The sequence below is a fragment of the Diabrotica undecimpunctata genome, chromosome 9, assembly GCF_040954645.1.
Source record: "Diabrotica undecimpunctata isolate CICGRU chromosome 9, icDiaUnde3, whole genome shotgun sequence".
Classification (NCBI taxonomy): Eukaryota; Metazoa; Arthropoda; class Insecta; order Coleoptera; family Chrysomelidae; genus Diabrotica; species Diabrotica undecimpunctata.
In genome coordinates, this window is record NC_092811.1 from 93926484 (window position 1) to 93998572 (window position 72089).

At 34.4% G+C, this 72089-nt stretch overlaps 1 protein-coding gene across 1 annotated transcript; it reads right to left on the reverse strand.

Moving 5' to 3' along the window:
• Positions 1–811: 811 nt before the first annotated feature.
• On the reverse strand, positions 812–39566 carry LOC140450303 (probable pyruvate dehydrogenase E1 component subunit alpha, mitochondrial). The gene is made up of 5 exons (XM_072543855.1): positions 39225–39566; positions 20536–20750; positions 18595–18741; positions 6046–6331; positions 812–1276 (listed from the first exon to the last, which is right to left on the reverse strand). Exons 1-5 carry the CDS (start codon positions 39488–39490, stop codon positions 892–894), a joined length of 1299 nt encoding a protein of 432 aa, XP_072399956.1. The 5' UTR covers positions 39491–39566; the 3' UTR covers positions 812–891.
• Between the last annotated feature and the right edge of the window lie 32523 nt (positions 39567–72089).

Below are 72089 nucleotides of genomic sequence, written 5' to 3' on the forward strand. Positions count from 1 at the left end.
CAATAAACTTATTTTAAACTTTAATTGTGCTTTAAATAGTAATTACTTTAAGATGCCACAAGAAAACAGATTCAGAACAATGTACTAAAATTATATCACAAAATACCAAAAAGGGTGAAACTTTAGCTAGGTATCTGGCTAGCTGGATTGACTGTAGGGTTGAAAATGACAAGGACATTTTGACCAGAATAGAAATGAAACAAAAAAACTTTCTTAACTGGAGATCTGCATTGTGCAATAGAAATCTGTTATTGACAGCACGTCTAACAGTATTGGAGTGCTACGTTTGGCCCGCGTTGTTCTATGGATGTTAAATTTAAACAACAAAAATAAAAACTCTTAACAAATTAGAAGCATTCAAGTTGTGGTGTTAACATCGCATGCTTAAAATCCCGTGGACAGCACACACACATTTAACAAATGTGTATTAGAGACCATACCCAAATAGCGAGAATTAACCAACATAATCAAAATGAGAAAGGTCCAATATTTCGGTCATATAATAAGAGGATCTAAATATGGCATACTCCGGTTAATTAATTAGGGAAAAATCAAAGGAAAACGCTGAGTTGGAAGAAAACAACAGTCCTGGTTGCATAACATTAGACAATGGAAAGGCCCAACGGTTAAGGAACTGTTTCATCCAGCTGCCGACCAACAAAAAATTTATCAGCTTGTTAGTAAGACGATAGCCAACGCTTGAAAACAAGCATGGCACACAGAAGAAGAGTTGTTTAGTTTAAGTTGCCAGCAAATCTGACGAATGTGATGTTGTGTTTATCTATTTTGTAAAAAAAAAATCCACTAATATGAAGAATATTTATTTAATTAATATAATATAACAAAGTTAACAAAAATATTAAAAATGAAATCAAATTATTTTAAACCTTATTAAGTCTTATTTTGTTTTAATTTATTAGTTTTATTTTTTAAGTCAACTTTTTCTACTTCTTTCGGAATCAAATGACTAACATTTTTATGTTGTTTATAAACACCCCAAGCTGGCATCTTTACATTCCCTGTATATTCTCTGTAGATATCACAATACATTTCTTCAGTCTGCACGTCAGCCGCCGCCATTGCTTTTTTGAACGCTTCATCTATTTCAAGTTTAACTTCTTTTTCAATCTTCTTTAGTTCTTCTTCGGTTACTGCTTCTGCCGATAATAATTTATCATGGAAGCCTTTGATGCAGTCTTGAGTTTCCCTCACTTGACGAATTTCATCCCTGCTTCTGTAGGTAGTGCCTGGATCTGACATCGAATGGCCGTAGTATCTTAGAAAAGAAAAGAAAATTTTTAATGTTATACTTATTTCTATTAGCTCTATATTATAATATAATAAAATCAATTTAATATAGTAGTCAAGACCGAATACTAAAACCCCTTTCTTGCATCTTTACACATTCTCTTCCTCCAATGGCGCTACAGCCCAAATCGAGCCCTAGACTCCTCCAAACCGTGCCTTGCACCTTGTCGATTCCGCCGATCTTCTACAGGTTCTTACGTCTAGAAAATTTTGCGCGTCCGCTGCTACTTCATCCTCCCACCTTTTTCGTGACTTTCCTTTTGGCCTTGCGCTCTGCATTTTATTATCTAGGGCTCTTTTTGGCAATTTTTCGGTCTCCTTTCTCACTATACGATTAGATCTCAGTTTATGAAATTTAACGAATTCTGAGATTGGTGCCTCTTTGAGCAGTTGGTAGAGTTCATGGTTGTACCTGATCTCCATACTCTGTTTTCGTTAATAGGTCCAAATATCTTCCTTGGGAGTTTTCTGTTGAAGATTTTCAGCTTTCGTTATGTGTATTTTGTCATTACCCATGTCTAGCATCCATAACGTACTAGTGGTCTGATATTAGTTTTGTAAATCCTGATTTTCGATCTCTAGTGTGTGTTTTTGGAGCAGAACACAAGGGCGAGAATAGCTTTGTTTCCCTTTACCATTTTGTTTAACTTTCTGGTTTTTCTGTTCCATCCCTGTTTAATGTAACTTCCGTATATGTGAAACTTTGTAACAGTTTCAATATCGTCCCCTAATTAACTCATCAAAGCCTTGTGTGACCACTTGTTTACGAAAACACGCCATTATTTAATGTTAATTGTAGCTCAAGTAACCGCTAGAAATCTATCTGCAGTTTAACTGTTCGTTCCTAGATGGCAGTGTATTCAATTTGTTACAGTGTTTGAAGCGAAAGAATAGTATAGTTGTGTGAATTCATGCGCAATAACGAATGTGCAAATTATGGAACCTAGATTTGAGTAAGTAGTTTTATTAGTTTACTATTAAGACTTTCCAGCAATTTAAATAATTATTGATATAGTTAAGGAAGTAGTTTATATCATTAAAAATATTGCAGGCAATCTGGCTCATTAACAAAAAATTTACATGAGACTGAATCAAACTGTTACCAAATGATCACACTAGGTTAATAAGAGATCTAATTATTTGTTTATTTACAGGAGAGGTTTGACTCTCCAGGAAGTCCTGGATATGGTTTATAACGATGACAATGATGCAACTGACATATAATATATATAAGTCAACCTGATTCAAATGTTTTGACTGATGAAGATACAGCTGACGAGGATAATGGTGGATTTGTGGATAACCTGTCCCGAAGACAATTATTAGCAGAAGCCGAGCTGGATTATTTTGATGATGCACCAGAAGAGACTAGTGTTTTTAATGAGATTGAAGACGAGCAAACATCACTTATTTCATCACTTCATACAGAATCTAATACTAGTTTTTTGAAATCACTAAAGGGAAAAAAGTATACTAAAAGAATTTGGATCGATGGAGATTTTGTAAAAACATCTGAATTTCCCAAAGCAGACTTCTCACAATTTAAAAATATGAGCCCTACAGATTTATTTGAGTTATTTTTCGATAACGAAATGCTAGGCCATATTATAGACGAAACTAGAAAATAAGCTCTTTTTGTGAATTGTCCTGATCCGAAGATTACCTTGAACGAACTCAAATGTTTTTTGGGTATTTTGATTGTGTCTGGATACAATTGTCTTCCTGGAAAAAGGTTTTATTGAGACAATGGACAGACATTTCCAATAAAATGGTGAAGGATGCAATGCGTCGCGACAGGTTTATCCAAATAATGCGTTTCATGCACTGTGCTGATAATACGCAAATGGATTTAAATGATAAAATGTGGGAATTGAGACCAGTAATCAAAAAATTACAGAGTACTTTTCTCAAATATTATCAACCAACTGAAAATATGAATTAAAATGAGTCGATGGTGAATATTACGGCACTACGGCATTACGGCATTAGGGGAAAACCGATAAGAGTCGGTTATAAAGTATGGTGCCTTAACTCCGAGACTAGTTACCTTGTGAATTTTAAGATTTATCAAGGGAAAAGTACCAATTTCAACGATCTTTACCAACTTGCATCTGGAAAGCCGCTCCCGTTGTCTCGATGTTGGACACTTTGCTACAACAAAAGCTGCCTTACCAAATCTATGTAGTTAACCTTTTTACTGGATTCAATTTAATGGTGTATTTAAAAGAAAAAGGATATGATGTTACAGAAACAATAAGAGAGAACAGAATACCACAAGATGTTCCACTTGTCAATAAAACAGCTATGTCCAAACAAACTCGAGGTTATTTGGTTTCAAAAATTGACATAAAAGATGGTATTTTCTTGACAAGATGGATGGATAACGCCATCGTAACAATGGCATCAACTTCATATTGTGTGCATTCTATTCAACAAGTGAAACGTTATTCACATTCTAAAAAAAAAAGTCGACCAAGTTCCACGCCCACATGTTGTTGGAATGTACAATAAGTTTATGGGAGGCACTGATAGAATGGATGAGGATTTAACAAGATACCGTATAAGTATTCGTAGTAAGAAATGGTATTGGTCTATACTGACATGGTTAATTGATGCTGCGGTGTAAAATGCGTGGATATTTATAAGTGTTCATGAAGACCGACAACTAATTTGATTTTTTGACGTGAAATCGCGACTACTTACCTTACCAAATTAAAAAACCTTCCCATTAGACCTGGTAGACCAACAACAAGTAGAAATAGTTTATCTATTAACAGAATCTCTGACAATATTAGGTACGATGGTGTTAACCATCCCATTATACCTGTTCCTAATAAAAAAAAACAACGAAGGCGGGGCGCAGGAGAAGGGTGTTACTCAGTAGGACGTACGCAGTGTGAGAAATGCGATATTGGACTCTGCATTGAAGGCTTTGCCATATTTCATAAAGAGTAAATCTTATAATATTTTTATAGTATTTTGAGCTAGTGTTACCATATGGTCACAGCTTGTAATGTCATATGTTCGATAAACAAATAAAATTTAATACGTTTTTCTGCTTATTTGTATTTTCCCTAAATTAAAAAAAATGCAAAAAACTACCAGTTTTACAAAAAAAATTAATTCAGGCTTTGATGGGTAAAATTGTGCTTATGTTTCTTCTAGCTCTTGCCTGTGTTAGCTTTTTTGTCTTGTTAATATTTATTTCTAATATGGTTTCTTCTGCTACTGTTTTAAACTGTGAGTAAATTTCCGCCGTCTTTTCTGTTCTGCGAGACATATTGCTAATGTCAACGGATAGGCGGCAATCTGTACTGATTTATTTGTTAGGAGATTATCTCTTCCTATTTTCAGCTGTCTCACTACATATTCGAGAATCAGGTTGAATACCGTCGGTACCAGCCCGTCTCCTTGCTTTAATCTTTTGGCTATTGAAAAGTTTTTACTGACCTCATTTTGTATTCTCACAGTTGCTGTTAATAAGTCCATTGTTGCTTTTAATAGTCGAATGTATTTTTGGGGGATGTTAAAGCTATGCCATATTTGATACAGCTTTTGTATATTAACTGAGTCGTTGGTTTGAATCTATAAATATATTGTGGATGACAAGGAAAAATAGCAGCATCAATAGATGAACTTGAATATATTATGAACAGACTTGATACTGTTAGTCGTAAATATGAAAATAAAATTAAGTCACAGAAGATCAAGGTGACGATCATTGATAGAACTAGAAAAAAACAACTGAAAATAAGAAACGTAACAGGGTATAAAGTGATAAACTGTTTCACATACTTACGTTCTGGTATCACAAACAATGCTTAATGCTAAGCAGATATACTTTCATGCCTTACTATGGCCAGGTCAACAAGGTTCAAATAAAATCTGCAAAGGTACGGTCATAACCAAGAACCCAAAATTATCCGGTATTATCTTTTCTATCGCCACGTATGCTGTAGAAAATTGAAACATCAAAAAGTTTGATTCACGACGTGTAATGGAAGTTAAGGAGACATTATTGGTTAAAGGCACAGTAGATGGTAAAAGAACCTGAGAATGATCGTCACTCCTATGGCCAGACCAATTAAAGAGCGTCATCGGTGACTCTCTGACTGTGGCAGTACACCAAGCTTAGGAGATATATATAGCAACTATACCTCAAATACCATGATGTCACTGCATCCTTACTAAGGATAAAAGATAGAGGAAAAGGATGAAGTCGTAACTCTTTACCGTTTTCGTGAAGAGTTTCCGGTTCTATACACCTGATATTGATACTTCACCTAATGTACCGGACTTTTAACCAATACATTATCGCTAACGTGGATTTTGAGCAATTTTTCTTGAGTGTTAGCTTTATTAGCTGTTACCTTATAAAGCCATTCTTATGAGCATCCATACTTTTCACATTTTTCTCAGTCCTAAGGTGGCCTATAGTATTATACATATTTTTTTGTACCCAAAGTAATTCCCTTCCTTTTAAATATTGGGACTGTGATTAACATGTCTCAAATAAGTTAATTGCCCGTTTCATTTTGTCTTAATTAATCATTAATTTAGCTATATTAGAATAGCTATTGGATACACATTGGCAGATAATATCTATTTTCCTTTTTCACGATTTCTTTCTTTTTGCTTTTGTAAGGTCTTCTTGATCTCTTTACTCTACAAAATTTATTTCGTTTTTTGTTATATGTTATTTGCATTTTTTCAGATATACTTTTTGTAAATACTCACCTGTATGTATCAAGTTGTAAAATAATCGGTCCGAGTCCTTTATTGATATGATCTATAGCAAATTTGCCTGCTTCTCTAACAGCTAATACATCCATGCCTCCAGCTCTGACACCAGGAAGCATATCAGCTCTCGTATAATATTCTATATTAGCCGAGTGTCGTTCCCTTGATGTACCCATACTGTAGTTATTATTTTCAATTATAAATACAACTGGTAGGTCATGAAGTTTTGCGAAATTGTAGGATTCGTACACCTGGCCTTGGTCAGCAGCTCCATCACCGTATACTGCAATATAAATATATAACTGAAAAATCGCATAAAATAACTGCAATATGACAATACCAAACAATACTTTTATATAAATGGTAAAGTACCAAATATTTGCCGCGAACGTCACGTGCATTTTAGTAACAAGTTTTCGATCAATGCGTAAACATTGTCCAGACTAATAAGATAGTGTGCTGCCTATGGAAGATATTGCAATCAATTCAAATCAATGGTTGCCAGTCTATCTGCAATGACGTAAGACAAACCTCTGCTGACAATATTATTAAAAATCTAATATTTATTGATTATTTATCAGTGTATGCATAGTCCTCCTATCAAGAGTCAAGAGTCTTGTTTTAAGAAAATCGAAAGTAGAGTTAAATTCAGATAAAAGAGAATTTTTTTTATAACGTATATTCAGCAATCTATCTATCTATATAAAAGGCTTTGATGAAAAGTTACACCGTTTGTCCAGTCAACTAACGACGCCATGTAGAAAAGAAATCTGAACTGCCATCATTTGACATTTCAATCATATTTTGTTCACGAAACGATGCGTTTAATTTACACCTGCTTGCCGTGTTGCCGTGTGATATATATATTTGCGATGGCATCCACATACTCTCCACTGAGACTTTATATGTACCGTTTAAAGGTACCGTATCATATGCCTTCTCTAAATCTACAAACAATAGGTAGGTACATAGATTCCTTGCCTTCCGTTTTTCGATTACCTGCTGCAGAACGAATATACCATCAGTGCACGATCATCCTGCACGAAATACATTTTGTTCCTCTATGTCTTCGTATTCCGATTCTATTCTTACTTTTATTATTCGACCGTACAACCTCCCTACTGAGCCGATAACAGTTATTCCCCTATTAGAGAATTCGCGTTAATCTTTTTTTTTTTAATATCGAGCTGAAGTAACCAACATTTCAATCATCAGGGATATTTTGTCCTTTTAAGCATTTGTTAAATTTTAAGCATTTGGTCCATACTTTCCCAACTTAATTGGGATGTCTCCAGGTCCTGCTGCTTAACCGTTTTTTGGTTTTTTGAGGGCATAGCCTAACTCTCAACCCTCCGGTTGTTGTCTTAATTACTTGTGTATGTTTGGATATTTCTTCCATTTCGATCTCTTGAAATTTACATCTATCCTCTGTCAGTAAGACCTTATAATGGTGTTTCCACTGTTTCAAATCTATTAACTGTAAGTTAGATTTTTCCTTTCCTTCCCTCCGGAGAGACTTTATCACCTTCCACGCTTGCCCAACTCTTATTCCGTCCATTTACCTATCCATCTCTGCACATCATCGATCCCACATCTCATTTTTACTTTTCACTACTTTATTTTTTTACATCTCGATTTAATTTTTTATATATCTTGTAATCTTCCTCCTTTCTCGTTGGCATCCATTTCTGATAAGCAGTTTTTTTCTTGTTTACTAACGTTTACATATTTTTCGACCACCATTCTTGATTTATTGTTTCATGTTTGTCTTTGTAAACCAAAGCTTCACTTGCAGCCCTATGAATGCATTTTTCAAGTTGCTAGTATAAATCTTTTGTATTATAATAAAATGGGTTTTACTATTACTTTGTATATCAGCAGCTTGTTGTTGGTCGATAAGTGTGACTTTTTTTCCAGCATCCAGTAAAGTTTTCTGTTTAAAATTCCTAGTTGTAGTCTTTTCATCCACATTATGTTTGGTCTATGTTAATCGTTTGTCCAGATGAATGCCTAGATATTTTACGTCATCCTTTTGGAATAAAGGATGTCCATCAAGGTTAACTTGTAGACATTAGTGTTGCCTAAATGCAAGAACAAGACGAGACTTAGACAGTCTTGGTCTTGGTCTTGCGCCAATACACCTGGTCTTGGTCTTGGTCTTGGTATTGCACTCCCGGTCTTGGTCTTGGTCTTGGTCTTGCAGCAAGAGTCTTGCAAGTCTTGCAGTTACCCATTAGCCTATTGCTATTTATTAAACGTTACTAGGGAAGTTTGAAGCCACGATCTAAGCGATCCGTGCCTATGCTCTAACTAACCCAGCTATCTACCATGCCCCATGAAAGTCAATCAAACATGGTTAAAACACAAAAAAATCAAAATAATGACATAAACTTGACTGTATTTTAAAGAACATTTTCTGTCTAGAAAGGTATTGATGGACCTCCACCATATATGAAATGGAAATCTTAAAAAAGATTGGTACGTGGCAAAAATCCAAATACAGGTATCAAGGGCACATATTCTTTAGGTGATAAGATAACAAACTATAATCCACTTAATAAAGCAACATAAATGTTATTAACAATCTTTATATAAAAAACTAACTTGAAAAAATAAAGAATAGGTAAGAAAGCAATGGGAATCAAAAGTTATTTTAAATTAAGGAGATATCTACTTAATAAATACATTAATTTACCAAAATAAAGTAGTAGGAATATTTTTTTAGGAACCAGAATTTTGGTTTTTCAGGAAGAAATATTTGTAATTCTTTTTTGTGGAAAGATATTAGATGCTTCGTTAAACCTGAAGTGTTTCTGTTTTTCATTTTCATTTTAACCTTTCTATGTAGGCACAATTCAAACAAAGCAATTTGGGATGCATAAATTATTTCGAAAAACTCATCAAATTTGCTTTTAGGTCTTTTATATCTATAATTCCAACGCTCACTACACAGACTATTTTAAAACTATTTGAATCTTTGTCCCCCATGTCAAATTGTAAACTTGTCAAATGAAGTTTAGTGATGTCGAAAAAGTACCTACTACTATAAAAATGTCCGTTACTATTCAATACCCTAAGTATCTAATAACAAACCGAGAATTATATATCGTTACTTCGTTATTCTAAATATTTCGGTATTTTGTTTACACGGTAAGCTACATTATCTGTTATTAATAAACTTTTGAATATTATCGCGCTCTTTCAGCAAATTTGGTTTAACCGAATGATCTCATCGCACACTCAGCATAAACAATGTTTAGTCTTAGCCTATTGCTATTTATTAAACGTTACTAGGGAAGTTTGAAGCCACGATCTAAGCGATCCGTGCCTATGCTCTAACTAACCCAGCTATCTACCATGCCCCATGAAAGTCAATCAAACATGGTTAAAACACAAAAAAATCAAAATAATGACATAAACTTGACTGTATTTTAAAGAACATTTTCTGTCTAGAAAGGTATTGATGGACCTCCACCATATATGAAATGGAAATCTTAAAAAAGATTGGTACGTGGCAAAAATCCAAATACAGGTATCAAGGGCACATATTCTTTAGGTGATAAGATAACAAACTATAATCCACTTAATAAAGCAACATAAATGTTATTAACAATCTTTATATAAAAAACTAACTTGAAAAAATAAAGAATAGGTAAGAAAGCAATGGGAATCAAAAGTTATTTTAAATTAAGGAGATATCTACTTAATAAATACATTAATTTACCAAAATAAAGTAGTAGGAATATTTTTTTAGGAACCAGAATTTTGGTTTTTCAGGAAGAAATATTTGTAATTCTTTTTTGTGGAAAGATATTAGATGCTTCGTTAAACCTGAAGTGTTTCTGTTTTTCATTTTCATTTTAACCTTTCTATGTAGGCACAATTCAAACAAAGCAATTTGGGATGCATAAATTATTTCGAAAAACTCATCAAATTTGCTTTTAGGTCTTTTATATCTATAATTCCAACGCTCACTACACAGACTATTTTAAAACTATTTGAATCTTTGTCCCCCATGTCAAATTGTAAACTTGTCAAATGAAGTTTAGTGATGTCGAAAAAGTACCTACTACTATAAAAATGTCCGTTACTATTCAATACCCTAAGTATCTAATAACAAACCGAGAATTATATATCGTTACTTCGTTATTCTAAATATTTCGGTATTTTGTTTACACGGTAAGCTACATTATCTGTTATTAATAAACTTTTGAATATTATCGCGCTCTTTCAGCAAATTTGGTTTAACCAAATGATCTCATCGCACACTCAGCATAAACAATGTTTAGTCTTAGGCCGATAAGATTTGTTTATTTAGATTCCTCCTAACTAAATTATAATGGGAAAAAAATTGAATTATTAAGTGGGTGGGTGGGGGTAAGATATTTAAAAAAAATTTCGATACGGTATTACTGTCGACGTATCAATGCAAGATTATTTTATGATTAGAGGGCGGCTATAAATCTGGACAACTAATTTCAGAGCGAAGAAGTCGTCTGCTGGAAAAGAATGTACAAAATATTTTATTTTTACATATGATCTCTGAGCACGTGTCAAATGTGTTGTTTTTAATGAATATTTTGATTGATGATTTTGATGTATGTTTATGGTATTGTTCGTAATGCGCATAAGTCCAGTTTTTTAAATTTTTATTACATATTTTTTTGCGTCTCATAGAGTATTTAAGCATATACCCGAACTACAATACTCGCTAAAACGACACTCCGTCCTAACTGCAAGACGCAAGAGTCTCGCAGGCTTAGTCTTGTTCTTGCGTAAATCTTGCACGGTCAGTCTTGGTCTTGGTCTTGCTAAAATTAGGCGGTCTTGGTCTTGGTCTTGGTCTTGCAAAAACGCAAGAACAAGACCAAGACTGCAAGACCAAGACCGATTTTGGGCAACACTAGTAGACATATACTTCTTCTTAGATTAAATGTAATATGTGTAGATTTTGAGGAGTTTACTTAAATTCTCCAGAGTTTAATCAATTCACTAGTTTTGTTTAGATGTAATTGCAGTATCTCTGATGCTATTGCTGGATTACTATGAGATGTAAGCAAAGCAGTATCATCTGCAAATGTTACAAGCGTTAGGTTATTGCTTGTTGGTAAGTCAGCCGTATATATCAGTTAAAACATCGATCCGAACATACTACCCTGTCGTACACCAGACATGATGGGGTAGAGTTTTATATAGGCTTTACTAAACGTTACTAGATATCTTATTTCTATAAGGTATAAGTTAAGCAGTTTGAAGTAAGTGTAAGGTAGGTTTTTCTTTAATTTGTACAGAAGTCCTATGCGTCCCACCTTGTCAAAAGCTTGAGAGGCATCTAAAAAGACTGCCGTACAGAATTACTTGTTTTCGAAACTAGTTCTTATTGTTGTGTATAATCTGTGAACTTTTTCTATTGTGGCGTGTTGGTTACGAAATCCGAATTAACGGTCAGGTATAAGACCCTGTTTGTCCAATATTGGTTTGATTTTTCTTAACAAAAGTTTTCCAAAAACCCTAAAAATGACTGGGAGTAGACTAATCGGTCGGTGTGAGTTGACATCTTTTGGATCTTTACCAGGTTTTTGAAGTATGAAAGGAAGTAGTGCGGCCGGTTTTGATTTCGATGTATATGGGAGAAGGTTTTAAAACAAAATTCATACACTTTTTTTCTTAAGTATTTTTGATTTCTTACAAAATTGCCGTTACATATATGTAACGCTAGGAAGATATAGGAGCAAAAATATTTAAAATACTCCGTATTATAAATTTAAAAATAACAAACAAATAATACAAAACTAGATTAGAAAACATAATCAAATTATTTTAGATGAAAGTCTATATTGCACTCGATGCATAATCCCACATTGCACTTGCAACACATGGTACGTACATGCGAACTGCAGACCCTACGTGCACAACGTCTCCTCTTTTCATCGGAAATATAGGTCAGTAGATGATCAATCTTGTCATGTCTTATGCTGGCTACTTTGGAACCTTTTGGTTCGGTACCATATTTCGTAAGATACGATGTTACTAGATAATTTCGAAATTCTAGTTGTAGAATAGGATCATGGGATGTGTTATAAAGGTACCATGTAAATAGACACCACCACTATTTTTTAGAGCAAATTCCTACTTGGTATCTAGCTACATTTTGGTCCATAAGGTCAGTTCCTCCCATTGACAAATTATAATTTAAAATCAAATGTGGACGTGGTACCTGGACAATTTTTTTCTCAGCCTGAGAAAACCGTTTCACATTATGTATGGGAGTGACTCCATAGCAGGTTAAAGCAACTGTAACAATATTGTTGTCAAGCCAACGAACGAAAATGATTCCATTTTGGCGATCTAATATAGAGAAAAACTCGCCTCTTGAATGTTTTTTCAATGCTTTTTTGTCTGGCAATGGAATATTTCGCGGCAAACGAATATCTCTGAAAGTTTCAGTACACCACATACCTTAATCTTTCATATTAGAAAGTAACAATGGACTTGTAAATAAGTTGTCGGTGTACAATTTATAGGAAAGATTTTTTTACCCTCGGAGAGCTCCCTCAATATTGACACTAACGGAGCAGTCGCCTTTCCATACAACACTTCATCATTGACCGTACTATTGGGATTTTTGCCTTGATATAAATCAAAGTTTATAAGGTATCCTGCACTAGTGTTCAATCACCACATTTTGTACCCAAAACGTATAGGTTTTCCTCTTATAGACTGTTTACAACTTACCAAAGTATTTTACCATACTCTCATCATCATTGATTTCTGATTCGGGCACAAAATGTAAAAATTTATTTTTTAGCATATTCATCAAAGGACGGATTTTCCAGGCTTTTGTCGTTTTCAGCTGGTTTACTGTTGTCAGAAAAATGCAAAAACTGCATCACTTGTTCGAACCTATTTTTTCTCTTTGAATTATTTACGAAATCATTGCCCATGTCACGTTTTAAGTCCCAGTAGTTCTTTCTAGTTGGCTTGTGGTTGTATCCACTCAAAATAAGAATAGCAAGAGCACACTTTACCTCTTCTCTATCGATATTTGGATCTTGGGCGTTTTTAAAAAGAGCATATTTTCTAGTCTCTATAATATGGGAAATTGTATTTTCATCCCAGAAGTTTTCAAAAATTTCAACTGGGGAAAAGTTTGAGAAATATGAAAAATTAGCGGAAGGTAAAGCTGCGTTTTGACTTATTAAATCACCATTGGTCCAGGAAAACTTCATCTTTTCTTTCACTTGTTTTTTAACTTTTGCTGATGATCTGGAAGGCGCAGCCTCGTCAATATGATTATATATTTCGAAATCTTTTTCACTATTTCCTAAAAAAAGTTGTTCAACAGTTGGCCTAATAATTCTCCCGGACAACCTATTCAAATCATAATCTTCCTCATTACCAGACTCCTCGTCTGTAAGCACATTAAATTCTGGGGGTTCAGTATATATATGGTCCGTCTAGAAAGTATCCGGAATTTTATATTTTTCCTAATTTTAATATATTTCCTTTTTGTAACATTTTAAGACAAAAGTAATGCATCAAGTATACTATAAATTCAATAGGATTGTCAGGTTATCGCTTAGAAATGATAGATCCTCGAGGGGTCCGAGATGAGAGACGCGTGTAGTTCAATGGTGGCGTGTATATTTTTAAAATAAGGAATATAATAGGAAACTTGCACATAAAAATATTTTTGCGTCAACGGTAAAACAACGGTAAAATTGTTAATTTATATGTTAAATACATTTTGTTAAAATGTTATGTAAAAATATTATATTCAAAATATAACGTCTTAACAATTAATTGTGTAATCCAGATGTACACACAATATTTTCATTCATTTATATTATTTTTAGTTTAAGAAATATGTACATGTTTATTTTACAACATCTCAAATGCCAAATTATACTTACTTACTTAAGCCGTCCTTTTGTACCTTACGGTGTCGAGGGGCTAAATTATATTATATTTTAAATCCAAAACGTTCTCCCTTATAATAATGAAATGTCACGAATATACTTCTGGTTCGAATATACTTCTGGTTCGTAATAATTTGTAAAAAACAAAACCTATCATTTATAAATATCTTAAATTCATAACAAACAAGAAAGAAAATAACTTAAAAATATAAACGAAACTTTTAGTAGTAAACGTAAGAATAACTAATAACTATTGTATCGCCTTGCATTTCCCCAATAGAATATCTTCCACTGCTTTTTATAAAATGTTCCACCGTTAAGACATCAAACTGTAGATGAATTTTCAGATTAACCTTTTGAAAAACCCTCGTTAGTCGTAATATGCGTTTTAAACTAAACACGACGTAGCATTCAAATTGAGCAATTTCCAAGAACACAAATATAATAGCTGGAAATTTCCAATTAAATACGATTAAAATGGAAGTAATAGAATTCCCGAAACAACCTTGTTTTTTCTTTTGAACTTTTATTTACAATCAATTTCTACATGAAAGTTTTAAGTAAATGTGAATGAATTTGTAAATAGGTAATAGTTTCGAAATAACTTAGTCGCTTTGTGATCGACTTTGAGATCGGTAGAATGTACAATATTTTTTTTTTTAATAAAATTCATATTCACATATAAATACCAACTTTTTTACAGAAAATAATAATTCTAGACCCAGCAACCTAATGTAAACTACAATTGTGAAAAACAAACTTACCATAATAATAATAATATAGTTATTAGGTACATACCTACTTAGAAAATTATAACCAGGTAGGACGAAGGATCTCATAGGTAGTCTCCGAATGTAGCAACAAAAAATCTCTAGAACTGTACCTATTAGTTATTATTTTAAAGAAATATTTTTATTCTGAATCACTTCCTGTTGTTAATTCACTATCACTACTGTCTTCTCCTGGAGTAATGATAATGGGCTCGATAAGAACATCAACACGCGTGTCTACGTCCCACATTTTATCTTCTTCTTTCTGTGTATGTTTAATGCATGACTGCCAGTTGGAAGCGGTTATATTTTGTATGGCTTGGTCTAATAATAATTTGACATCTTTTAATTTAAAGGTTGTATTCTTTTGCGCTACCTCATTTTTTATTTGTGTCCATATTAGCTCGATAAGATTCAATTCACAATGATACGGTGGAGTTCTTAATACGGTGATGCCATGCTCGCGTGCCATTTCGTCTACTGCAAATCTGATGTATGAACTCTTATGTTCGCGCACTATATCAAGTAATTGAACCTTTATCATGGATTCATCAAAATCTATATTTTTACTTCTTAACCAATCTATTATATCTGGCTTTCGAGATGCAGAAGTCGGTATTTTTTCCATACGACGGCTGTGATAAGGTGCATTGCCCATTATAATTACCGAACCAGGATCTACAAGAGTCAGTATAGACGAAAACCACTTTTCAAACACATCCGAATTCATATCCTCATGATAATCGCCCGTTTTGATTGAGGTAAACACATTGAAACCATCTTGTAAAAAACCTGAATCACTTCCAATGTGCGTTATAATGAGACGTCTTCCTTTGCCCGAGGGTGCTTTTAAGCCGGTTGAAAGTCCCTTAATGAAAGCCTGTCGCGCACTTTTAATATTCAAGTCTTGCCATACTTTGGATTTTGTATGACCCTCATTCAACCACGTTTCGTCCGTATAATAAATTTTTTTTACCAAGTCGTCTAAAATCACGAATTTTTTGCAAATATTTTCTCCGCCATATCACTAATTCGTCTCTCTCGATCAACAAACTTTTCCGATTTCTCTTCACATACCGAAAGTCCATTTCATGTAAAGTTCTTTGTAATACTCTCATGGATATTTTATTTAAAGTCTCATCTGCGTCTGCATTAACTTCTCGTTGAATAGCCTTTAACGTGGGCAGTTCGTTCCTAAAGTAAAATCCATGAACTTTTCTTCGGATTATACTTTTCGTACTATCGTCCAATACAATTTTTGCACGTCCTTTATGGATTGGTTTTTGGATAGGTTTGTTACCTTGAATTATTCGGAAAACCGTACGAGCCGATACTTTCGTTAAATCTCCAGACAATGTCGCGACGTCCTCTATAAGCATATCTGGATATCTTCTACGCAATCCCTCATAAACCGATTTTATCATTTGCTTTTCTCTCACAGATAACCACCTTTTTTTATTTTGTTTATTAACAGATGTACTGCACGTTGGTTTTGATGCCATGATGCTACCCGACATTACGCTCATGAAATACTACCACCCACCAGATTTAATGGTTATTTGTGGGTGAGTTTTCACAATGTTGCCGTATTGCATTAAGAAAATTACTTTCGAAAAGAAATAACGATGACCGCCTGCCTCTCTATTGGCATTCAGGGTATACCTCAATGGCACGGATAAGCTGCAAGCGGTTATAAATAATAAATATCGCAACAAGGCGAGTGAATCTTCTCTAGTTCGGACTTCCAACAGATGTAACCGTCAAAAATGATAATTGAGAAGTGGTTTTGTGTGCTAATAAAGAAATAAATATATAGCCGCTTACCACCGAGTGTTAACGAACTACAAAATATCTGCCCTGACAATCCTATTGAATTTATAGTATAGGTTGTGCCGATAATAAGTTATGGACAAAATCGCATGACAACACCATCTGTCAAATATTGTTGTTTGTAAACAGACTTAAGTTTTGTGAAATAATGTCGCAAGTAGAAAAAAGAAAAGTGGTGGAATATTTATATAGAAAGGGTGTCCGAAATGTTAAAAAATTAGTGCAATTGGCTGAACTTGTAAAAAGTGCACTGTATGAGACAATAAAGAGAATACAAAATGGCATAGATATGAGACACAGACCAGTTTCGGGTAGACCGCGTAAGATTCGCAGAAACAATTTAAATGCTTTAGTAACTTTAGGACGACAAAATCCGCACCTAGGGTTTCGAAAATTATTGAACAGATTTGGAAATCAACGAAGAAAGTGTGCCCAGAGACTATCCGCATGTCACTGAAAAAGCAAGGCTATATAACAAGGAATCAAAAAAAAATTCCTACAATGACACCTCTGCAAAGGTAACGAAGAATAGATTTTTGTCAACGTTTTTGAGAACATAATTTTAATATTGTCTTTATATCTGATGAAAGTTGTTTAGAGCTTGGTGCAAATCATCTAAAGGTCCTATCAAGAGAAAATGTTACCGTTCAAATTTCCAAATTTCCCACTAATAATGGCTTGGAGAGCAATATCTCAGCGTTGTGCTACACCTGTCTGTATAGTATGGAACTTAATAGTGTGACATCCTAAATGGTTTTTCTTCTTGAAACGGCTCATTTTTTATATCCTGAGGGGTGGCGTTTTCAGCAAGATAATATAAGATGCCATACTTCTGCTTATAGTCAAGCTTGGATGCAAGAACACGAATTGGCAATAATTCCGTGGCCAGCAGCATCTCCAGATCTTAGCCCTATTGAAAACATATGGGGACTGATGAAGATTGAAGTGGAACGAACAGCGCCACGAGATAAAGAAGGTTTGATTCGGTGAGTTTTACAGGCCTGGAACACCATTACCGAAAATTATGGCCTTGACCTAGTTTCGGGTGTACTTGGACGTTTAGTTAAGTGTTTAGATTTAAATGGAGATTGTATAAGTAAATGAGATGAATTATTTGTTGACATTTTATATTTCAAGTGATAGAAATAAATACCGTGAAATTATAATTCTGCTTTCTTTTTTCCGGATACTTTCTAGACGGACTATAGCATCAACGTCTAAAGATTCATCGGCATCAATCATCTCCAGCGCCTCTTGAAGAAAAAACCCTTTTCTGGAACAAAAAACACGTTAAAATTCTAAAAGTTCGTATTTTTGCTCCTATATGTTCCTAGCGTTATATATATATATATATATATATATATATATATATATATATATATATATATATATATATATATATATATATATATAATTATCAATAAGAAAAGACATTAGTTTATGTTCAATTGAAAACACTTTAAACAAAATATAATAATAAAAAAATGGTAAAAATATACTTACTCAAACTTAAGATCCATTTTTACCGAAAATAATAAACACCGTCGCTCCAAACACTCAACTAAATAAACAGGTTAGGTCAAATCCTTAAACCAGACACTTTCCGAATTTCAGGCTGATGATTTTAGCGGTTTCTGCGTATGAGCTTAAGGGTTAATATAGCATTGAAGACCATAGTGATTATTCTGTAGCAATCATGAGTTAGCTCTTGAAAGACCTTATCATTTTTTTATAACAAACACAAAATTAGTATAGCGAATTTTATAGCCAACGCACAATAATCAAGCATGGCACAAGAAGAAGAAGAAGTACATTAAAACATAAATAAACATGACTAGCAAGAAACCCGTTCAATTGCTTATCTGTCCAAATATTAAAAAGAGTAGTGAACATTAATTCAAATAATCATATTAATTTCTTACCTTTGAAAACGATGCCACAATAAGAAGAAAAACAAAAACATATTTATCGTATTAGGTTTGTTAGTGTATATAGCATAAAATATATCTGGTAGTTTTTCACCTTACCGGTAAAAGAAATGGCGCCATTGTTATAATATTTGTGCGCCAATGCTAGACCAGTACCAACAGGAACGTGGGCTCCAACTATACCATTTCCGCCGTAGAATCGCTCTCCATATATATGCATGGAACCACCCTTCCCTCTAGCAGAACCTACAAATATTTATTATTATCATTAAAATCGATTAATTTTTATTACATGCATACAGCTTTAACATGCATAAAAAGATCAAGGAAATAACAGGTAAAAAAGTGAAACAAGCATCCATAGTAAAGGACAAAAAAGGTAAAATAATTACAGATTTAAATGAAAAACTGGCAAAATGGACAGAATACATTGAAGAACTTTTTGCAGACGAAATACCAGAAATAGCAGTGGCAGAACCTACAGACGACACAACAGGGCCTGAAATCCTAAAAAGCGAGGTAGAATATGCTATAAGGAACACAAAAGGGGGTAAAGCTGCAGGACCAGATGAAATTCCTGTAGAATTGTTGAAACTAATAGACGACGACGCACTTGAAATAATGGTGAACCTCTTTAACACAATTTATAGAACAGGCATCATACCAAAGAAATGGATCTCCTCTACTTTTGTCACAATCCCGAAGACGAATAACGCCAGAGAGTGTTCAGACCACAGAACTATAGCATTGATGAGCCACACACTAAAAGTATTTTTTAAAATAATTCACAAAAGAATATTTAATAAATTAGAAGAGGACATAAGCGCCACACAGTTTGGATTCAAAGGTAGACTGGGAACACGGGAAGCTTTGTTTGGTCTGAGTGTGAATGCAAAGATGTTTGGATGTAAACCAAGACCTCTACGAAGGTTTCATAGATTTTGAGAAGGCCTTCGATAAAGTCAGACACCAAAAGCTGTATGAACTCCTAAGAAGCAAAAACATCGACAGTCGCGACATTAACATTATATCCAGGTTGTACTGGGGACAAACAGCAAAAATCAAAGTTGATAATGAGTTAACCGAAGAAATTGAGATTCGTCGAGGTGTGCGTCAGGGTTGTGTGCTTTCTCCACTATTATTTAATATATATAGCGAAACAATATGCCAGGAAGCGCTCCTAGAGCAAAACATTGGTATGAACTTTAACGGAGAGTTAATTAACAATATACGATACGCTGATGACACGCTAATAGTAACAGATAACCTAGCAAATTTACAGTTTTTGATGGAAAACATAAACACCCACACCAATAAGTATGGTCTAAAACTGAACATCAAAAAGACCAAATTCATGATTGTAACAAAGAAGCTATACACCAATGTGAATTCAACCATAAATAATCAGCCAGTTGAAAGAGTTGCGTCCTACAAATATTTAGGGGTTTGCTTCACTGATACTAATGATTAGACAAGAGAAATCAAGAGGCGAATAGAGATAGCGAGACAATCGTTTGTCAAAATGAAAAATATTCCTATGCAGTCGGGACATAACTATAAACTTAAGAACGAGAATGTTAAGGTGCTATGTTTTCTCTGTTCTGCTGTACGGCATGGAAGCCTGGACACTGAAAAAGATAAACATCAAAAACATTGAGGCATTCGAGATTTGGTTTTACAGGAGAATGTGGAAAATACCATGGGCAGAAAGAGTAACAAATCAAGATGTTCTGCTGAAGATGGGGAAGGAATGCGAAGTCATGAAAACCATACAAACGAAAAAACTGGAATATCTGGGCCACATAATGAGAGGAGAAAAAAACTCTCTGCTTAGACTCATAATCCAAGGAAAAATCTCGGGAAAGAGAAATGTGGGACGTAGGAGGATATCCTGGTTGCGAAATTTAAGGGAGTGGTATGGGTGCAGTTCAATACAGTTGTTCAGAGCTGCAGCCAACAAAGTAAAGATTGCTGTGATTGTAGCCAACCTCCGATAGGAGACGGTACTGCAAGAAGAAGAAGACTTTTTATTACACTAACCAGTAACTTTGTCTAGCATCTCTGCGAAAATATTTTCGACTGTTTCGCCGCTCATGTAAGCCCAACCGTGGCATCTATATGCCGTAATTGAAGTGTCGTTAGGTCTCATGACGGAGTGGATACCAACAGCGCATGCTTCCTGGCCAACGTATACGTGACAAAACCCTCTTATTTGCTTTTTTTGGTACATATTGCCGGCAGTAATTTCCATTCGCCTTTAAAATAAAAACATGGTTTACTATATTATTCCAGGTATTTCTTGATATAACTCAGATGTTTTTCAAATATGTCGCATTCTATCTTAATCCACTAAAAAACACTAAATATAATAAGAAAAAAAATGGGTACATATTTTTGGAAAATATTTTATAGAATTTTCTTTGTTTCGTTTAAAAAAGTCTATGGTGTCAAGTTGAAAAAAGTGCATCTAGCAACTAACTTAAATACTTTCATTACTAATATTTTACCAATTTTATTTATTAATCCCAATTAAAAAAAAATGTTAGCGGTCGAGTACGACCGCCGGGGCGTAGGCGACATACTTATTCCCGTGGTGCCAAGCGGTCGTTCGAGCGGTCGTTCCGTTCATAATGAGACTTGTGTATTATTCTGCTAAGTGGTTGCTTTAACTAATATTTCATCGGTAGAGGAAGTGATTGTTAGTAAGACAACATGCTCGTGTTATTTTTAGAGTCAGATAATAGTAAAAACAATTTCTTGGAAACAATGCTTGGAAAGCAATGAACGTTTAGGTTGTAACCTCGAAAACCTTTTTTGGGTGATGCTAGAAAGGTCATCAATGGAGACACTGTGAACGGCAGCCAGATAGTTGGTGAAGAGCAAGGCGTGGGTTCGAAACTAGCTTTTGGAACCGTGAATGGGTCCAACAGACGAAATAAGTAAAAATAGAACAGGACATGATATATTAGAAAAGATACAGAAATAAACAAAAAGATAGATGGCTAAAATTACCAGAGATAAAATAAGATAAAAAAAGGACGCCACTTAACTTTTTGGGGTTCAAGGGGAAAGTTAAGAAACCTTAAAAACGAAAAAGATATAAGGAAAGATATTTAGGTTCTGAGACCAAATCCAAGGAAAGGTATCAACAGTTAATTATTAAATAAATTTGGTCCACACACTACATAAACAAATAACAAATATATTAGGTGGACTTCGTTCACCTACTTACATACGAAACTTAATCAGCCTGATACTTTTTCTGGTAGAAGGTATAATAATATTGATATATATATATATATATATATATATATATATATATATATATATATATATATAATGATATTATTTAATCAGGAAACTTATTAGGAGTCGAGAAATAAAATTCATTGATACAACAAAACAATATATTCGACAACACGATTATATAAGCGGCTGTATGTAAACAAACCGAAAAAAAGATCATCAAAAGAAATCACTAGATGACAGACAGAACGCTGCAACTTCTCGAATAGCGAAGGAGAATCAAATCTCGCATATATCAAAACGACAGCAACAAAAACGAATTAGCAAGATTAAATAGAGAAATTAAAAGAGCATGTAGGGATGATAAAAATAAACATATAAATGAAGAATGCGAAGAACTAGAGAGACATGCAAACAGGTATGAATCCCATGAGCTTAATTTAACGAAGTCCGATATCTATCCAGGTAATTTTAACCAATCACACAAACAATAATAATCAAAGCCAACATATTATAAATGACGAGAAATGGATTGCGGAGGTATGGAGAAAATATTGTCAAAGTCTATATGCAGTTGATCTCCATCACGATGAGTTCACTGCAGAGAGAGAACCAAACATTCTAAAGTCAGAGGTAGAAAAGGCAATCAAAAAGTTGAAAAATAGAAAATCTCCTGGCGCAGACCAGATCACCGCAGAAGTTTTAAAAGAGACTGGAGATGTCGGAGTAAATGTTATGCATATGATCTCCAAAAAGATTTGGGAGACCAGAGAGTGGCTCAACGACTGGACAACATCCACTTTCATCCCTATATTCAAAAAAGGAACTCCGCTAGATTGCAGCAACCAAAGAACGGTAACCCTAATATCCTATGCAAGCAAGGTTTTACTTCATGTAATACATGAAAGACTAAAAGCTTTTCTATTGCCTTAGATATCAGAAGAACACGCGGGATTTGTCCCAGGAAAAGGCACAAGAGAACAAAACCTTAATGTCAGACAGCTAATCGAAAAAACTCGTGAATTCAATACTCCTATGCTTATATGCTTTGTGGATTACACAAAGGCCTTCGATAAAGTCAAATGACAGCAGCTATGGTTCATACTAGCGGAAATGGGAACACCCCACCACTTAATTCAACTAATGAGAAGTCTATATGAAAATAATAAGCGCACAGTAAAAATAAACAACACCCATTCCGATCATTTCAGAACAGAGGCAGGTGTCAGGCAGGGATGCATAATCTCGCAAACTCTGTTTAATATCTACAGCGAACACATTATGCGAAAGGTACTAGAGGGATGGAAAGGCGGAATATCAGTAGGAGGTCAAAAAATCAATAACTTGAGATCTGCAGATGACACTTTAATAATCGCGGCAAATCAAGAAGAAATGGAAGACATAATGAGACGTCTGGAGGAAAAAAGCAAAACATATGGACTACAGTTAAATAGGAGTAAGACAAAGATCATGATAGTAGACAGAGCTCTGAATAATCTTCAACACATTAAAGAAATTGGGGGCTTTGAAGTAGTAAATAGTTTCATATACCTGGGGTCCCCAATAACAAATGACGGAGGGTGTGACAGAGAGATACGTAGAAGGTTGACTATTGCTAGAGCAGCTATGATGAAACTGGTAGAAATTTGGAAAAATTCTAGCATAACAATACACACAAAACTAAGGCTGGTAGGGGCGCTCATTTTTCCCATAGCGACATATCCATCCGAAACGTGGACCTTAAAGAAAGCGGATAAAAATAAACTAGACGCTTTTGAAATGTGGGTATACCGCCGCATGATAAGAATATCCTGGATTGATCATCGCACTAACGTATCGATATTAGAACAATTTAAAGTAAAGGATATATTGCTTAAACAAATACAAAAGAGATATCTGCAGTATTTTGGACACATTGCTAGAATAGGTACGATGGAAAAACTGATAGTCGAGGGTAGAGTTGAAGGAAAGGGACCTAGGGGAAGATCTCCAAGTAGTTGGGTAGATCAAACGAAAATACTGATTAACCAAGGGTTACATGAAGCCAAACAACTAGCCCAGGACATAGAAGGATGGAGAGAAATCGTGAAATGACTGTAAAGGCCTGATGGTGTAACCATATTCCAAAAGTGATTGGGACTAAGGAAGAGAAGGTATGTAAACAAGTAAAAAAAATGCACAATCAATTCATGAATGGTTGTATACATATAGAAATAAACAGTATTATGATTAGGAAATACCTCTATAGATACAGTATAATAAAAGCATGCACAAATTAAATTATTAGCGAAAAGAGCCTGATAATATTTAAGAAAATCCAACTAAAGCTGGTTAAAGAATTCTCTCTTCGCTGTTTATGGGCTTATCTCTAGATAACGGGTACCATAAATAAGAAAAAAAATGAATAGCAAATAAAACAAAGTTAATTAAAGTTAAATTCAAAAGAATACAAGAATAAGATAATAAAAAAAATATTAAAAAGGTAACAAGAATTCTATATTATAAAAGTAAACCAATCCGCACTTGGTCTTAAATTAATTATCTGTCTCGCATTGTTGTTTAATGATTACTGTTCTTACTGAGAATTAAGTGTTCGTAATAATCATTAGTGAGGAGTTCTTTATAGCTGATTGACAGTTCGTATTAAAATATTAAGTGTTATTTGAATTAAATTGCTAAATGGGTAGTTAACATTAACTACAGGTGATGAAATGGTTGACGCATATTTTTCCAAAATTGTGTAATATGATTACGTACCATATTATTCGCCCAGATATTTGAAGGTAATATGATTACAATATCTTACAATGAAATCTCGAGGACTGATGCACTTCACTGAACTTTATTATACTTTACTAGTATCAAGCAGTGAATTTAATTAAAATGATGGTACTTTGTAACCATATTTAATCTAATATGGTATTAGATTAAGAAACTCAAATATTTAAGTGTATATACACTCAAAGAAAAAATTCAGAGAGAACGGTAAAATAAACAAGCGCCTTTACTCGAAGACTTCCCTGCCAGAAGTGAAGTTCTTCCACTCAAAATTCCACAAACTCCCCAAAAAAGGAGGTGGGATAACCCCCATTTACAAATGACAGGCCAGCCTGTATCCAATTCTAGGAAGATAAAATGGTTCTAACGACATAGGAAGTAACGAAAAGAAACGTGGGGAGATATGAAATCTTTTGTATTAGGTTCTTACAGAAAAATACTATAAAATACTTTTTACGACTTTGTTTACCAGAGTTCTAACCGAAACCGCCTGAAACCGGAAAGTAATTAATCCAAATCCTACCGTAAAGTATACTATTTCTGCGGCGTATTTTGATAAGTAGGACCTGTACGTGAATATTCCGTGGTTCGGAAAGTCGGTGGTTGCAATAAAATTTTCTAATGGTAAACGATCCCACACGCATAGCTATTTGCGAATACGGCCATGGGCGTCTCAGCAACAGGCATAAAGGTATTAAAAATTATTTAATATTTTAATTATAAAAAAAATGTTATAAGGTTAGATATAATTTTCATATTTTCATATCATATTTTCATACGTAAATAAATGCGTAGAATTACTGTTTGAAGTACGTACACAATAAGCAAGATAATGTTCTAAAAAATACATACAATATGAATATATAGAAACACTTAAAGACAAAGCTTACAAAGAATCAGAAAAAAACAACAATAAATAATACAATTTACTAAAAATATATAAATCGTCAATATAAATAACAAATAATTAAGTAAAACCTAAACAATATATTGCAAAATTTAAATAAATTTCAAATTGCATAATTTACCTCAGGTTAGTACCTATGAGAAAATTTTTGGGAGTTTCACAGTTACACGTTTTTTTTTTCAGATGATAACCTCATGATTTTAGTTCCTTTGATTCTGACCCAAAACCCTCTATTCTTATTGTCCAGCGACGAAAAAATTGCATATAGCTCCGATGGGTCAGAAGCGGAAGCAGAAAATAATTTGAAAAATAAACGTAGAAAGCTAAAAACGGAGAAATTGGTAATGAGCCATGCTGTTCTGTCACTTTCCAGCCGGGATATCAATCCCAAAGAAATACACTCTTCGAGTGAAAATTCAAAATATATTGTCTCACTACATTCTTTGGAATCGAACAGTGCTATTTGCTAGGAAGAATTAAAGGACTGTATTCAAATTACAATTGATCAGCAGAGGCAAGAAAACATATTATCATCTGAGCAAAATGAAGATCAACAAAGCCAGGAAAATTCTGCTGATGGATACGAACAACTCTCGTGGAAAAAACCTTTTGACAATAACAAGATGTTCAACTATTCTGCAGAAGCTAGATTACAGACAAATTACGCTGCAGCTCTTATACAAAAATTATCCTTTTATAATTGTTTTCGAATTTTCGTGGACGATGAAGTTATAGATGAAATGCTTATTCAAACTAACTTGTATGCCACCCAGATTTTATGCGATATTGATGATATCGGTAACGAATTTAGACCATATCGATGGGTTCCAACCAACAGAAAAGAATTGATGCAGTTTGTTGGCCTTGTGGGTTACAAACTTGTATAGACGTTGAAGGTGGACATTTTGAACATTTACCTTAGAATTATTTCCTTAATATCACATTAATTGTTACATATTTTATTACATACTATCATTGTTAATATTTTTTATTAGATACTTACTGAATAAAAATAATTTTGTTATACACCGCGCTCCAAAATTACCGGATAATTTTAAAAACCCTGGTAAAACAAACAATTTTAATGTTTCGATGTTTGTGCTAATATATTATTGTTACCCCAGGTATATTGTAAAATTTATCAAAAGAACGGTAAAAAACGCTGATGTTTTTACCATTTTAAAAAAAAAAAAATTATGCTAATAATTGTGCTTCATTTTATTTCGAATTTAGTTATATTGGATTACGTTGTGCTGAACGTTTAAAGGGGGTTTTCAAGTTTATTAAGTGTTTTTTCTTTGAAATGAACCACCAGCATAAAAAAAACGAAATTTGTCAGAAAGTGACTGTTTTAGAATCGTTACTCTTCGCGAAGAAGAATACAATCAAGTAGAACGCGCTGAACGTTTTAACGTCACCCACTCAAACATTTCAAGAGTGTTACCACGTTTTTCTTTTACTGGAAGTAACTCGAAAAGACCCGGTCAAGGCCGTAAAAGTGTTACAACTCCTAATCAAGACCGGTTTTTGACACTTCGTACACTGAGATAAAGGTTTGTTGTCAGTACTTCTCTACAAAATGAATTTTTGGATCATTATAACATTAAAATCAGCCAAAATACGATTAGAAGACTTGCCGAAAACGACCTACATCCTGGAAGGGCACCAATTGGCCCATTATTGACCAGAGACCATAGAAGGCAAAGATTGCATTTTGCTCATGAACATGTTGATTGGAATAATGACGACTGGGGAAGAATATTGTTCACCGATGAATTCAGGTACTGTCTTTTTTCTGATGACAGGAGAAACCGAGTGTATAGAAGGCCTGTCAGCGGGTACGCACAGTGTAACACCGTAGGGACTGTATGCCGGCGGCTCGGTAATGGTGTGAGGTGGGATTAGTTTAGAGATTCGTACGGAATTAGTTAGGATAGATAGAATTAGTTAGAATAGATCGCGGTCGGCTTACATCGCAGAGGTATATAACAGACATTTTAGAAGAGCATATCGTGCCATTTGCACGATTTATTGGTGCATTTATTGCAGAGTAGGCAATACTTGATACTAGTACACGGTACTAGTATTTTCTTTAACTTTAAAAATTTCAATTTCGTCAGTAATTTATAATGTTAGTTTGTTTAGATCAGTTCTTTGTTTAGATGTTTAGATTTATGATGTTATATTGGTAATTTCAATATATTTTTTGTAAAAAAAGAAAAGTTTTTTATTTAAGATGTTATAAAACAACCATAAAGCAGAAAAGAACAAACAAAATTTTTTCATTACAACTCAAAATAAGAATTTTAAAATTATGCGTTAATTTTGGAGCACAGTGTATTATCACTCAATACTGAATACTTTTTTCTACTTTTTCTACAAAAATTAAATGTATTCCCCCCATGTTAATTGTATATGTTTATGGATATATATGTGTATGTATTATTTATATTTTTTCTCTTCTTTTTGTTAAATGTTGTAAATTTATCTATTTTAGTCTATTCGATTGCAAATAACTCAAAAACTTTTTACTGTACCTAATGAGATTAAAAGATCATGTAACTGGCTGTATGGCAAACTGCCGAAGCCATAAAAAAAAAAAAAAAAATGTATTCCCAAAATTAAAAAGAAAACTAAAAATATCTCGGAAAATAATGAGCTTGGGTATAGGGAATGCTATATTTAAATAAAATAGTATCATAAATACAATATTTTTAACAAATAATATACAAGGTGGTCTATTAAAAAAATGGAAAAATCGTAATTTCATTTTGTAGTTCACCCTGTATACAAATTTTAGTCAATGATTTCAATTAAACTTAATTTAAAAACTACAATATATTGTTAACCTTATTATATAAAATAAATAATTGTTAAATACTCTGTATATTAATGCAAAGAACAATATTATAAGAACAAGAAATATTAGAGGACTATAAATATGAAAACATATATAGGGTGTCTCATTTAAGAAATTGTATGTTTTACCTACACCTAGTTATTAATTATCCTGTAGAATTCCACATATTTTCCAAGTATGGAGAATTTCATTGCCTGCATTTTTTTATACTAACGTTACCGAAATAAAATTTTTTGTTGGGCCCACTTTAATTATGACTGTTATTGTTTTTCCAAGAATGAAACTTTATTGGTCAAGACATATATTGTGTCCAGTTACCATAATTGCAAATAATATACCCCGAGACAGATAATTTCTTTTTAGAAGAAAATTATTATTAACAATCTTGACAAACATATTATTAATACTCATGACATAACAAACGAAATAAAAACGAGCAATGAATTATGGAAACTTCGACGACTTATCAACAGTTTTCATCAAACGTAAGGTTTGAAGTATATATATATATATATATATATATATATATATATATATATATATATATATATATATATATATAATCGAACACCTCTCTACCCTAAGGTGTGAGGTAAATACAAATACAGGTTACAGATATACATTACATCTCAAATCCAATGAAAATACAGATTTTTTTTTTTTCTATTCTATTCTGTGCACGAATTTTGTCCATTCTTGCTTGTTTTTTGCCTTATTTTGAGCTTCTGACCATTCCATTCCCCTACTTTTCAAAATCTGCCCTACTTCGTCATCCCAGGTTTTCCGTGGTCTGCCTCTGGTTTTAAACTTTTTTTAAACTCTACCCTAAGGTGTGAGGTAAATACAAATACAGGTTACAGATATACATTACATCTCAAATCCAATGAAAATACAGATTTTTTTTTTCTATTCTATTCTGTGCACGAATTTTGTCCATTCTTGCTTGTTTTTTGCCTTATTTTGAGCTTCTGACCATTCCATTCCCCTACTTTTCAAAATCTGCCCTACTTCGTCATCCCAGGTTTTCCGTGGTCTGCCTCTGGTTTTAAACTTTTTCACTTTAGCCTTCCAGACTTGCTTAACGGGTCGGTTGTCGCTTATTCGGCACAGATGACCAAATCATTTTAATTGTTGTGTTTCAATAGCGTGTAGTACAGATTCTATGCCCAGTTCTTCTCTAACATCTTCATTTCTTATTTTGTCTCGTCGTGTTATTACTTTGACTCGTCTTAGATATTTCATATCAATGGCTTGTATCTTGCTTTTTAATTGCTTTGTTAAAACCCAGCTCTCGCTTCCATATATCAAGATTGGTCGGAATACTGTCTTATAAACTGTCATTTTGGTTCTTCTGCTGATTTCAGGTTTACCTATGAATGCTCTACTAAGATTATGGTACACTTTTGAAGCACTACTTTTTCTTTCTGTTATTTCATTCTGCATGGTACCTTCTCTGTCTATTGTAACCCCTAGGTATTTGAATGCATCTACTTGTTCTATGAGTTGTTGGTTAATTTCTATGTTAACATTTCGGTTCGTTTTCGCTATTAACATCACCTTGGTTTTCTTAACATTAGTCTTCATGTTTCTAATTGCCAGCTCATTATTCCATCTATCTATATTTTTCTGGAGGTCTCTCTCGTTGGAAGCGCATAACATGAGATCATCTGCGAATGCACACTCAGCTATACCAACCGGTCGTAGTTTACTATATCCGATATGTACTTTGTGTATACTTGCTTTTGTTTCCTTAATTATGTCGTCAATAATCAATATGAACAGTATGGGGCTCATAACACCTCCTTGTCTTAGACCCTCGTTTATTGCAAACATCTCTGATACCAAGTTATCCTTACGCACATAACTCTTGTTATTTTGATACAGACTTTTGATAGCACCTGTTAGTTGATGGTCAATATTTCTATTTTGCAGACTTTTCCAAACTGCTTCCTGGAACACTCTGTCAAATGCTTTCTCAATATCTAGAAATGCCATATATATTTTTGTGTTCTTTATTCTAGCTTTTTCAATTATTTGTTTTAACGTAAATATATGGTCTTGCGTACTGTGTCCCTTCCTAAACCCATTTTGTACTTCATCCAGATGTGGTTCAACGATGTGTCTTAATTTCTTTTTTAGGATGCTTTCATATATTTTGGAGACGATACTGAGTAGATTAATTCCTCTATAATTTTCACAAGAACTTGGGTCTCCTTTCTTAAAGATTGGTAGTATTATGCCAATTCTCCAATCTTCGGGGACTGTATATCGGTTCCAAGCCATGTTCATAATTTTGGTTAAAAATTGAACTCCTTTCGGTCCCATTGTCTTTAACATTTCAGCAGTGATTTTGTCATGACCAGCTGATTTACCTCTCTTTGTATTATTAATTGCTTCTTTGACTTCTTCTATTTGAATATCATTTACTTGTCCATGTTCTCCTTCTACTTCTATCATTACAGTTTCCTCTTTCGGTTGTCTTGGTGTTAGGAGTTCGCTGAAGTATTATCTCCATCTTTCCATAATCTCATTTGGACTGATAATCAGTGTGCCGTCTTTTCGTTTCACCTGTTTCATCGTTGTTTCTTTACCTTTTCTTAGCGTCTCTAGTGCCTTGTAAAACAATTTTTGGTTACCACGACTATCTGCCTCCATCTTCATTTCAAACTCATCCCAGACTTTCTTCTTCTTCTTCAGTACCATTTCTTTCACCACCTTTCTTTGTCGTTTATATTCTTCGTAACTATTTTCTGTTTTCTTGTTTAAGCATATTTTCCATTTCTGTTTTTTATATTTTATTTGGGCTTTTAATTCATCGTCCCACCATCGTGTTTGCTTCTTATTTCTGTTTGAAACAGAAAAAAAGGTTTGAAGTACACAACCAAAAGACGGTAGAGAAGGTAAACCGAAATCTGGAGGCGTTAATACGGCTGATGCCAAAAATTGGAGGCTCAAGTAGCACCAAAAGAAAGATGCTAAATGGAGTTTTCTAGTCGGTGGTAACCTACGCTGCCCCCGTGTGGTGAAGTGTACTGAACACTGCGAAATACGCTAAGCTCGTGGAGACTTCGCAAAGGCGAATGCTCCTCAGGGCATCTAATGCATATAGGACAGTTTCAAATGAGGCTCTATATGTCATTGTAGCGGTGATAGCGATCGTTTTGTTGTGCACAGAGCGAGCGATGGTGTATGTGAGGAGGATGGATGTTAATATAGATGAAAATGAGAGAGTAAGAATGATAGTAGAGTGGCAGAGAGAAAGGACGAATGATAGCGGAAAGGCAATGTGGACGAAGGAGCTTATTCTCGATCTGAGGCCGTGGTGGGAATGTAAGTTCAGGAAGCTAGACTACTTCCTGACGCAGTTTCTGACCGGACATGGTAGTTTTGTTACCTTCACAAATAAAATAGGCAAATCTGTCTCAGCAAACTGTACTATTTGTGGGATACCGGACGCCTTCGCCCATTTTTAACTGCCAGAGATGGCAAATGAGAGGAGAGATTTAGAGAGGCGAATGAGTTTCGGGCTGGATGAAAGAAACATTGTAAACATAATGTTGAGAGGAGGGAAAGAATGGAGAGAAGTACAGAATTGAGCCAGGGATCTGAAATTAATGGTTAATATTATTTATTAGTTATAGTTATGGTCTAACGTCTGATATATTTTCTGATTTACGGTAATAGTTATGGTCATGACCACCTCTCTGGAACGGTGGTTAAGGTTTTAGCCGGAATATGGTTAATCCGGCACTACCCTGGGGTCTTCTGGCCTAGTATCCTACTCGGCCGAAAGATACCAGGGTGTCTTGTTCCGTGACGTAGATGTCCAAAAAAGATTTCCCCCACCGTTGCCTGTCAGAATTCAATGGATACCTTCTTAGGCTCTTACTGGAATCTAGCAATACGGCAATTAAAGAAATGAGTATTGAAGCTTCCTTGCAAAAGTGATGTTTGCGTCGAAAAGCAGATAATGCCCTTTATTGGTCACGTCTCATCATTATGTTCCAAGAAAACCAACTCCAACTGGACTAAGATTTGAAATTTATCAGGAAGAGACTAACAATTTTCCTCCTGTTCATGAACAAATCAGTTCCGTTCAGATCAGCTCTGCTGGTAGAGCTGTTCTGCATCGTTGTCAGACTGTTTACCTGGGACACATATTTATTTTATTAGATATTTTACAAGTGTTGCTCTAATAGATGACTTAAGAGAAAAAGGGATACCTGCAAAAGTGACTGTGATAAAAAGCCGTTTTCCAAATATTAGTTTAAAAGCAGATGATAATCTAAAGCCAAATGAAAGAGAATCTTCTGATTATGTTGTAAGAAATGATGGCAAGGTGGCTATTGTTAAGTAGAGGGATAATCGACCAGTAATAATGACATCTTCAATACATAGTGTTAATCCAACTAGGTCAGTAAGACGTTGCTCAAAAGTCAGTTAAAGTTACGTTGAAGTTACACAACCCAAGAATAATAAAGAATACAATAACAAAGGAAGGATCGATTTAAACAATAAATTAATACATACGTATCGAAGTAACCATCCAACAAGAAAGTGTCCTTCTTCTTCAAGTGCCATCTTCGTTCCGAAGGTTGGCGATCATCAGGGCTATACGTATTTTTGAAACTGTTGACCGAAACAATTCGTTGCTGCTACAGCTATACCATTCCCCTAGATTCATTAGCCAGGAGTTTCGTCTTCTTCCTATGGACCTTTTTCCTGCTATTTTCCCTTGCATAATTATTCGAAGCAGTTCATATCTTTCGCCTCTTGTAATGTGTCTCAAGTATTGCAGTTTTCGTTTTTTGATCGTAAGTATGACTTCCTTTTCTTTATTCATTCTTCTCAAGACCTCGACATTTGTGACTCTCTCGGTCCATGATATTCTCAGGATTCTGCGATACATCCACAGTTCAAATACCTCTAATTTTTTTGTATCAATATTTTTCAACGTCCATGACTCCATTCCGTAGAACAGCACATAAAGTACGTAACATCTCATCAGGCGAAGTTTCATTTCAAGGCTCAAATCTCTTCCGCAGAACACTCTCTTCATTTTAGTGAATATGGATCTGGCTTTTTCTATTCTTATTTTGATTTCTGCTGAGCTATCGTTGTCTTCATTTATAAAAGTGCCTAAATATTTGTATTTGCTAACTCGATCGATAATTTCATTGTGTAAATATAAATTTTGAACATTTTGTGTTGATTTCGATATTACCATAAATTTAGTTTTCTTTATGTTCAAAGATAGTCCATATTCTTCGCTGCAGTCTGCTATCTTATTCACCAATGTCTGTAGCTCTTCAAGTGTTTCTGCATCAGAACGGTGTCGTCGGCAAATCTCAGATTCTTTAATCTAACACCATTTATTTTAATACCTACGGATTGCTCAGAGAGTGTTCTATTCATTACGTCTTCGGAATAGAGATTAAACAGGGTTGGTGACAGTATACACCCTTGTCTCACACCTCGCTTTATTTCAATTTCTTCAGTGGTATTATTCTCTACTCTCACTACTGCTTTCTGATTGTAGTACATATTTGCTATTAGTCGGATGTCTCGTTTATCTAAATTCTTTTCTGTCAGGAGTCTGATTAGGTGATCATGCAGCACTTTATCAAAGGCCTTGTTGTAATCTATGAAACACATGAATACATCTTGATTTATGTCAAGACATCTCTGAGACATAACGTTCAGTGCAAACAACGCCTCTCTTGTTCCAAGTCCATTTCGGAATCCAAACTGGGTATTATGGATGTCCATTTCCAGTTTTCTGTGTACTCTAGAGTGTATAATTTTCAGAAATATTTTCAGTACATGGCTCATCAGACTGATTATACGGTAATCACTGCATTGTTTGGCATTTATCTTTTTTGGTATAGTAACAAAGGTGGATAAAAGCCATTCTTGTGGTATTTTTCCTGATGTATAAATGCTATTGAAAAGTTTAACTAAAATAGAAATATAACTAGAAAGTGTCCAGAAAAAGTTATTTAACCTTTTTTTGACTCTGCTTCAGTGAATGCTTGGCTTAAATACAAAATGGACTTAAAAAAAATATTGTCTAAACAGAATATGTTAGATTTACATGCGTTCAAATTGACAATAGTTTTTAATTTTGTACAACACATTTGTTGCAGAAGATGATTCTTCATTTGAAGAACCATCACCAGAAAATTCAATTAAAGGAATAAAAAGGTCCTATCTAATTAAGTTACAGGCAGTATGTGAACTACGAACCAATAAAAAGTAAGGAATACCAATCTTTCAAAGATACACGTAAAAGTCAAACTTCTAAAATTAGACAGAATTTCTTTAGACGAGATACACAAGTTAGAACAAGAAAAAAGATTCTCCAGGAAGTAAACAACTAAGTGACAGTGATTTCTGTGAACATATACTGAATATTCGAATCGTGAGTAGATAAAATATACTTTTTTCATCTATTTGGATTTACATATTTTAGTAAATCACTGCAATCAGTTATAAATATTATCCAATTTCCATGAACTGGTATCACAACGAAAGCTGTAAAACAGCATCGGTTTTAGTCGGATTTTAAATCCATTTAAAAGATGTCATCTTCCAGTCAGCTACCACATAACGCATCATACTCAAAAGCAGTAGTATATTAATCCCAAACAGAGAACAAGCAAATTCTATTTAACACTCTAGAGAATTGTACAATTAATGACTATCTTGAAGGATTGAGTCAGTATATAGAACCAAAAAATATAATTTTCGCATCCCGTATATCAAACGGTAGAATATGCATATATCTGTCATCTAAAAACCTAGTGGCTAAAATTCGTAGCAGAAACAAAGAAGATAATATTAAATGGAAATATACTAGAAGCGAGAAGATTAATAACCCCATCATTCCGCTTAATTCTGTCCAACGCATGTCCAAGCATACCTTCCAACTTAATAACAGACGAATTAGTAAAACTAAAACTCTCTCAGGCATATAATACCTACGGATAGGTGCAACCAATCCTGCCTTCAGTCATATTCTAAGCTTCCCAAGACAAATTTTAGTTTCACCTTTTTCAAACAACTTTGTACTACCTGAATCTTTTATCATCGAATTGGAACAAACATCATACCGCATATTTATAGCTCAAAATGAAACATGTTTCAAGTGCAAATTAACTGTACGTCAGACAGCTAATTGTCCAAATATTTCACCATCTAACCATCCTCACAATGATAGTACAATGCAAAGAGAAATGGGACAAAATTCATCAGTAAATTATACTTAACAAGATAATTTACAAAATACTCCCACAGTCTCAAATACTACTCCCTCCACACTTACTACGTCTTCTCAAACCATATTACAAACAGTAGCAATCCCAAATTTATCAATAAACCAAACTCAACAATGCTCACTACAAAATACATCTATATATTTGACCAATTCTTCAGTTAATACTACAATGGCAACACCTACATCGTATGAGTCATCCTCTAATATCCAAAAATAACTTCGAACCAAGCAACCGAAAAAAGAACTCTAGAAGATGCAATCACGCCACCCGCTGAAGAAAACTTTGCAAAACCTAAGCTTCAATTAAAGAAAAAAACCAAAACTAAAAACAAAAACAAGATGAGATACCAAATCTCCAAACATTACTAGATCCAGTTAGAGAATATCTAGAAAGGGGAAAGCAGTTGTTAAGCTTCGATCAAGTAGTGGATCTATTCGAAAATATACAAGGATCAAAAGACATAATTAGCGTAATAAAATTGTACTCAGAAGACTCTTATGCGCTTATAAAGTTTGTAACCGAATTACATCCATACTACATAGACAAAAAAATGAAAACCAAAAGCACCAAATTAATACAAAAATTTGGCAAACACATAGGTTTACTCTCTGCAGTGAAAACTTCATTGTCGGAAGAAGATTCCGACTCATCGGTAAATAATTTCTCTAACGAATAATAAGATCACTCTTGACTTTATGTTTGTTTCATCACATTTAGGTAGTGTTGCCCAAATGCAAGAACAAGACGAGACTTAGACAGTCTTGGTCTTGGTCTTGCGCCAATACACCTGGTCTTGGTCTTGGTCTTAGTATTGCACTCCCGGTCTTGGTCTTGGTCTTGCAGCAAGAGTCTTGCAAGTCTTGCAGTTACCCATTAGCCTATTGCTATTTATTAAACGTTACTAGGGGAGTTTGAAGCCACGATCTAAGCGATCCGTGCCTATGCTCTAACTAACCCAGCTCTCTACGATGCCCCACGAAAGTCAATCCAACATGGTTAACACAAAAAAAACCAAATTAATGACATAAACTTGACTGTACAAGGTATTGATAGACCTCCACCATATATGAAATGGAAATTTTAAAAAAGATTGGTACGTGGCAAAAATCCAGGTGATTTTTGCCACGTACCAATACTTGTGACATAACAAGGTGATAAGATAACAAACTATAATCTCCACTTATTAAAGCAACATAAATGTTATTAACAATCTTAGCTCTACTTTTATATAAAAAACTAACTTGAAAAAATAAAGAATGGGTAAGAAAGCAATAATAATCAAAAGATGTTATTTTAAATTAAGGAGATATCTACTTAATAAATACATTAATTTACCAAAATAAAGTAGTAGGAACATTTTTTTAGGAAACAGAATTTTGATTTTTCAAGAAGAAATATTTGTAATTCTTTTTTGTGAAAAGATATTAGATGCTTCCTTAAACGTGAAGTGTTTCTGTTTTTCATTTTCATTTTAACCTTTCTATGTAGACACAATTTAAACAAAGCAATTTGGGATGCATGAATTATTTCGAAAAACTCATCAAATTTGCTTTTAGGTCTTTAAGATCTATAATTCCAACGCTCACTACTCCGACTAAAACTATTTGAATCTTTGTCCCCAATGTCAAATTGTCAAATGAAGTTTAGTGATGTTAAAAAAAATAACTATAAATATCCGTTACTTTCAGTACCCTAAGTATCTAATAACAAACCGAGAATTATATATCGTTACTTCGTTATTCTAAATATTTCGATATTTTGTTTACACGGCAAGCGACATTATCTGTTATTAATAAACTTTTGAATATTAGTCGCGCTGTTTCAGCAAATTTGGTTTAAAAGAATGATCTCATCGCACACTCAGCAGAAATAATACTTAGTCTTAGGCCGATAAGATTTGTTTATTTAGATTCCTCCTAACTAAATTATAATGGAAAAAAAAATTGAAGTGGGTGTCCGTAATAATAAGTGTTATATTTTTTATTAGCTAAGATGACATATTTTTAAAAAATTTCGATACGATATTACTGTCGGCGTAGCAATGCAAGATTATTTTATGATTAGAGGGCGGCTATTCTCAAAATCTGGACAATTATTTTAGAACGAAGAAGTCGTATGCTGAAAAAGAATGTACAAAATATTTTATTTTTACATTGTAATTATGACCTCTGAGCACGTATCAAATATGTTGTTTTTAATGAATATTTTGATTGATGATTTTGATGTATGTTTATGGTATTGTTCGTAATGCGCATAAGTTCAGTTTTTCAAATTTTTATTACATATTTTTTTGCGTCTCATAGAGTCTTTAGGCATATACCCAAACTACAATACTCGCTAAAACGACACTCTGTCCTAACTGCAAGACGCAAGAGTCTCGCAGGCTTAGTCTTGTTCTTGCGTAAATCTTGCAGGGTCAGTCTTGGTCTTGGTCTTGCTAAAATTAGGCGGTCTTGGTCTTGGTCTTGGTCTTGCGAAAACGCAAGAACAAGACCAAGACTGCAAGACCAAGACCGATTTTGGGCAACACTACATTTAGGTATACAAGGAAATGAAGAAGCAGATGAACTAGCCCGCTTAGCATCCTTTAGCCAGGATTCCATTCTTATTAATGACGTTTCTTCTGGTGGCTTCAAGTCAGAAATAAAATATAAAGTGTTGAGTGCGTGGCGGAATAAGTGGAGTGCATCTCAAAGTAAACTCAAGGAAATCGAACAATTAGTGAGACCGTGGCTCCAACCCACAGCGAATAGACACTACCAAGTGAAAATAGTGCGTTTGCGGCTGGGACACAGTGATTTGACACATAAACGCCTCTTTGCGCGGACTGTGCCGACAATGTGTGAGAATTGTCAAGTAACACACTCCGTGGAGCATATACTAACTCGTTGCAAAACATATGAAGCAGCAAGAGGGAAGCGCACTATCCCAAATAATATAAAGAAGCCTTAGGAAAAACATGAACATTAAAAAACACAATTAGTTATTTTAAAAATACAGGACTGCATCAATTATTGTAATTTGTTCTAACTTATTTTTAGGTCGCTATTAACCCTTGTGGTTGCAGCGTAAATAAATTAAAAAAAAAAAAGATTCTTCAGATAAAAATGGATTATAGCTTCAAATTAGCACCACCGATATACATCCTGGTTGCAATCCTTTTGATTAATGGTTTTCTCAAGCTACAAAAAATAAAAAAACAAAAAAGGTGAGCACATTCCAACCACAGCAAAAGACATCACTGACCACATTTAAAAATCCTCAGAAGCACTATATAGAGATTTGTTTATCCTTCAAAAAACTTCCACAAAAATAGAGAAACAACGGTACAATAACCTTGTGAATTAGCAGTATTATTTGAAGTCCAATAAGCCAGCCGATCAATATTTTCGCAAACGGTCGTCATTGATTAATTTCAATTAAGTATTTAGATTTCTATTTCTCTCTACCTAGTTCAAATTTTAGTTAATAAAAGTGCTGTTACTTTGTTAGGATACCTTTAGAAGAACCTTTTTAAAAGTTTATTTAAGTTGCATCTCTATACTGTACTAGTATTTGTTCTCTTGTTAAATACATAAATATAATCTTTATAACTAACACTAAGATTATTGTAGCAGGTTTTTAGAAATGTTTAATATTCATTTCGACAGATGTAACTTACCTTAATGTCACCATATCCCGATACAATTTTAAACCTTCTTCCCTGGTAATCTCACTAGTTGGTGATGGTGACGTATCAAGTCTATGGATATCATAATGACAACTAGTTAATTGCAGCTCACCAGGTGTTTTCATGGGAGTGTCACCTGAATATGTCCTTGCTGTGTTAAGCACCCTCTTTGACGCTGCTTCATTAGAACCAGACGAATATTTTTTGCAAAATGCCCGAATTGGAAAAAATATACTATTGCGATACAAGATATTCATTTTTATATGTTTGTATGTGAAAGCGCTATAATTGACAGTTTAAAAATTTGTTTTTGACGTTAAAATTGATGTGTATAGTGGCGCAATCTATTGTAAATATTTCGAAATAGAAGCATTAGTAAGAATATTTGGAATGTATTAAAAACATTTTTTACTAATGAATAATAAAGAAGAATTAGTACTTAAATGCACATGTAGAATGTAAACTAAAGTATGTGTTGTATAGGGTATTTACTTTTGAAAATACTGTCATGTAATTTTTTGACAAACATGCGCTTCAAATTAAGTTTTGATACCTAAAATTTTCACGCGTTTGATACCTATATGGAATTAGTTTTGTTGGTATTACATTTAGTAAGTAAAATTGTATTTTCCTTATTTATTACCTCAGAAGTAACTGTTTTGTGTTTTAGTGGAACCAGAATTTTTTTTGTAATGTACAAAAATATAGTAGCAGGGACAATCTTTGATTTTCGGAAAATTTTGACCCTATTTTCGGTCATTTCATACAGTAAGGCATTCATATACCTATTCTCCGTTAACAAATTGTTGAGAGCACGAAATGTGCCTCAAAACTCATAAAACGGTCGTAAATCATAGGCGTTCCTGAGGTGTTTATTCATTAAATAATAATATAATGTTTTAATACTGTTATATATAATATTGATAATATTTTAATACTAATATATTTAGCAAAAAAACAATTAAAGCTTTCACGGCTAATGTTGGTTATTATATTATATTAATAAAAATAAGAATTTAACCATTAACAATTTTGTAAATAAGAATTCCTTATCTCTTTGGATATTTCAATACTAATCTTCGCGTTTAATCAGTTTACTAGAAAACCTGGAATTCATATCCCAAGGTACTATTCGTTGCAAGATAATTAGGATGGAATTCTCCAGATTTTTAATAATCGAAACTTAACTTAAAAGGGTGAAATTATTACGAACGAAAACAATTTTTTTTAGTACGTTTTTGATCGCATGCAATTTACGGCTCGTCGGTGTTTCCGCGTTTACGGCAGTAATTAGCGTCTCGAATATTTCTTTTGCGAATTATATGCAGTGCGTGAGTGATTTTTTATTCCATATACCTACAAACATATACGTACCTTTCGCTCGTGCTCGTTTTGTTGGATTGTTTGTGATGGCTTCATCATCAACATCATCAAGTTTTACACCTGTACTGTTGCGTAAAGTCAGTAAGTCTGTCTATTTACCAAGAGAAAGACTATTGTCCTGAATGTTCACGATGCTCTCTGGTTTCTCAGAATCCCACAAACAAACTAACAAACTAGCTAACCCAAACACAAACGAACATTTAAAGAGAGAGAAAAAGCCTATTGAAATTGATGAATTTGCCAAAAATGGTATTTAAAGGAAAATTCATGGATTATTTTTTCAAAAAAGAAATACCAAACCTAAACAAAATTTTAGAAGAAGTTAGAGACGACCCGGATTTGCCTCATATCGGACCAACTAAATTGTGGCAAGTTTTAAAAGAATTAAATTTCCGGTGGGAGAAATCAGACCGAAAATCACTTTTGATTGACCGAGAGGAGCTAATATGTTGGAGAAGAAATTATCTAAGATCCATACGAAAATTCCGGGTTGAAGGAAGGTCAATCTTTTACCAGGATGAAACGTAGGTAAACTCAGGTCATACTCTAAAAAAGTTTGGTCATATAAAAATATATTAAGGTCCAGGCAAGCCTTTATGGAAGGTTGGCCTACTGGTATCTCCCCACCTTCTGGTAAAGGCAGTAGAATAATAATTTCTCACATTGGCAGTGAAAAAGGATTTGTTAAGCATGGTTTGTTGGAATTTCAGTCCAAAAGCACAAAAGACTATCACGAGGGGATGACAGCTGATGTTTTCGAAGAGTATTTTGAGCAGATGATTGAACACATACCACCAAATTCAATTATAGTATTAGATAATGCACCTTATCATTCACGACTAGTAGAAAGACTTCCAACGACTGAGTGGAAGAAACAGGATGTTCTTGACTGGCTGCGGAATAAGTATCTGCCTTACGAAGATGGAATGGTAAAAGCAGAACTTTTAAAAATTGCCCGTCAACACAAATCTAAGTTCAAGAAATACGTAGTTGACAAAATGGCGGAAAGGCGAAACATCACAGTCCTTAGACTTCCACCCCACCACTGCGAAATAAATCCAATTGAACTCATTTGGGCACAAATGAAAAGTTGTGTGGCTAGAAAAAATACGTCATATAAAATACAAGCTGTACGTGAATTGTTATATGAGTCTTTACAACATATTACAGAACAAAATTGGAAAGATGCAGTAAGACATGTAATAGAAGAACAAAAAATTTGAGATCTTGATAACATAATTGATGCGACCGTAGAGACACAACCGCTAATTATTAACCCTCAAGACGACTTGGATTCCGAAGTTGATCCTATTTATTTTGAATTTGAATAGTTTTCTAATCGTTATTATATAAGGTAAGTAATAGTAGTTGTAATCGTAGGGTATTAAAGAGGAAAGGCGCAAAATGTCGCCTGTCAAAATTTTCAATGTGTTTTAAATGTATCCATTTTTTTTCAAATCCTGAGAAAACTAAAAAGCATTTTTGAAAAATTTAAGGGCAGAATGAAATATTTATTAGAATAAATAAAAAGTTTCTTTTGCATGCAATATTTTCAATTAAAAATTATACTATTTGCTCTTTTATTTTCACTCCTATTACATAAAATATTGAAATACACATCTTAGAAGTTTTGAGGGACTTTCTGTGATCAGTAATAATGTAATTTTTCATTCTGCGTTTAAATGTTTCAAAAATATTTATTAGTTTTCTCCGGATTCGAAAATAATGGATACATTTAAAACACATTGGAAATTTTGCCAGGCGACCTTTGGCGCCTTTCCCCTTAATTAAATAAATGTATCTTTTACAAATGGCAAGAAACTTTTTATTTTTGAATAAAATAAAGAAGTTTTATTAAAAAATACAATTTACATAAGTACAATTTAAAAAATATGTTTATTTAGTTCAAATAAATGTTTTAATCATATAATCTACGACACTGGTCGGTCATCTGTAAGCATTCAAAATACCCTCGTAATGGGATTATAAGGTATTGTATTTCTTCAGATACAAGGTGGGTTAGTCGAAAACATCTTAAATCGTCAGTTTCAGGTTGGTTTTTACTATTGTATCGTATTACCTATCCTCTCTGTATTTCAGTTCTCTAATTATGGTTAAACTTGTAGTGAGCTATCGACAAATTGTGAACCGATTATAGTTTGGGATCGTATTTAGATTACTTTTTTTGCAGTGCCGTACTAATCAGCTGGTATAGGGGTAAGAAATATAGGGCGCAACCCTTGATGTTAACCCCCATTTATCGAGGTCATTAAAAAATGTATGGCATCAATTCCAAATGATTACTTAACGCGAAAAAGAATTTTTGTCCACTATGCCGTCTAAAAGTTGTGGTTCTTGCAAATATTTATAAACAGTTATTTATATTTGGCAATAGAATTGTGGTTTTTTTGGTAAGATAGTTATCTCTTGTACGTTGGTCTCTTTTTTGACCAAATATAAATAAAAACCATGAAAATAATTCTCTCACAACCTCTTAATTCCCTCAACGTCTCTCACAATCCTTACATATTCACCAGGGACTTCTTTCTTATTGCGTTCTCAACACAGAATCTTCCGAGGAACACTATCATATGCTTTCTCAAGATCAATGAATACCATATGGGTGTTTGTTTCTTTACTCCTGTATTTTACTTTCTATACTGCCTTATAATGAAAATTGCGTCTGTTGTTAATCGGCCTTGCATAAAGCCAAACTGATTATCGGATATTTCGGTTTCTTCACGTATCCGTCTATTAATTACTCTTTCAGTTTCAGTTTTAAGGCCCTCTAGTGTATACATTGACTTATATTTTTTAGTAAGTCATCACGATCAGTACATAAGTTTAAATTCAGTCAAAGTACGGGATACACAGGGTAGTGTTCTGGGACCTGTTATTTACATCTTCCTACAAGCAGCGATATCATCACATCAGCGTACGCAGATGATAAAGCAATTTTAGTTGTAGACCCAGACCTCAACGTTACTTCCCAGTTACTACAGGCCAATCTTAACAAAATTCAAATTTGGCTGAGACGGTGGAGAATAAAAGTAACCAAGAGCAAGTCAATCCTCATAACATTCAATAATCCAAAAAACATATGCCCACCTATCTTTAAATAATTAAGATTTTCTAACAAAAAGATCATCAAATACCTGGATAGACACGTCGACAAGCAGTTATTATAGAAGAAGCATATATTCATAAAAAATAAACAACTAAATTTTAAGCTTAGCAGACTTCACTGGTTACTAGGTAAAAGATCACAACTATCTCTACATAATAAGGTAGTTTTTAAATCAGTCATAAGCCAGTATAGCGTTATGAGAACCAGCTGTGGGAATCTGTGCCTAGGTCTCATGTAGATATCTTGAAGAAATTAAGTCCTACGCAGGATTAGAAATGCGCCATGGTATATACCTAATCAGTTTATTCCGTATGACCTTCCTTAACTTAATTTATGAAACTGGCTGCTATCCTCAACAGTGGTTACGCTCTACCTTTATTTCCCTGCCCAAGAAAGTCAATGCAAAAAGATGTGAGATCACAGACTCATTAGCCTGATGAGTCACACCTTAAAGATATTCTTAAAAATACTACATCAAAGATTATACAAAAAAAGTGAATGGGAGATCAGTGACTCCCAGTTCGGGTTTAGGCAAGGTTTAGGAACACGAGAAGCAAACAGGTGCTGGTCCAAAATTGTTACGATCAGAAGAAGGATGTATTCCTATGCTTTTTAGAATACCAAAAAGCGTTTGATTGTGTCCAACATCACAAGTAAATGCAGATCCTCATGAAAGTTGATATAGACCAAAAAGACGACATAAGATGCATTGAAAACTTGTACTGGCATCAAACGGCACAGTTAAAAATAGACAATTCTATATCCAAATCCATAAATATAAGAAGGGGCGTTCGACAGGGATGTGTGCTTTCCCCTCTTTTATTTAACATTTATTCGGAAGCCATATTTCAAGAGTCTTTGGAGGATGCAAAGATGGGAATCAAAGTGAATGGAATATTGATCAACAACATACGATATGCTGATGATGGTGTCTTAATTTGTGACAACATAGTCGATCTTCAACAACTTGTCACTATAATCGGAGAATATAGTAAGCGAATGGGATTAGAGATTAATACCAAAAAAACCAAATTTATGACCATCTCCAGAAACTTGGATGCACTTGAAAACTCCACCATAACACTGAATACTAAGTCCATTAAAAGAGTGAGTAAATTTAAATACCTGGGATCGTGGCTTTTTGAAGACTGGGCATCGGACAGGGAAGTAAAATGTCGCATTGAGCAAGCTCGACAAACTTTCGTAAAATTCAAGAAGGTACTGACTTGTTCAGAGTTCGATCTTCAACTGAGACTAAGGTTTACTAAGTGCTACGTGTGGTCAGTGCTGTTATGTGGCGTAGAGGGCTGGACACTCAAAACAAGGGATATAAACAGATTAGAAGCTTTCGAAATGTGGCTCTATCGCCGTATCCTAAAAATACCATAGACAGCGAAAATCACAAATATAGATGTCCTTAAAAGAATAAACCAAGAACGCCAACTTTTCGAAACCATCAAGAAAAGGAAAACGGCGTATCTAGGTCACATCATGCGAAATGAAAAATACCAGTTCCTCCAACTTATAATCGAGGGTAAAATTGAAGGCAAGAGAGGAATGGGACGCAAGAAAATGTCCTGGCTCCGAAACATAAGGCAATGGACAGGGATTAGCGACATACAATCTCTGATACATATTGCAAGAAATAGAGAATTAATGGAAAATGTGATCGCTAACATCCATTAGTGGATTTGCATCTGAAGAAGAAGAAGACCTTCAAGCCAAAACTATTAAGGAAGAGATCACAAATTGCTTCCAAAAATATGTTCTGCGGCTTGAAAACAATCCTAACAATATTGCAAGGAACCTTATGAGGCCACTACCAAATTCACTACCATTAAAAGAGAACAATATAAAGAGTTTATAAACACTTTAGGAAAAAGATATATCATCGGTGGCGACTCTAATGGAAAGAATACCCACTGGAGCTCTAGACTAACTAAAACTAAAAGAAAATAACTATTGTCAGCAGTCAAAGAACAAAAGATTTTGAAACAATTTTAGTCTGAAAAATATCAGACTAAAACAAGAAGAAGTGTACACCGTCTTAAGGTAGATCAAAGCTAGCGTGCCACAAGGGAGTGTATTAGGTCCGGTTCTGTACCTATTGTATACGTGTGAGATTCCAAAGCTAGACCAAAACACTATTGTCACCTTCGCGGATGATACAGCCATACTAGTGATAGGAGACACTAGTGAATAAGCGACTGAATGAATGAATAATCAACTTAACAAATAAAAAATAAAAAATTTCTTAGTTAGAATAAACGATACACAAGTTCCTTATGCTTGAAATTATCACCATCACTATCACTACTTGGAATATCAGATCACTCAACTCAAGGGACCAAGAAATAACCCACGTGTTGAAAGAGAAAGAAATAGTCATTTGTGCTCTACAGAAAGCAAAAAAGGAAGGAAAAGGTTAATCAAAATTAGGTGAATACATACTAATCTACAGTGGAGTAGCAAAAGAAAACAGGGCCAAAGAAGGCGTAGCCTTACTAATACACCACAGGTACCAAAATCACATCAAACAGTGTCAATATATACCAGAAAGAATAGTAATGGCAAAGATAAAAATGGAGAAGGAAGACCTGAACATCATCGGAGTATACGGCCCAGAAAATAAGTAGCCTCAAACAACAAGGCATTTTATGACCAATTTCAACAATTAGTGGATCAAGTCAGAGGAAAGATGATAATATTGGGAGATTTTAACGCTCGAATGTTAAAAACGAAAATGGAGAACTAATGATCAACTTCTGCACGAATAACGAACTAAGAATAAACAACACATTTTTTGACCACAAAGATTAACCCAAATATACATTTAATAACACCCGTGGACAAAGATCTATGATAGATTACGATATAACCAACAGAGATATACATCCATCGAAAATAATCGACGTAAGATGCCTCAACTCAGCAGATGTAGGTAGCGACCATAGCCTAGTATTATGTAAAATAAGAATCATCCTGAAATACTTCATACCCAAGAGAGCGGCGGCAACACAAACAAAAATCAAAGTCCAAGGACTAAATACGAAATCCACGGAATACTTTTAAAGAAAAAGAATATCAGAGAAGATCTCTGGGAATGAAATACTAGAAAACGATAACAACGACGAAAGCTGGAAAAAACTCAAAGATAACATAAGTAACGCAGCAACAGAATTACTTAGAGAGAGAAAAGTAGCGAACACTAACATATCAAAAAAGAAAACACCATGGTTTAGAGAGGAAGTAAAGACAAATTGTAAAGAAAAGAAGAAAACCTTTTTAAATTACAAAACACAACAAACACAACAACAGGTGTATAACCACTATAAACGAATCAGAAATGAAACGAATACTTTAGTTAGACAAATAAAAAGGGAACACTGGCACAGTTTCTCAAAACAGATGGAACACGATTTCTACGGAACATAAACAGAAATATATGGAAAATGATTAAAGGACAAAGAAAAGAAATGAGTGAACTAATAAAAACGAAACACATTTAGAAGGAAACATGGGTAGACTACTTTCGATACCTACTTGCTAAAGCTGACTATAATAAACCACCAATACCAGAGGTGACGACAAAAGGAGAAATAAATATTGAACAGGAAGGGGTAAAGGAAGCAGTAAGAAAATTAAAAAATGGAAAATCGCTAGGAGAGGACAGCATACCGAACGAACTCCCAAAGTACAGAGGACTAGATCTGACCCAACAACTATTAAAACTAATCCAAAAAATATTAGAACAAAACAGAATTCCTAAATAAAGGAGATCAAGCAACCTAATACCTCTCTTCAAAAAGGGAGACAAATCGGACCCGGAATATTACAGAAGAATTAATTTATTAAACACAACACTAAAATTAACAAGCAAAGTGATAACAAATAAATTGAATAAAATTATAACACTAGCAGAAGAACAACAAGGTTTTAGGTCGGGAAGATCATGCACCGACGCTATATTTATAATGAGGGAAGTGCAAGAGAAATCAATAGAATACAACAAACCGGCATATCTATGTTTCGTGGACCTTGCAAACACATTCAACAGGGTCAAATTAAAAGACGTTATCCACTTACTGTATGCAAGAGAGAAACCTCTAGGAATAATAATCAAGACGATCGAAAATATCTACCAAAACAATACTGTTGGAAAACCAACTAATTTTTCACTACTCAAATTTAATCTAACGCTGCCTCTGTAGTGTGAATATTAAATATCTATTAGCTAAAAAAGACCAGACGATAGTCAGCGTATTTGACACCTCTTCTGCCCGCACACCTCTCGTCCCTTTGCCCTCTCTAGAAGCATATAAAGTCAGTCTCATTAAGTATTTCAATCATACAGGTCGCTAAAGAAGTTTCTCTCGTCTCTCTCTCTCTTACCCGTGCCTCACAACAAGAGCACATAAGTTAGTTTAGTAGTTTAGTGTTGTACAATAAGTGTTTAAGTTGTAAAGCGTTACCGTAAAAAATCGTGGAAGCAAATAAACCGCTAATTAAAAGTGTTGTATATAATTTTCACCCCCACAAGAGGCCTAATTAACGAATCAACTACCCCACAAATCCTGTAACAAAAACACGACAGGTCGCCACGAGGGTTTGGTGCGCTACGGGCACGGTGGAAATAACCCCATCGTTTCCCTTTATGGCCCTTCGAGCCGGATCTTTTGTGGAAAGTGAATTTAAGAAAAAAGAAAAAATTAAAATTCAAACCAAAAAGCCGGTAACGCTGTAAAACGGAATCCTCTCTCCCTCTCTCTCTACGCAGCGCATGGTACATGGTTGGTATACATGGTACAATGAATACACAAGGTATGATACATAATGTTCTAAAATCGGTTCGCTTTCGCGCATGACGTATTCAAGAACGCTTATTCCCGCAACATTTGAATGTAGTTGTATAGGAAAGACTTTTAATTTTAAGTTTTTTTATATAATTTGGCTAATTTAATTATAGTAATTATAAAGAGATGATAAAATTATGGTATTATAATATTTATCCTTTATAAAATATAGATATTCTTTATAAGACAAGTTTTAATTTTCTTTTATTACACGTAGGTACAGGTTAATTAACTTATACTCCAGAGTTCGATATTTCAGATGTTTAAAAAGATACAGAAAAGTGGTAATGGAGGTACACAAAATTTGTACGTATATATACCTACTGAAGTAAACACAAAATTAAAATAAATAATGACAAAGTCAACTTTATTTATATCGAATGAGCTAGCTGGCCATCGAATATGAGTGTAGTGAGGGCACACAATATTGCACAACATTTAAAATGACATTTTTGTAATATTCACGCATAAAATTATCTTGGTATTGTTTATAATAATGATAACATTGTATATTTTAATAATGATAACATGATTTAACAAAGAAAAATATGTTATTTTGGAAGATGCTAAATTGATTTGCTCCGAAACAGTTCTTACTGCAAATTGCATAGCAGGCTGAGGCTAGTTTCTTACTTAACAAATCGATATGAAAAAACCATTTAAGGTTTCATGACTAATAATTGATAAAAATAAAGATTTAGACTTACGTCGTTGACCTAGAAGTAGTAAGAAGCTGCTCAACATACTTTTTGGACTCTCAGTGTTCGCCTCTTTGTACGCGTTTCTTTTGGTTGGTTAAAAGGGTAGCCGATGTTGATTTAGGCAAATAAAGACTAGGTACTGCCTCAGGTTTGAGTTTTAGACCCTTTTTAGAAACGTAATTTAAAAGTTCCTGTTGTAGATTTCTTTGGTAATCTTCAGTTTAAGTTTTGTATAACAAATTCTTGCAGTATTACAATTAAAATTATCCTATCTACAACAAGATATAATCCACAGTTTTCTGGTCACACTATCTTTAGGAAATGTATGAAACCTAAAGATTTTATCTTCATTGTCACTATTGCAACAAGCAATTGCACAGCGTACTTTGAAAAAGGTACAAAACCAGATATACAATGGCAAATAAAAACTTTCAGTTTTACAAAAAAATACTATACAGTATAAATAAATAGTAACTAAACACCATTTGTATAAACACACATATATAGGCATATATCTAAATTATTTTTCTATTATAAAATAGATGACTCAGTCAGTATTGAGATACATACTTTAAAATATATTTATTATCTCATAACTTGAATCAGAATAAGCAAATCTACTACTATTTACCTATTCACAGTATTTCCTCTGCAGAAAATTTTTAAATTTCAAGGGATTTGCATGCAAAAAGAGTACTTATATTGTTAGTATATGTATGAAAACACAAATAAATATTTCGCCTGAATCTCTATAGAGCGTTTCACGTTAAGAAAATAACATTGCGGAGATAGGGCCATGTATTTCTTATGGACGATAGAAGCGCAGCGATGCCACGATGAACACAAACGCAATTCAGGGTTATATAATTTGTATTTTCGTTTTCACAGACATGAATTAAATTAATGTTTTTTAACGTAATTGACCAAAAGTGCCCATTCGAAACAAGAGATGAAAAGTAGGGAAAATGATTTTAATTAAATAAATAGTATTTACAAAAGATAATTTTATTATATCTTATTTTAATTATAGTAACGATAGTTTATTTGTTTTTCGGTAAGAATATCATATATGAATCATAGAAATCAGTAGAAAATATTGCTTAGTTAAATCATGCACTTTGCCGGCTATTAAAGCTTTAAAAGCAAATAAACGGACCGCTTGGAATGCGTATATCTAATTACTAATCGCAACTTAAGATAATACGGTGTGTACGTATGTCAGCGATTTTATGTCGTTCTCTGAGACTACATAATGATAATAAGGTTTTGTGGTTCTTCAGTTGTAATTCTGACTTTACAGTTAAATGTTAATTGAAAATGGAAATTCGAAAATATATCGACAATCTAGTAAACCGCATGCCTGAGAGCTTTGGCAACACTGATCTCCATAAGCCTAATGTTATTTTTTTAACGTGGAACGCTGTATAGGAGAAGTAAAGGTTTTACGCTACTGAAAATATATTTTTTATTCAATTATAACCAAAACAAAACATTAAAAAAAAATTAGAACACTTTTTAACCATAATTTCAAAATTAATGTGTACGTTAAGCTGTAATAATGGGTTCGAGGTGGTTCAGGCGATCTTAACTACGTCACACTCCTGGGGCAGCTGTCAAATGTCATGCGCAATATCATACCTTGTGTATTCATTGTACCATGGTTGGTATACACTTCAAGTTTCGTATACACTCTGATCTGATTGTCGAATCACCGAGCAATCAACAAGGTATCTACACTCTATTGCTCTCATACTCACAAGGTAAGCGGCTCTCTCTCTTACGCTTCACTCTCGATGACACGAACACAGCTACGGAGTCTACAACAGGTGTGAAGTTGTTGACAGTTCTTGTGTTGTGTTTTGGTTTGTTTTGTTTTGTTTAAAGGTTAGACACTAGAAAATTTTAATTCTATATATTATTAAATTAAACTCATAAAAAGATTTAAAAACTGATTCAAAATAGTAATTTATATATTATATAATTTGTTGTAGTTGTGATCTGTGTGTATATATAGGTTTATATATTATATAAATATATAAATTTGTATATTATACTCTATAATATCTATAAGAATTATATCAATCTCTTTTTAAAAATGGCTTTGGACACATTAAAAACTGAAAAAAAAGTATTAAAAGCAGGTATCACTAGAATTATCAACTGGTTTAACATTAACCAAGACTCAGAACTTGATATTTTGCATAAATGAATAAAAGTAAAAGTAGAAGAAGAACTAACCGACCCTATTGAAGTTGGCAATAGGATAAGACAGGGAGATTCCCTGAGTCCTCTATTGTTCAACCTGATTATGGACGAAATAATAAAAAAAGTAAGAACTAAAAAAGGATACCAAATGGAAGAAAAACAACTTAAAATAATCTGCTATGCAGACGACGCAATACTACTCTCTCAAAGTGAAGATGTCAGAAAATTTAACATGTTAACTTCTCCAAAAAATACAAAATGCATTGTTACAACAAAGATGTAAATTGGAGCTGGAAGGTCAGAACAAGTGATGAAGTTTAAATATCTAGGCATCACATTATCTAGCTACGAAAAGCTCAAAACCGAAGTGGAAGATCAAGCAAATAGAGCAAACAGAGCCGCAGGCTGCCTAAATGAAACAATATAAAAAATTAAAAATTGCGGGAAAGAAACAAAAGGAAAAATTTACAAAACAGTCATCAGACCAATAATGACATGCGCGGCAGAAACAAGATCTGACCCAGAAAGGACAAAAAGGATGTTAGAAACAGCAGAGATGAAAACACTTAGAAAAATTGATATTAAGACACTATGGGACAAAACTAGAAGTTCAGATATATGACGTAGATGCAAGGTGAAGAACATTAAAAACTAAGTAAGAAATAGAAGAGTAGAATGGAACGATCATATAAGCCGAATGACAACAAATAGAGCAGTAAAGACGGCAAGAGCGGTAGTAAAGAACGACAACTTACTGGAGGCACGTTGAAAAACAGACAGAGCTATATAAAAAGAAGAAGAAGAAGAAAAAGAAGTTCCTTATGCAGCATCAGGAAAATACTTGGACATCACGCTAGACGCAGCGCTAATGGGGGCCAAATCTGAGGCTGTACCAAAGCTAATATTCTACATATTATCCCGAGATTTTAAAACAGAAACCTCCACCAGGACCTGGGTATGGAAACTGTAACCAAAGTAATCAAGAGAAGAGCAAAAAGTCACGAGCAGAGGCTGCATAGTCATGTGAATGTCGAGGCAATCCAGCTTCTTGACAAGACTGAACTAAAGAGAAGACTCGTAAGGACGAAACCATTTGAGTTAGTGTAAATGTGTAACAGTTTAGTATTACACAAAGCAGAGTATAGTGCTGTGATGTTATTGCGTGTTAGTTGAAGTGTATTAGTTGAGAGATAAAAAAGTAAGCCATAGGGTAAGCCCTTAGATTTCAGTATTTGCTGTTTCTTTAGTTAGGTACAGGTGCACGTGTTATACAAAAAAAACTTTTTCGCCTTTTGTGCCACTCATCGTTATTATCACTTATATTTCAAATTACACATCGCGAAAAATACCAAACCAGATTGGCAATTAAAATTTTATTGTAATTGTATGTTTTGTTTTAATATTGAACGTGAATTTCGATGAATTAACTGTCACTTCCAAAAATATTAATTATATGGCCATTATTGACATACAAATTTTTCATCGTATTGGCTGATTCGAGCTATGCCGGTTCTGGCGTATAAATGGCCCGCTATTATCCTATCTACTTTCATTCCATTGTCTCCAATAACTTGTTCAATTTGTGCGTCGTCTCTGATTCTATTGTTATACACAATTACTGTAGTTTACTCTTTAATTAGGCTGTTAACTTAACCGAACTTAATGTTACTGCATTCTATAATGTATCCTAGATTAATTGTTAAATGTATTTTCTTTTCTAAAGAAATATATTTCAGTAAATGAGGTATAAATAAGATAGGCCATTTTTGTAATAAACATATTCTAATTATTGAATCTGGAAAAGAAACAAAGAAATTTTGTAATTTTATACAATAAACGAGAAAACTCAAAACTGCTTTTTTATTTGTACAGATTATATTGTCATCGCCTAAATGCCGAAAAATTGTATGTCACAAAATTTCAGTCAATTTACTATTTTTACTAAAAACAAGAAAGGAGATAGAAAACGATGCGCAAACTACAGAGGAATAAGCGTAATATCATCAATAGGAAGATTATATGGGAAGGTAATGAGAGAAAAGATAGAGCAAGCGATAAAAGGCAAAATCGGGGAGGATCAGGCAGGCTTCACGGCAGGAAGATCATGCATAGACCACATATACGCACTGGAACAACTGTTGGAAAAGAAAAAAGCAAAAAATAGAGATATACACTTGGCATTTGTGGACCTGAGAAAGGCGTATGACTCTGTACCAAGGTCAGAACTATGGGAGGCAATGTACAAATTAGAAATACAGACGGAGCTCATAGAAGCTACAAAAGCTCTGTATAAAGAAAATAAAGTGTCCATTAAAATGGGAACAAGAATCATAGGAGACTTCAGCACAACAAAAGGGCTCCTGCAGGGTTGTTCCACATCTCCAACTCTACTCAAAATATACTTAGAAAAAGCCTTAACTACATGGAAAAGAAAATGCATGGCATGGGAGTACCGGTACGGAACGAATACCTATATACGTTAAGCTTTGCAGACGATCAGGTAGTGATTGCACAAGACCAAGACGACCTCAGCTACATGATGAAGAAACTACAAGAAGAATATACCAAGGCTGGCCTAGATATTAACCTCGCGAAAACAGAGTACCTATCTACAAGTGAAGAAGACATAGAAGATCTACACAATCAAAGGAAAGGATAAATTCAAATACCTGGGGTTTATAATCACGAAAAAGGCAACAGCAGAGGAAGTAATTACACAAAGATTAGGACAAACAAGAACAGCAATCCGACAACTTAACTCAGTATGGTGGGATAGACACCTAAATAGGAAGACAAAAACGCAGATTTATAAAACATTAGTGCGAAGTATTATGACATATGGGGCTGAAAATTGGATCATAAACAAGAAAAACAGCAGTAAGATAGTAGCAACAGAGATGGAATGCCTGCGAAGATGCTGCAGAGTAACAAGAATCGATAGGAGAAGTAATGACGAAATAAAGCAAATAACATCAATAGAAACAGACATACTAACATATATAGAACAAAAAAGATTAAAGTGGTATGGACATGTAAGAAGAACTAGCGACAGCAGATGGATAAAGAGAATAACCGAATGGAGCCCCATAGGAAGGAGGAAAAGAGGACGACCCCGAAAATCCTGGAGGAACGAAGTAGACGACGCTATGAGTAAGAGAGGCCTAAACGATGGAGAATGGAACAACAGAGAGAGATGGAAACGGTTGAGCGAGGAAAGGCAGTGAATACTGTAGAATCCCTAAATATATATACTAAAAACAAGCCAAAATTTCGATTTCCACTTCGTAAATCGTTCTCAAAATACAAAACAATAATAAAATAAACAATTTTTTTCTTGTTACTTCTGAAAAACATTATTTTAATAATTTAATTTGACTCGTTTGTATTCAGACATATATATTTTACATTTTAAAGTAGATGACTTTAAAATAATACTGTTAAAATTTTTGAGTTGCGTTCCTAGGGCAACTTTTTTTTGTACGATAGTGTTACGAACATGCTTTCGGCATGGCCCATATATAACGGTTGCAACTCTAAAAAGGCATCAAGAACATTCGCGATGTATCGAGTGCGAGGTAGAATAACACGTCCCGTAGCCGAATTAAAGGTGGGACTACGCCAGAATGTTCTCGAACATAGTAACTTTAGTATATATATATATATATATATATATATATATATATATATATATATATATATATATATATATATATGTATATAAATTCGAACTGCTAGTTTTATTTAATCTCGTTACAATAGTACATCATTTGATTACATGAAATCACCTTTAACTTACCTTACTTCTAACTTGACCAGGGCAGATCTTATAGGATAGAATAATTGACTTATCCCTACTATCAAATAGGTTGGAAACATTAATAAAAAAATTATTATAATTAAAAATAACTAAAAACATTGATTTTTTGTACTTTTCTTGCTTATAACTTGAAAACAATTTATCTCGAAGCAAAGTCGTAATACAATAAAACAGCCACAAATAAATTTTCTATAATATGCAATGGGTCATTATTGTTTTAATTTATTACCCTACAAAATACTGCGTAATTGGATATATTACTGTTGATGACAGAATAATATCCATTAAAATGAGAATATTCAACAATACCCTACACCTTCTCAAAATATGTGCTTATACAACAGCTTCACTAGAAGAAGACATCGACAGGTTCTATGGTCGTCTAGAAGAAAGTGTTAGCGCTATTCCAAATCGTGAAATAATTATAAATTTTAGAAGACTTTAACGCTAAAGTAAGGTCATCTAATAAAAATATTGAAGGAGTGGTAGGCAAAAATCAACTGGGACAGATAAATGAGAATGGCTACCGTCTAGTGGAGTTCTGTGAAGAACAACATCTTATTACATATTATACACATGACGTAGCTCAGATTGACGAACAAGAAATCAAATATACGTCCTAATAAGATCAAGATAAAAGTCGTCGGCTATTAACTGTAAAACATATTCTGGCACAACTGTGGAAGCGATCATCTACTCTTGGTATTTAACGTTCGGCTTCGTTTTAAATTCCTCAAAAGAAAACTCCTAAGAAAAGTCCGGTCTCTAAATCCATAAAAAATCAATGACTTGCAACAAAACCTAGAAGCAGCTCTTTCTTTAGACCAAGTAGATAGTGACCTTAAGAGCACTTGGATCTATCTCAAAGATAAGGTAATCGAGGCTGCAAAAAACTGCGAGGCAGTAGTTTCCACGCGCCGTAAGCCATGGATATACGATAATACGTGGACTGTGATTCAATGCAAAAAAAAAACATAAAACTAGATACGAAACAAACGATAAATACAGAGCGTTATCGAAAAAAATCAGATAACAGTACCATAAACACAAAGCTGATTACATCTCTCTAACGTGCAGAGAGATAAAGGAACATGGCTGGCTGTGAAATAAACCGAAGGATTTATTTCAGAAGATCAAACTCCTTACCAGAGAATTTAAATCTGAAACGTGGTCTGTAATAGATAAGGAAGGTTATCTAAAGACCGATACTGATGAAATATTGGAAATATGGCGAAACTAATATGGCGAGCTATATAATAACGAGGTACCAGCAGAAAATCAATGGCCCTCTGACTACCCTAGAGAACCTACTGTCTTACTCGCTGAAGTCAAAGAAACAATTAAATCGCTAAAGGTAAATAAATTCTCGGGCATTGATTCAATAGTAGGTGAAATACTACAGTTACTAGGTAACAAAGGATTACATATCATCCACTCTATCTGTGTCGCTATTTGGAATTCACAATAATGGTCATATGATTGGTGTACCTTAATTTATATGCCGCTACACAAAAAAAAGAAACTACTACCAGTTGTGGAAACTACCCCACACTGTCACTAATAACACATGCTAGTAAAATCTTGTTACATATCATCAAAAACAAATTAAAAACCTATCAACATTACCAAATACCTCAGGAACAAGGGGGGATTGTAAAGGGTGAACGTACGCGAGAACAAATTCTAAACCTGAGACAACTCATTGAAAAGTCTAGAGAATTTTAAGTACCTATGATTATATGCTTCGTTGACTACCAAAAGGCATTTAATTGTGTAGGCTGGATAAATTTGCGGCCCATTTTAATAGAAATGGGCACACCAATGCACCTGGTGACACTTATTAAAAATCTGTACCAGTCCAATATAGCCATAGTACGACTAGATCAGAAGTTCTCAAACCAATTCAAGAACGAAAGAAGTGTTAGACAAGGATGCGTGTTGTCACCTGACTTATTCAACATTTATTATGTCATAAGGATGGCTTTAGATGGATGGGCTGGTGGAGTAACAGTAGCTGGTAGGAAAATCTCCAATTTAAGATTTGCTGATGACACTACAATTAGAGCAGCAAGTGAGCAAGAAATGTTTAATCTTCTGCGAAGAGTTAAGCACGAAAGCAATAAAGTTGGTCTGGAAATCAATAAAGCTAACACAAAAATAATGGTGGTCGAGAGAGTCCACACTATTCAACTGACTAACATATTACAAGAATACCAGAGAGTGGACAAAGTTATCTATCTCGGGTCTAGTATAACTGACGATGGTAACTGAAGCAGAAGTTCGAAGAGACAGATCTATCTCTCAAAATATCAACATGAGACTGAAGGATTGGACAGCTAATATGACAAACGTTATATTCTAAACCAACTCGAGATTAAAAAAAGGCTGTCTACAATATATCTGCAACATATTCTGCAATTTTATGGTCACATAGTTCGTAGAGGAGACGATAGTTTGGAGAGATTAATTGTTTCTGGAAATGTTTCGGGGAGAAGATTAAGAGAACGATCATCAACTAAATGGTCTGACCAAATTAAGAATTCAGCTGGAAACTCATTCTGCGAACCTTTCAAAGCAGCTGAAGATAGAGTCGAATGGAGAAAAATTGTTAAGAATATTGGAAAAAATCGCGATTCTCAGTAATGGGAAAACGACAAGAGAGAGAGCTATAAAATGGCAATAAATACAAAAAAGAAAGGAAAAAGAAGCCTTTTCTTATACAATGTTTTTCAACCACTTAGAATTACCCTTAGATCTTCATAATTCGTCTGAAAAAATATATAATACAATAAAACAGGCCACCAAATTTATTAAAAACAATTTAACAGATTTCGCAGAATAATTTTGTAATTCAAAATTTTTGTTTATTTGATTTTTTTTAATGTACATAACAAAAACTAGACCGTATAAAAATTTGCAAATTTTTTTGGTTATAAAAACACGCTTAATGTATCTATAACGTACCTTATGGATTTAAAATCGGATTATTTGAACGGCCTCAGAAATGTTTTAAAATTATAAACAATTTTTTGGGTTATAAATAAATAGAATATCTCGGTAACTGTTATCAATAGGATGGTAATTTTTAAACGAGTACGTTTGATTTCGCAACTGTTCCTTGATAAAAATTTTTATAACTTCAAGATATTTATAAGGAAAGCCTCTCATTTGTTGTCAAAAATCAAAACCGAAATTGCATGCCATAGGTTTGGAAGACTGGGCTTTAACAATGAAAATTTCATGGTTAATAGAAAAGTGATAAATTTAAGTGATCCCATGAGAATTGTAAGAAATATCAAAAATAGCGCAACTTTTATTTATTTAACACTTTTATAGAAACTGACTTTAATTTTGACAAAATACAAAAATCGCATAAGAAAGCTGCACTCTTTATCTTTAAAACAATTTTTAATTTTTGTCGATATGATACTCTGATCAAAAGATATCGAATTTTAACCATGGAATCAATGCAAATTATATTTAAAATTCACAAGGAAACTAAGTTCCTGTAGTTGACTGTATACCATGTATCACAAAAAATTTATTTAAAAATTCTTTTATAAAAGGTGTATATTAAAACACCCTATCAGTCTGCTGTACCTGTATCTATAGAGTAATGAGGACGAGTTAAGTTTCACAGCACTTACGCCACAATTGACCCATTGTGCATCCTCCCAAGAAGCTGTCCTCATGTAGCTCATTGTCCATCCTGCCATTTCTAGAAAGGTGGACAAGTCACCAGGAAACATCTCTCTTATGTGGGCAGGTGTGGGCCAGGACTCGCCGAACGCGTACTCTTTTATTAACGATAACTCCGGGCATTCACATAAGACATGCTCTACAGTTTCGTCTTCTCGTTTACACTTCCTACATAGAGGTGTGTCTGCTAGCCACAGTGTCTGGAGGTGTTTGCTTAGTTGACACTGACCAGTTAAAAAACCAACTATCAAACGTAGGTTTTTCTGGTCATTCCCAAGTACTTCTTTGATGCTGACTCTTCAAGGTTACTTAGTGTTGCCCTGGAAAGTTTACATCCTTGCCCTTGTTACCATCTTTTTACGGTTTGCGTATGGGAGTAACATTTGACAATTTGAGAATTTCCGCGATTGTTGAAGTTGACCAACAAAAAATATCCCAGGTCCTAAGAGTCTTAGGCCTGCCGCCTTCCTAGATAATTGGTCAGCAATGCGGTTACCTTTGTTTCTATTGTGTCCTTTAACCCACCTCAGAGTAATGGTATTACTATTTGAAGCTTGAGTTAGTGACTCGTGACATTCCATTACTAACCCTGATATGACATGTGGTCTATTCAAGGTTAGTAGCGTTGTATGCTATCTGTGCAGATCATTATAGTTTTCCCTGCTATATCTTTTTGAGTTATCTCTTTTGCGGCTATGGAGATATCAGTCAGTTCTGTCTGAACTATGCTGGCATTTTTGCCCATACCCCACTTTATTCTTAGGTTCAGTAATCTGGAGTATATCCCGCATCCTGAGCCTTCTTTCATTTTGGAGCCATCGGTGTATTTGCCACGTTTGTCTCCCTATACTGTCTTGTTTCGATTTTCTAGGGTTTGTTAAAGACAAGCTTTGGTTCAATTGAGTCGCAGCCTGCCTGTAGCAGTGGTAGAGCATCTAGCCCTCCCTGCCAGAAACGAGTTCTCAATTGTCCCATTCCTACATCAAGGTTTGTACCAGCTGAGGGCAGTCGCATTATTGTCACTAGCGCCACCTCTTTGACTTCTATATATCTAGAGGCGTGATGCCAATGATCAACCCTTTCCATGGCACCTGTTAAATTTATGCAAGCCATCCGCTGAATATGGTTTAGTTTGTTAATCGTTGTTGCCTGTAGCACTTTTGGTACACAAGCAATAGCTCCGTAAGTTAGTATTGGCCTAAACACAGCAGTGTAGACCCAGGCGATCGCCCTGAACGAAAGGCCCCATGTACGTCCGACTGTTCGTCGACACTACTCATAGGCAATATATGCTCTTTTAGCTCTACCATCTAAGTGTGAGTTCCAGGTTAACTTCCTGTCAAGGGTAATACCAAGGTACTTCACCTCGTCAGAAAAATTTAGACTGTAGTTTAGAATCCTTGGGATATTAAGGTCGTGATTCTTCTTTTTCTGGATAAGAGAACCATCTCTGTTTTCTTAGGATTTATAGATAGTGGATGTTCCTTGCACCATGTTTCTATTAGTCGGAGAGCAACTTGTAATCTCTCACATAGTGTGTTCTCAAACTTACCGCTTTGCAGGACAGCAATATCGTCTGTATAGGCCTATCGTGTAGAAACCGTTGCTGCTAAGTTGGTCAACCAGGGTATCTAGAACTATGTTCCAGAGGAGTGGTGATAGCACCCTTCCTGTGGACATTCCCTCGTAACCATGCCTCTGACAGAAACGTCTTCTACATTTATGCCTATTGCTCTATTAGAGCCTATCAGGCTGCTATCACAGAACGTTTCCAGAATTAATATTCCATCATCCGTGTTATCTAGATTTACATGCTTAAGTTTAAGTTGCTAGTCCTGAGACAACTTGTCTTAAGACTAGCAACGTTTAGTGGAGTCTTACGTTGCCATGTTATTAATTCCTATTGTAACTTAAACATCCTAGTATATAAGATCAAATAATGTAACTAAAATTCAATTTCACAACATTTAATGGGTTTTTAACCAAGTATTTAGTAGCTCAAAATATGAACATCCAGATAACGCTGTTGATGGAATAGAAATTTCGAAAACGTTGTGTGATGTAGCTCGATAGGGTATTTTAATATATACCTTTTATAAAGGAATTTTTAAATAAATTTTTTTATTTAAGATTGATCTGGCGCGCGTAGTCGAGTCGGTTTAAGCAAAATTTTTGAATGCCAACGGTTTATTTTACATAAAAAGTTCTAAAGAATATTTTTGTTCTACATTTTTTATTTAAAATATTTTTTTATACGACGCACAGATTCTTGGTAAATGGATTTTTCCGTTTTTTTTCCCTACGAGGGAACTTGTTTGCACAATTTTGGAGTCCCAAAATTAACATTCTTAAAAAAATTTAGCTTGTTCGTATAATTTTTAAAGATTTAATGGAATTTTCGTCTCTGACGACTGGAGTATAAATAAATTTATTTATTTATAAAAATAAAAGAAATAAAGTAAATACGCAAAACAGTCAGAATTTGTTATTCCAAGGGTTTAAAACACCACACTTAATAGATTATTACAGCCACTGTGTGCTGTTTGCGTACAAGATCTAGGTAAAGCATGTCATTTTTTTAATAACATAACCAATAATAAAAACTTTGGTAAATCATTTTTCAGAATTTGTATAAAAACCTTTTTTGAAAACAATTTTCGGAGTGGAAACCGAAATAAAAAACATTAGTTGTTTAAAAATGAGATTTTCAATCACAATCACAACCAATAATTATTGTGGCTTATTCCCGTAAAAACCTAATATTTAAATAAAATATTTATGTGCGTCAATTTTATGTACAGCTACTACAAATTTTTATAAAGAAAATAATGTAAATACTATAATTATTAGAATAATTACAAGCATAACTATTAATAATAGAACTCATTAAAAATTAGCAGCCATTACTTGTGCCTCATCTAAGATACTAATATCGTGTTACCTGACAAAGTTACATTACTTATGGCTCCATAACCTTTTAATAACTTTCCGATAGCTTCCCAAACGAGAATGGATATGGCATTGCGTGATTCAGACCACTTAATAAACTCTTCGATGGCGCTACGATCAATTAATAGCAATCATCCTATCACTAAATTGGTTTTAATACCCTACTTTAAAAGAGCTTATTATAGATTATTCGGTACTTTGAAGAACCGATTTTTCAGGAAATCGGTGCGATTGTTTACAGGCTATTGTTATAAGGATGTAAGTGGTATTTGTTTGCCCCTGAGCGAGAACCATTTTTTGTCTCACATCTTAATAATCGTGTATTTTAATGATACAATATAACTGTAGGGACTTTTTTAGTATAAAATAATGATTTATAACGGTTATGTTTAGGAGGATGTTGCAATTGATAATCTGAACAGGATCAGAAAAAGTTAATAATTCGATCGAAATTTGGTAAGCTGCAGCCGTGTTAAATACAGCACTAAAAAATATATACAATGTGAGACAAATGTATAAAACGCTTGAGTTATTTCAGAAACAGCTAACAGAATAATTGGACGGCGTTATTCATAACTAGACCAAGCGCTAAAAATTGATTTTGATATATTTGATTTCAAAGTTTTCACTCTATTAAAATCCAGTATATTGTTCTGAAGCTATTTTCTTGTGGCATTTTAAAGTAATTACTATTTAAATGGGATAAATTTAATTTAAATCTAATAATAAACGGACCTTATACAAAATTAACAAAGGATCCAACAAAGCCTTTGGAAAACAGAATATATAGAACTTTATTCAAGTTTAAAGATTGTTTAACCATTTATCAGAGAAATGGTAAAAAGAGAAAAATCAAAGAAGCGGCTCTAATGCTAAATGAGACCAATTGTATCGCGAATTCCTCGGCAGAATGTAGTAAGATCTGGTTACCCATATTGAAAGAGGAAGTTATTAAAAGGAAAATACCGGTAAGTCGGTAACATATAGAGGATACATCATTTATGCTTTTTTTTTAAATAACAAACATATAAAATCGGAATTTGGTGTTTATTGAAGGTAAACTAAATGCACGATCAAATACTTACCATGTCGGGATAGTATTATGAGGTTTTTCCTGGTTTTTCCCTCATAATTTACTATGGAATCACTAACAGGAGAATTTTACTGTCATCATGGCATGTATTTGTCTTTTTAAAGACGAATTACATGTTATGATCTTTTCTGACGGATATTCTCAAGTAAAAAATGATTTCATGTAATCGAATGAACTATCTTATAACTAAAGTCGTCCCAGAAACGCAACTCAACAATATTGGCAATATTATTTTAAAGTCGTCTACTTTAAAATGTATAATGTATGTCTGAATTGTCAATATAGATGAGTCAGATAAAATTAAATTAGAAGAATTTTTCACTAAGTAACAAAAAAACAAAATTTGTTTAATTTACTAATGTTTGTATTTTGAGAACGATTTCCGAAGTGGAAATTGAAATATCAATAAACATACTTTAACCTTTAATTGTGGCTAATTCCCATTTAAATAGTAATTACTTTAAATTCAGTATATGTTATAATAGTCGTAATTTTTTGTTTTCAAAGACAGTTTTTTATGTTTTCTCTAAGTGGGAAATAGTAACTTGCTAATGTTAAAGAAAAACGAAAAACAAAACAAAAAGATTTTTCGTCGACTTACGATTTTCGCCACATTGTGTAATTGTGTTAAGTATACATCAATAGACCAAGCGACATGGAGGTCGTTTTGAAGTTTCTTGTAAAGATCTACTTCAACTTCACTAGTCTTAAAATCAGTTTTCACAAAAATACTCAGTGGTTTATCTTTTCTTACTTCAATTTCTCTTGTTTTAAGCCAGCTTACCCTACTATTTTCTATATCTGATTTAAGGTTTGTAATCATAGTTTTCAACTTCTTTATTCCAACCAATTCTTCTTTTTTCATTTTGTGAACTAGTGGGTTCTTTTTACTGGATTTCTTCATCACGTTTAGGTAATTATCAACGGTATATAAACGTTGTTGAAATTTTAGGGCATTTTCATCATCTCCAAAATCACTATCATTGGGTAAAAAACTATGACCAGGAAAGAGATAGCGTAATGTAATATTTTCAATGGTAGAATCTGTTTCCAAAATTGTTTTCAGAATCAAAACCTTTTTAATATTGCGGTTTTGGCAGCCTCAAGAGTCTGAACACAAAATTAAATGTTTTGCAGAAGTAACATTATCTTCAATGTGTTTCTTAAGACAACTGCCTACTTCCTGATCTCCCCGACCAGCTTTACCTTCTATCCAAACATAACAATGACCTTGCCGCTATGGATACCAAGGTTGTAAATACATAATTGGTGATTATAATATACGATATTTGTAGGAATTCTCGGAAGGGGAAGAGTTTTTCTAAATCAAAACAAAAGGTTTCCACTTCTGGTTGACCATTGCTCATTTTCATGTCTAGATTTCTTCTAGATTGTGCATTTGCAGCTTCTTCTACGTGCCCAATTTTTTCTTCCTTTAACTTGCTTAATTTTTCGTTATCTGCGCAATTTTTAATTTCTAATTCGAAACAATCACATCTACTACAAGTATCTTTTTTCAACTTTCTTTGAAGATTAAATCGTGTTAAAAATATTTTTTTTGTAAAACGAAAATTTAACAGGATCATTGTCTGCTTCTTTAATATATAATTTATTTTTGGCCTTGGCCTCCTTTATTTTTTGCCTCCACCCTTGTCTGTCTGTGGCTGCTCTTCTCCATACACGGACTCCTAAAAGTGCTTGTGCGTCGCTGCTTACTGTGTCTTCCCAGCGCTTTCTTGGCTTTCCAACTGGTCTCTTTCCCTGCATTCTGGCGTTCAGTGCTCGTTTTGGTAGCCTATCCTCTCCCATTCGTATCACATGTCCGGCCCATTGCAATCTTTGTATTCTAATGAAGTCTGACAGGGGTGTTTCCTTATACAGTTGATAGAGCTCGTTGTTATATCGAATTCTGAAGATTCCGTTTTCCCTCACAGGTCCTAGTATTCTCCTCAGTACTTTTCTTTCGAATGTGTCGAGTTTGTTTTTGGATGTTTCTTTCAGGACCCATGCTTCACTGCCATAACATGCTATTGGCCGAATTAAAGTTTTATAGATTCTCATCTTTGTATTTCGGTGGACACTTTTAGACCAAAATATATGGGAGAGGGCAAAATAAGCTTTGTTTGCCTGCGTTATCCTTTTTCGTATTTCTCCATCCTCTGCTCCATCGGCATATATTTCTACTCCCAGGTATGTAAACTTTCCAACCGTTTCAATGTCATCTTCATGCATAATGTTTTGTGGGATTATATTTCTTCTCGTCTGTACCATTATTTTTGTTTTTTCTGTGTTAATTTCCAGACCTAGCCTTTTCGTTTGTGTTTTTAACTCTGCGTATGCTTCCTGTGCTCCTGTTGATGTTCTACTCATAATATTAATATCATCGGCGTAGGCAGCCAGTTGAACCGTTTTATTGGTCAGTAGGTTTTCTCGTCCAGTTTTCATTTGCCTAACCGCATACTCCAGTGCCAGGTTAAACAATGTTGGTGCCAGCCCATCTCCCTGCTTTAGTCCCTGCGAGATTTTGAAAAAGTCTGTCCGGTTGTTTTGTATTCGTACACATGCCTGAGTTTCATCCATTGTGGCTTTTATACATTTTGCTTAATGTTGTTTCTTTTGTTAGGTATTCTCTTTCTGCGTTAGCTCTTCTGTAATGTGACTTGTACTTAGGGAATTTCGTTATGTGCTCAATTACTTTTTGTACACGATTATCGTTAATTTTTTATGACCTTTTATGACTCAAGTAGGACACTAGACCAAAAGGTCCCAGGGTAATGCCGAATTACTTGTGTTCCTGCTAAAACCTTATCCACCGTTCCAGAGTAGTGGTTTTACCACTCAATAAACAACTAAAATCTATATAATAACCGTCAGCTGAAAATATTAGTAACCATGTTATACTAAAGAAAAACTTACAAATAACCATACAAATCACCATAAATCAGAAAAAACTGCCTATTACCAAAAAATATCAAAAGAACAAAAATATTTCTATGACGCTATAAATTAATTTTGCTACCTACCTGTTTTTGGCTCTCAAACAAAAACAAAATTTTAGATTCCTGGTTCAATTTCCTCCTTTGTCGCCATGCATCTTCTTCTTTATTACTCCAGAGATTGAACAGTGTACTTCTCTCGATTCTTTCTGTCCTCTCATTATTACGTTTGCCATGTTTCTTTCATTAAGCCTGAAACCCATTCGTCTCTCGAAATCTCCTCTTTCATTGGCATCTCTGACAGTTAAAAATGAAGGCGGGAGCGTACAGCACCCCACAAACAGTACAGTCCGCTGGGGCATATTTGCCTATCCGATTTGTGAAGGTGCCATAACTACTCTGTTCGGCCGTAGGCTACGTCACGAAGTAGTCTAGTTTCCTGAAATTATATTCCCAACACGGACTAAGATCGGAAATAAGCTCCTTCGTTTACCTTGCCTTTCCACTATCATTCGTCCATTCTCTCTGCCACTCTATGTTTTTTTCTCTCTTTCTCTTTTTCATATATATTTCCATCCATCCTCCTCGCATAAACCCTCGCTTGCTCTTTGCATAACAAGACGATCGGTATGACCGCTTCAATGACATACAAATCCCCATTCGAGGCCGTTCTGTAGGTGCTAGATACCCTAAGGAGCACTCACCTTTGCTAAGTTGGTCGAATGGTCCACCCTTCTTTTGGTACTACCTGGGCCTTCAATGTTCGGCATTAGCCGTACTATAACCTCCAGACTTCTGTTCGATCTGTCCACCATCTTTTGGATGTCTACTCCGAACCTCAGTCTTTCCGACAGTCAGACTCCGAGAAATTAAATTGATTTAACCAGTGCAAGCTCCACATCTTTTACTATAAAGCGAAGAGAAAATTTCTCCCGGCTCCCTTTGAGGACTACCACCTCAGTTTTCTGAGGTGCTAGCTGTAGATCGTTCTCTATGATTCTTCTATAAGCTACAAGATCGGATCCTCTTGGAATCTGTAGCCTCAACACCCCGTCCTACAGTACATTCCACAGGGTGAAACCTAGTACTGAATTCTACGGAACAACCTGCAGAACAACCTGCGACAACCTTATGCTGGTATCTTTTTTCCTTGCGGACCTGTCAGTAAAGTATCTATTAACCACGTTGACTAGGTACTTACTAACGCCCAATTCTCTCAGCCTGGACATGATTTTTGCCCATGATGCCGTTTTAAAAGCATTTTTGACGTCAAGCAGGATGGGAGCCACTCATCTCTTTGTATCCTGCGTGACTTAAAAGGTCACTTCTAGTACCGCACCTTTTGTGTAACTTTTAGCCCTAAGACCGTTTGGTGGTCACTCAGCGCATATTTTTCTTCCAGCTCTCGCCCAAGGCTGTCTCGATCAAGACGATAGGCTTATTGGTCTTTATGACTTTGATGTTAGGTCTGATACTTTACCTACCTTAGGTCAGTATATGGTTTTAAAGTTTTGCCATATTTCCGGTACAAATCCCATGCTAAACTGGTTTTGAGGATCTTGCATATGTTTTGTATCAATACCTCTAATACTATTATGTAAAAGTAATGGATATAATATGCCATTTGTCTGCTTAGTCTTATGATTTCTGCGGCTATTTCCTAATCTATATAACTTAGCCTAGTCGACCTTTGGTATATGTTGGTTTGCATATCTGCATAATTTAGAGTTATTAACACTTTCGCAGCTGACTACCACTAGGTAGTTCGAGTTTTCCATAATACACTGACTACCACTTTACTGGCTCACAGCTCTACTCATTTCAATGCTTTATATTTACGCAGGAAAGGAACGAGGTGTAGACGCAGTATATGTATGTTGTGTCTAATATTGTAATCTTCCAGGCTAAAGAAATATTAAATATCACTTACAGAATAAGTTATAATAGTGCTAGTAACAAAACAAAATAATTTTGGTCCAATATTTTAATTATTTAAGTGTTATCTAGTTACTGATTAATTAAAAGCACATGTGCAACTAATTTCACTATCGATCATATTATTATTATTTTTCTAGATGATTTAACTTTAAATGTAGTTGGTTTTATGAACTTAAGCCTCTCAATCTTAAGTTAAATTTAGCATTATTAAATTTTGTTCACTTTATTTAGTTACAAGATTTTTTTTATTGCCACATTATAAACACTTGAATGTTTCCTAAACCTATAAATAATATTGAAATGTTTTAGTTGTTCTTAAAATTATTACAAAATTTAGATGAAAAATAAAGATACTTACAGATAGTTTGTGGATTATTAATTGTTTTCTTTTTGTTTTAGCCCAAGTGGTATGAAAAAACCTAGACTTTCAAACTGTGTTAGTAATCGCCCGTTAACAGAACAAGAATTACAGATTGAAACAAATAAAATAAAGGCAGAATGAAAATCAGAAAATCCTAGTGAATCCGATGACGATTTTTCTGACGATGATTCTATAGTTGATAAAACTTATTTAAACGAAACTAGTGTGAATAGTTACAAAGATACACAGTTCGATCAAAGTGAATCTGGGGATGAACAACAGTTTGGTCGAACAGATGAACCGAATATTTGCCATATTAAGACGACAAATCCCACTATGACGCAAAAAAATCTACAATCTACAATCTACAAATCTACAAAATACATTTCAGATGAATATTATGGTTGGGCTGAAGTAGAAGAAGATGTAACAGAATATAATTTTACTGGAATGCCGTCTATCAATGTAAATCTTTCGGCCAATGCAAAACCCATTGATTATTTTAATGTGCTTTTCGACAACGATATAATTAACACAATTGTATGTGAAACTTATAGACGAACTACTGTATCCACATCTACAACACTTCAATGAAAAAAAGTGTATGGAAAAAATTTCTAATGAGAAAATCAAAAGTTTTCTAGGTTTGTGTATTTGGCATTCCTAGGCATTGTAAAATTTCCCTCTCTTGCCAAACACTGGAGCAGGGAAAGTATTTACTACCACCCTGTTTTTGATAAAACTATGACCCGCGATAGATTTCTAGGGATTTTAAAAATGCCACAATTCGTAGACCATACTGATGTTAATACTAAGGCTAGGATTGGTCAACGGGAACTGAACGAGTTAAGTTCTGTGCGTGAAGTGCCGAAATTTTGTCAATATTTTCGGATATAAACAAAACTGTTATATCTAAAATTTGAACCATATAAATTGCGTTAGGCTTTCACGGCCATCGTCTAACTTATTAAACTGTTTATTCGGGCTGTTGGGCCGTTGTCTTCTGTTGAGATTTGTTCTCGACGTTTCGCCAACACTAGGGGTTGGCATCTTCTGGAGATGTTGATGCTTCGCTTGTAAGCAGAAACTGACGACGCGTTGTACTACGGAGGCAATATTTATAATTCCCACTCGCCTCCCCTCCACTGGTTTCGGCTTGAGGGGGCGTGTCGTTGTTTATAGTAGCTTTTCTATCTCCGTGTTTGGCGGGAAGGGCGTTTGTGGATTTTAATACTGGTATCCATGTTTTGTTGATTTTTAGTCCTTCTTCTATCCTATTGAAATTGTTTGGGTGCTTGTATATTTCCACCGCTTCCCGATATAACCGTGGGTAGTACTGTGAAGTTTTGTCCAGCATCTGTGTTTCTTCAAATAGTATTCGATGTTCTCCGCTTCCCAAAGCGTGTTCGGCAACGGCAGATTTGTCGATATGTCCTAAACGACAATGGCTTTTATGTTCATTTATCCTGGTGTTGGTGTGTCTTTTTGTGGTTCCCACATATACCATTCCACATGTGCATGGTATTCGGTATACTCCGGCCGTTGCTAATGGGTCGCGTTTGTCTTTTACCGATCTTAAACAATCCTTGATCTTCTTTGTAGGTCTGAAGATGGTCTTTATGTTGGCTTTCTTGAGTATTCGCCCAATTCTGTCCGTTACCCCCGATATATAGGGCAAGAACGCTTTCCCTTTACATTCTGTTTCTTCGTCCCTTCTTCTAGATACGTTGTTCATCGCCTTGTGTATTTCTCTTCTGGTGTACCCATTAGAGGTGAGCGCTTTTTCAATATAAAGAAGTTCACTTTGGAGATGTTGTGGTTCACAAATTCTCTTCGCCCTCTCTGCCAAAGTTTTGATGACACCTTGTTTTTGGCTAGGATGATGATTTGAGTTCCTGTTTAGGTATCTGTCTGTGTGTGTAGGTTTTCGATACACTTTATGTCCTAAGTGACCTTCCTTTCGATTTACTAATACATCCAGGAACGCTAGTTGTTGAGCTTTTTCTGTTTCCATCGTAAATTGAATATTTGGATGTAGTGTATTTATATAAGACAGGAAATCGTTTAGTTTTTCTGCTCCGTGACCCCAAATCACAAAGGTGTCATCAACGTATCTGAACCATACCCTAGGCTTGTATGCTGAGTCCATTATCTTCTTCTCTAAATGCTCCATGAAAAGGTTGGCTACGACCGGGCTTAGTGGGCTTCCCATTGCTACTCCATCCATCTGTTCATAAATTTGGTCTTCCCATGAAAAGTATGTGGTAGTTAGGCAAATACGGTATAATTCCACCATATCCTTGGAAACTAGTCCCTCAATTAAATTCAGAACGTCTTCTAGGGGGACTCTTGTAAATAGGGAAACCACATCAAAACTAACAAGAATGTCAGATTCCTGCAAAGTTATTCCTTTGATCTTCTCAATAAAATGGGCGGAGTCTTTTACAAAGGCATCGTTTTTTCCTATATAGGAAAAAACGATGCCTTTGTAAAAGACTCCGCCCATTTTATTGAGAAGATCAAAGGAATAACTTTGCAGGAATCTGACATTCTTGTTAGTTTTGATGTGGTTTCCCTATTTACAAGAGTCCCCCTAGAAGACGTTCTGAATTTAATTGAGGGACTAGTTTCCAAGGATATGGTGGAATTATACCGTATTTGCCTAACTACCACATACTTTTCATGGGAAGACCAAATTTATGAACAGATGGATGGAGTAGCAATGGGAAGCCCACTAAGCCCGGTCGTAGCCAACCTTTTCATGGAGCATTTAGAGAAGAAGATAATGGACTCAGCATACAAGCCTAGGGTATGGTTCAGATACGTTGATGACACCTTTGTGATTTGGGGTCACGGAGCAGAAAAACTAAACGATTTCCTGGCTTATATAAATACACTACATCCAAATATTCAATTTACGATGGAAACAGAAAAAGCTCAACAACTAGCGTTCCTGGATGTATTAGTAAATCGAAAGGAAGGTCACTTAGGACATAAAGTGTATCGAAAACCTACACACACAGACAGATACCTAAACAGGAACTCAAATCATCATCCTAGCCAAAAACAAGGTGTCATCAAAACTTTGGCAGAGAGGGCGAAGAGAATTTGTGAACCACAACATCTCCAAAGTGAACTTCTTTATATTGAAAAAGCGCTCACCTCTAATGGGTACACCAGAAGAGAAATACACAAGGCGATGAACAACGTATCTAGAAGAAGGGACGAAGAAACAGAATGTAAAGGGAAAGCGTTCTTGCCCTATATATCGGGGGTAACGGACAGAATTGGGCGAATACTCAAGAAAGCCAACATAAAGACCATCTTCAGACCTACAAAGAAGATCAAGGATTGTTTAAGATCGGTAAAAGACAAACGCGACCCATTAGCAACGGCCGGAGTATACCGAATACCATGCACATGTGGAATGGTATATGTGGGAACCACAAAAAGACACACCAACACCAGGATAAATGAACATAAAAGCCATTGTCGTTTAGGACATATCGACAAATCTGCCGTTGCCGAACACGCTTTGGGAAGCGGAGAACATCGAATACTATTTGAAGAAACACAGATGCTGGACAAAACTTCACAGTACTACCCACGGTTATATCGGGAAGCGGTGGAAATATACAAGCACCCAAACAATTTCAATAGGATAGAAGAAGGACTAAAAATCAACAAAACATGGATACCAGTATTAAAATCCACAAACGCCCTTCCCGCCAAACACGGAGATAGAAAAGCTACTATAAACAACGACACGCCCCCTCAAGCTGAAACCAGTGGAG

Bases quoted from the DNA above. Each gene is read 5' to 3' on its own strand.
- LOC140450303 (XM_072543855.1), bottom strand. From the start codon at position 39,490: ATGAATATCTTGTATCGCAATAGTATATTTTTTCCAATTCGGGCATTT. The intron at 18,742-20,535 runs GTTAGTGTAATA...AAATATTTGTAG, and splicing joins GATGCTAGACAAAGTTACTG to GTTCTGCTAGAGGGAAGGGT. The intron at 6,332-18,594 runs GTAAGGTGAAAA...TTTATATTGCAG, and splicing joins TGGCGCCATTTCTTTTACCG to TATACGGTGATGGAGCTGCT.